Below are 72,089 nucleotides of genomic sequence, written 5' to 3'. Positions count from 1 at the left end.
TTCCTACCTACTCGCATTAACACACTTGTTCCTACTATCCTTCTACCTTAATCTGCCTCCTCCACACCTTCCTATTTAGGGTCATGTCCTCGGTAAGCTGAAATTGCTCTCTGTCGTGTCTAATCACCACCTTCCAATATTTCTTAGATCTACCTCTACCTCGCCTGAATACATCCCTAAACAACCTCTCACACTTCCATCTCAAATATGGAAAGAGAAAAAAAATCAAAACCAAAGAACACAATAATAGTTCTAAGACTTTGTCTAAAGTTATGATTTTAAGATGCTATAGTCGAAACTCAAAATCAGGTTCAGGGTGCTAATAATGATGCACTTACCCAATCAATAGGTATCTAAAATGAATTCTCCAAAAAAATAGAAGTCAGCCTGTATGTTTGGCCGAACCAGTAGCTTTTTGCTCAAATAATCTATTTATGTTGAAATTTTGGCTTCGCCTCTGACATAGACAGACATGTACACTAATGCAACTAGTAAATCGAGCGAAATATAATATATTCATACGGTGGATCCATTGGTGTGACTTGTTAGAAGACCCCATCGATAGGCTCCATGTAGGGACCAAATTATTGTTCCCTCCACTAGTCAACTGCTGGCCTTACTCGAACCACTTCAATCCACATATCTACTGAGTGTCCCCTATATGTTTCAACTACGTGGGATCTTACACGCACGTCATTCTTGATGATCATACTATCCATACTATCCATGATCAGTATGTGGCTATTCCAATCAAGTGACCCAACTCTTAATCTGTGTCCTCGTAACGTCCTCAGCTGTGTAGAAAGAAAGAGGTTAGACTTGTGATAATAATTAGACTAGAAGAAGTAAGACGGCGAAAGAAACCACTTACCAATTGGCTAGACCCCCGCAAGGTGTCCCACAGTTGAACGTGCGAATTATTCAAGGCAACTGCAAGGTGTCTTCCATCTGGTGACCAGCTGACGCTAGTCACTAGCCCAAAATCATCACCAACCGTGAGAAGCTCAATAGTCAACCGATCAGAAGCATCCCACAAATATACAGAATTCCCCTAACCCAATAGCTAAAATACAAGAATCAAGAAAATCCTGAAGAAAATCAAGAAAAGTTCTTCTTTTTTCGTGTGTTTTGAGTGAAACTGTGTGTGAAGGGGGTGGGGCGGGGGTGGGGGTGGCGGTTAGAGGTTGTTGGGGTTACCTAAAATAAGGGGGGGGGGGGGCAGGTCTAGGGTTTTGTTGGATAAACCTGCAAGAAGAACAGAGAAAAAAGTGAATGAAGAGAGAGAAGAGTGTACTTGCTTGTAGTAGTTGTAGTAATTGTTGAGGGGGAAATGGGGATTTTGATTAAGTGGTGATTAACACATGTAATATTAATTGATGTATAGTTACTACCTCCGTTTAACAAATAATGAACTAGTTTGACTTGACATAAAATTTTAGAAAAATAAAGAAATTTTTAAATCTTCTAATATTAAATTAAAAATATGTCAAATGTATCAAAATATCTTTCAATTTTATAGTCTTAGAAAGTTAAAAATAAAAAATTATCAAAAAAGGGAGAGGGCTCATTCTTTTTTAAACGGAACTAAAACAAAAAGTAAATCATTCTTTTTGAAATGGAAAGTGTATAAGTTTTGAAAAAGTAAGTAATTTATGTTGAGAATAAAGTATTATTTTTTTGATATAGTTAAAAGTGCCCATAAAAGTGAAAATTAATTTTTGAAATAGTAGGTTGGTAAAAATAAACGGATATTAGCAATAGAAAATTGAGGTTTAAGGTTTACCCCGTATGTGATTTCGTGATGCGAATTCTAATTTAGTCAAGCTTTACCATATTATTTACTCGTAGAGTGATCCTAAAGGTACCACTCTCCTAGTACTTCCTAGCGAACTCGCTAAGTATGAATATTATAATATGAATATATCGAAAGAAAAGGTTTAACGAGGGGTTTTGGGAAATAGGGTTGATTAAGTGGTAACTAAGAACTAATCAAATGGAAATTTGAAGGTGGACATTATGGTATTAGCAATGGAAAAATGGGGTTTAAGGAGGGATTTAGGGGGAGTTGACGAAGAGTTTATTAAGTGTTGATTGTTGAGATTAAGGGAAGCACTGGGACATGGGAATAAGTATGTAGGGGGTTGATGTTTGAGGGGACCTTGGAGTATGGGGGGCCATGTCTTTGTTTTGTTGTGGTCCAATTGATGTAAGCATCTCTTTCTCTCTTGTTATCTTTCAAAAAAAAGTTAATGTGATTATATTTTGTTTTATCAAAAGGGTAGTGATAAAGTTAGTTTTATCGATGAAATAACAATAAAATTTACAATACAATGAGAGAGAATTTTGAAGGGAAGCCTTCAAGTATCTAGTAAAGTTGGTATTATGTGATCAAGAGGTCATGGGTTCAAGTCTTGAAAATAGCCTCTGACAGAAATGTTAGGTAAGATTGCGTACAATACACCTTTGTGGTGGGGCTCTTCCTCAAATCCTGCGCATAGCGAAAGCTTTAGTGCGAGCTATCCTTTAAGAGAGAATTTTATTTATGCTAAAACTTTTCTTGTTGAAAAATGAACTAAGTTAGATTTTTATTTATAGAAAAACCGAAGTAATTTGCAAAGTTATTTGTAAAATTCTCGAAGAAACCTACTTATAAGCTATTTATAGAAACCTATTTGCCAGTCTATTAGTAGGACCTGCTTGACAACTCTCACTCTCGATTCGATTTTAACATGTGTCAAATAACTTTGTTTATCGAAACCTACTTAAATAAAGCAAAATTACAAAGACTGCTTTTAAATCTACTAAAACATTGATCTTCCACGATTCTTTTTGTTTTGTTGACCGTTAGATCACATCCTCGAGTGCATGTGATTTATCACAACCCCAAAGATGCAAGAACAATTGCTTGTAGTATATACACAATTCTATTTATTAACTTTCAGAAGATTATACTCCTAATACAAAAATGGCATACTACAAAAAATTACCCTAAACTGTCTTTCTATATATAACATGTAACAAAACTACATTTGCTACTTCATCTAATGCGTGCCAAGTCAAAAAATGGCTCTAGCTTTCTCTTTAGCACAGGCTTATTCTCTTCAGGATTCCCAAAAACATTCCATAATCTTAGTGTCTCGTCCGCTGCTGCAGTCGCCACGGTATAGCCATCCGGACTCTGAAACGTTGAGAAGAAAAGTCAGTACGGCACAGCGAAATATGAGCACAAACAAACACAATGTGGCATTATTGGTTAACAAAGCATACCTCATCCTTATGAAGAACTCTTGATGTGTGATTGAAAAGTTCTGAAATTTTCGTCATAGAAGGATACTTCCAAACAGTGAGCTGGTTGTCAGTAAAGCCGTGAGAACTCAAAAGCTCACGCTCGTGTCTATTCCAAAGCAAGGAACAGACTTGTGAACCTGTATTGACAGTGTTCAAGCATGCCCCGGTATTGGTGTTCCAAAACTTGATGCACTGATCTCCAACGCCACCACCTGAGGCAACCATGTTACTCTGGAAAGGACACCAGGAAAGAGCTTTTACAGCAGCTGTATGATCTGTCATATGGTGGATCCATTGGTGTGAGTTGTTAGGAGACCCGACCAAATTATAGTTCCCTCCACTAGCCAACTGCTGGCCTGACTCAGACCACTTCAATCCACATATCTCCTGAGTGTGTCCCTTGTATGTTCCAACTACGTGGGATCTTACACGCACGTCATTGTTGATGATCATACTATCCATGCCTCCAGTTGTCAGTATGTGGCTACCATTCCAATCAAGTGGCCAACCCTTAATCTGTGTCCTCGTAACATCCTCAGCTGTGTAGAAAGAAAGACGTTAGACTTGTGATAATAATTAGACTAGAAGAAGGAAGACGGCAAAAGAAACCACTTACCAATTGGCTAGACCCCTGTAAGGTGTTCCACAGCTGAACGTGCGAATTATTCAAGGCAACTGCAAGGTGTCTTCCATCTGGTGACCAGTTGACGCTAGTCACCGGCCCAAAATCATCACCAACTGTGAGAAGCTCAATAGTCGACCCATCAGAAGCATCCCACAGTTATATAGAATTCCCTAACCCAATGGCAATAACATTACTGCTCCCCAGTCTAACAAATTGAGATAAAAATCATCTAGGATGACAGGAGCATCCAGGGTGCGGACTATTAACAAGCAAAAAATTGTCTAAGTTAGGAACGAAAAGCCAAGATAACACATTCATTTACACTAATATAATAAGTACAGTTAGCATGGGTACACGCAAAAACAGAAAAGACAAGTAAAAACTCACTTGGGGAATGTATCTCCTCTTTTTAACGGCTTTTGACTGTTGAATATGTGATGGAGATTCAGAAACTCTCTCAGCCGAAGGTGGAGATTTATTCTTAAAAGCAAGGATTCTCATTCTGTTCATGTTGAAAACTTGTGCTAATAGCTTCGAGTAAGCTTCTTTAGATGAAGAATTTACTCCAACGTGTTCCTTTTAAACCTTCCCACCACTGAGCATGTAATGTGCATAGTCAAAATCCATCGCAGAGCGATTGGGAATGAACCTGTCCAGCTGCATTTCAGAAAAAGAAACGTATCAATTAAAAGCCCAACCTTGTAACAACAACAACAACAACATTTCATATAAATATCAAATCACAACTCAAACTGATCACACGAATTAAGATTGCATAATGGAAACCAAAATTCAGGTGCTATTAACCACAAGTGTATCAGTCAATTTGCCTGAAAATTGGTATGTACCAGATAACTTGGGATTTGCTGTATGTTACTCTAGCCAATTAATTGACATCACAGCTCACTTGATTCCCTTATGTGATGATGGGATGCCATTTTAAGATGCGTAACAGATAAAACTAGAACATATATAGCGAAAACCGATCAAACGAATTAAGATTGCATAATGGAAACCAAAATTCACCACAATTGCTAAAAAATCTAAGCGAAAATCAAAACCGACACAAACAAAAAATCAAAAGGAGACACTAAATTGTATTCAAATCCAAGGTCGGGCCTAGAATCATCTATCATACAATAATCATTTACACCAAAATTCAAAATCAACCACTTAATCCTCTAAAACCCAATAAGTATTTCACCATCCAAAAGAAAAATCCAGCCCAATGCACAATATCCGAAGAAGTGCAAGACTACAAGGATTATTGTACGCAACCTTATGTAATCCAATACATTACAACACAGAATCAAAAAAAAAAAAAAAGCGAAAAAAGGGAAAAAACGTACATCTTCTTGATTTTTTTTGTTACGAGACAAGTGATTATTATTAAAAGAGGCACACTGTTGTACATTTTCTTGATTTCTTTTTGTTACGAGACGACAAGGATTATTGTACGCAACAATGAGAAGGGGGAAATTAATTGAGAGCAACAATGAGAGAGGGGGGAAATTTATTGAGAGCAACAATGAGAAATTTTTTACCGTAACTGCTATATATAATAGCGACTATTGACCGACGTACGGGTGGGAGCCGTTTGTTGTTGTGCCGTTGTTGAGCTGTGTCGATATGACTGTTGTTCGGTTGTTGTGTTGTTAGTATAGTTGAGGGAGGAGAGAAGGGAGATGGGCCGGGTCAGGAGAGGGATTGGTTTGGGTTGGGGTTTCCGGGTCTTGTTGTTGAATTGGGCTGCTGATTTAATTGAATTTTGGGGTTATTTTTAAAAAATAGGGACCCCAACTAAATTATAATTTAGCTAAATCCATTTAATTTTCGACCTAATTGGAAATCAATTGGACAATTGTATTGCAATTGTGATTATTGTGATTTCAATTATGGCCATATTTAATAGATTGACCAACTTAAATTGAAATTCGATATGAATTAATACTAGGGCTGTTCAAAATTGAACTGTAACCGTTAACCCAACTGCAAAATTAGTGTATTGGCTAATTGATAATGGGTTATCAGATTAATGGTTGGAGAATGGATAAATTTTTTATAATTAATGGCTTATTGGTGCGGGGACGGATTACTCAATTTTCTTATCGGGTAAACTGTTAACCCATTAAGAATTAGTATAATTATATTTTTACCCCTATATATATAAGTATCTTTTGTCAATCCAACATATAAAAATTCATTTATTATTCTATTCACTTCTTAGTTTAGAAAATAACATACCACTTCTTGTGACATCTAACTATAAAGTGCAGTCAGACTCCCTAAAATATAAAGAAAATCTGAAATTAATTCTTAAATTAAAACATAAATTATTTTTGACAACATAAAAGACCGCAATAAAAATGAAACAATCCAAATGTGTCCTTCACAAAGTTTGATATACGACATAAAAATTCAAATAATATTAAAGTTTTAATTTATTTTTTGTCAATCCAGTAATTAAAAATGTTTCTACATAGATTTTAGGTCTAGAAGAAAACTCTTATTTGATTCGATATTTTAACCTATTAAATAACTACACGAACAAAACTCAAGAAGCCTAAAATATTGATAAATAGATCAATCATAGTATACAAACAACTTAGTCGGTGAAAAAACGGAGGAACTACCAATAATCGCTTGATATTTCATTCTCTCTTAAATTTATCCATTACACCATCCGATAATCGTCTGTTAATTACTAATCTGATACCGAACCAATTGTTGCCTTATTGGGTGGCTAGCAGATTAGTCTATTTAAAAATCAATAATCAATAAGCCGAACCGATAAGCATAATTATTCAACTAATTCAACCGATAAGCAACCCTAATTAATACCTCATTTAATTGTGAGCTTCTTGATTTAATAAAATCAAACACATATTTATCCAAATAAATTATTTTTGAGAATAAATTATATTTAAATCAAGATTTTAATCATTTAAATTTATTTTCAAGAAAATCCTTGATTAAAATTCGATATTCCATGAAATAAATATTTAAGCAACAAAATTATATAATTTCGTATAATTGAATACGATAATATATAATTGCTTCTTAAAATGGCAAAATAATCCAAATAAATACTTTGAAAAGTTTTTCATTTGGATAAAATAAATATAGTAATTTTATTTAAAATTGAAGAAACTCAGAACCAACATAATCGTGGAGGACAAAAATTAGATGTCATCAACTGCCTCTTCCCTTTGGGTAGGGTGGATACAAACTAACCCTGAGCAAAGGGCGTTTGACGTTCCTAATTTTTGTCCGACGATAAATTCATTTTTGAAAGAGGCTGATTTTCGCACAAGTTTCATGGATTTGTGGCCGGACCTTGGTATCAGATTTCCTACATATTTCAGGTTACATGATAATTCAAGTCACTTATAGTTCATAAAGCTTGATTTAAAGTAGAGGTGGCAAATTGTCGAGTTGGGCTGAAGTTGGGCGGGTCAAGATGGGTTGAACAAATACTTGGGCTAATGCACAACCCTACACAAATATATTTGGGTCAAGATGGGCTAAATTATGGGTCATGGGTTATAACCCAGCCCGTCCAAATACAAGTTTAATCAAATTAAAAACGCCAACAAATTTTTTTCTTTTTTCTATCTTCTTACCTTTTCTTTTTTTTTCTTTTTCATTTTTTAATTCCATTTTTCCTCTCTTTTTTGTTGCTTTTTCCTTTTTATTTTTTGTTTTTTTTATTTTCATTTTTTCTTTCACTTTTTTTTTGTTTTTAATCTATTTTTTGTTTTTATTACTTTTTTGTTTGGAATCCTTTTTTATTTTCTTTTTTCTCTGTTTCGTTTTTTTTTTTTCTTTTTGGTCTTTCTTTCTCCTTTTTTTTTTTCATTTTTTTTGTAGTTCCTTTTTCTTTTCCCTCATTTTTTTATTGTTGTTGTCGTATTTTATATTTTATTTAATTTTTAAATTTTATATTTATTTGTGTCATCTATATTTTAAATAAATTTATTATTTATATTTGAATACTTTAGTCGTGAATATAATTTATTATTTGTATTTGTATACAAATAGTTATAAAGAATAATTGTATTTACTTGAGTCAAAAATATTTAATATGTAATATGTCATTCAATGCAAATATATCGTTAGTATTTGTATGTCAAGTTTATCATTTGTATTTCTATAAAAAAAAGTGTCATTTTTATGTGTATGGTTCAAGTTATATAAATATGTATCATTTGATACAAATGTAAACATTGTATTTGTATAGTTTAACATTTTATTATTGCAATTAATTTTTTTATTTTTGTATTGTTCAATTCCTATTAATAAAATGCAAGTTAGATCAATGGCGATACATCGTATAAAATATAAGAAATATGAGAACTATAAAATACAAATACAAGTGTGAGCTATAAAATATAAATATAAACACAAGCGTGCACTATAAAATACAAGTACAATTGTATCAACGACTACCAAAATATAAATGATGATGTGAACTATAAAATACAAATATAAGTAGAATTATAAAATACAAATACAAACGTCAGCTATAAAAATATAAATACAAATACAAGCGTGAATTATAAAATACAAATGCAATTGTATCAATAAATACAAAAATATATAAATAATAGTGCACTGTAAATACAATAAGTCATTGTGATATTTTCGTTATCAATCATAACTTGTGCTCCACATAACCATATTTTTTAAAACTATAAATAAAATAAAATTAAAAAAAGAGAAATAAGAATTCAAAAAAAAAATAGAGAAAAAAAAAAAAATAAAAAAAAAAAAAAAAAAAAAAAAAAAAAAAAGAAAAATAGGGGGAAAAAAAGGAGAAAAATGAAAATAAGAAGAAAAAAATCAAAAAAGGGGGAAAATATGAAAAAGAAAAAAATGAGAAAAAATAAAAGAAAATAAAAATAATAATAATCAAAAAGTGAAAGAAAATGAAAAAGAGATAAAAGAAAAAAATGATGGTGAATATAAATACAATGATCAGTTATGATGTATCTGTCATGTTCCATGACTTGTACTCGACGTAATCATATTTTTCAGAAATACAAAAAATATAAAATACAACAAACACGAAAAAAATGAAAGAGCAAAAAAAAAAAAGAGAGGAATTAAAAAAAAAAGTAAAAAAAAATGAAAAAGAAAGAGAAGTAGAGGCTAGAGATAAAACAAAATAAAAAAAAAAAAAAAAAGAGAAAGAAATGCTATAAATTGTAATTTTAAAAGTTCGGCTAGAAATACTTTTATTTTGTTGAAACCTAAACTATTTTTGTAAGTCCCCCATTAATAAAAGTATAACAAACATAAATACCAACCCTTTTCGAAGTAATTACACTTGTTTTTATTTTTTTAATTACTTTACTCTCTCTCCTTATTAATATACATAACATAACCAACATATACATAGCATTCTGTGTATATGTTTAGGGATTTAAGATTTTTTGTAATATTGAAAACATAAGTTGTGTATTTGTGTAATTTTTAGTTAATAAAATAAGATTCTATAAAAGTTTTAAGCAATTTGATGGGTCAAGTTTGAGCATCATCATGGGTCTTTTGGGTTAGTGATTTGTAATGGGTTGACATGGGCTAGCCCAAATTAGCCCGTTATCAAAACTAAAAATTACATATATACACAAGTTAATTTTTAGTTATTACATAAAATTCCTATTTTGAAGAGTTTCAACTTTAGTTTTCTCATGCATGCAAGACTCAATTTTAGAGTTCTGTCTAAAAAAATAGTGTATGTTTTTATGCAAAAGACGGGGATGCCAAAAAGAAACAGTAAGTAGGAATATCGGAAAATGCCTCCCAAAAAGTAGTGCCACATCACCTTATCCATGCATAGCTTATTAAGTGGCAACGATTAAAGGAGACATAAAGTAATTAATGAATGCGCAAAATTATTAAAGAGGAGACAAAGGTTCAAAAACTCTTTACTATTCCTTTTAGTTAATTCAGTCAGTAGCGATGAAGAACGAAAAAAAAGAAAAAAAATCCTCTAAATATACCCTAAGAGCATCACTCTCAAATCCCCAAATATTGCAACCTTTTAGAGAATGCCCGCTGAAACAATTTGAAATTTGACACCAAAATTAAAAAGCAACCACGCATTGTAAAATCAAATTAAAAAAAAGCTATCAAAAAAGGATAACATAGTCTAATCCAAACATGATAGCAACTCAAGGACGAAACTTACAACAAACTGACAAGTAACCAAACTAAATCTTGAAAAATAGCTTCAGGTCTCAACAACTCTCAATGTGTTGTACTACAATAAGGAAACAAACCGTTTAAGTAATCAGATACAATCTAATAAAACAATCTAGCAACACCTTAATTAGTAAAGTAAATACATGTTAATTACTTATAGTTAAGTAAAATGAACTCTAAATTTAAATACATGACATACATGTATTGATTTGATATAAACACCGAGTGTGGATAAATTTTTACCCTTCTGCTTAGTGTTCGATTACTTCCCCTTCTCTTCTCAATTTGTATCCATTATCCTAAAAACAACTATTTTCCTCCCACTCCTCTTTATCATTACTTCTATTTCACGAATATTAATAATTAATGTTATCATAATCATAATTATACATAATATAATTACAACCAAGTACAAAAGCTGACATGGGTACTCCTAAACACATTTTTTTTTTTAATTCTCAATAAAACATATGTTATTTAAAAAAAACACATAATTCTCAACCTCTTGCGTCTTCGTGTCCGACAGTTGAAACTTTGAGAAATAAGACACTCCAATGATAGATTCCTTCATGAAACATTTACAATATGCATGATTTTGATGTAGAAGAGAGTTTTCTTCGAACCTTGGTTATTTCACGTAGTCATAGATATTGTGGATTTTGAAATAAATAGCGTAAAAGGTCATCAACATAAGAGGAAAAAAACCGTAGAAGTTGTAACTGATATTTTTTTAAGTAAAATTGTTTTACATGGAAGAAGTTGTATATACGTTTCAAATTTTAAAAATAGATGGAAGTTGCCAGTATATTAGGACTAAAACTCATCTAGATAATTATTAAAATTTGAATTTTAAAAAAAAATTGGAAACTGTAAATTCTGTTAAAAATTTGAATTTATTTTAAAATGTTAAAAGCAAATTAAAAATAATAGTAACTAATAACTACCCTAACTATATTTTGTCCTAAACTACCAAGTGGCTTATTTTTGGGCTATCACTTGATTTAATGTAGAGGCTTTGTCCTCTCTTTTTAATAATATATAGATTAGAAAGTTTTTACTCATGTATTCCAGGTAATTATTATGTAAACAATACGGCTTGCTACGTTAATGAACTCAAGACTACCTCTCTTCGTGTTACAAAAGATTACATTTTGTGAAGGAAATACCTGAATGACCATCATGACTTGGTCTCCTGCATTTGTAGGAATCAATTTGTTAGAGATATGCCATAATAAGTGAGTTGCTAAGTGCTTGTGTAACCATCAAGCTAACAACTATATATGGCTATAGGTGTTTCCCAACTGAAAAGCTCATGATTTTGAGCTTTGGCCTTTGGCTGCCTCTTTTGATACCCACCGGCCTCCGGGTTAATTGCAAATTCTGTTCATGCAATGAGCATCTATTGCATTGCAAAGAGTCCAAGTCATCATAATTTCTAATTACACTCAGTAACATTATTTCAGTCCCATTAGGCGGAGCTTGGAGTGTAAAATATCATCCATTTGTACCCGTATGTAATCTTGACGGCTTGTAAGTTGTATGCACAACAGTTTGCAGTTGTCTAAGTTATAAACTTGAGGTGATGTTAACCTTTAACAAGCAAGATGCCTGGCATATTGACCAGATTGGCAAAGAGTGATCTGGGGTGGAGTAAGCTTATAGAAGGGGGTTTGGTTTAATTGAATCCCTTGCTAAAAGAATATACTATGTGAACAGGGTATTTTTTTTCCATTGTTGTTTTATATAGGCTTAACACAAGACATTTTTTAATCTCCTTGTATAAAATATTGACTCTGCCATGTGGATGCGATAACGTAACATACTTTAACGACCTCGTGTCCTAAGTTATATAAAATATTGACTCTGCCACTGCATGTGGATGCGAGAACGTAACATACTTTAACGAGAATTTGTTTTTTTGAGTAAAGGGCAACTCGGTGCACTAAAACTATCGCTATGCGCGATGTGTGGGGAAGGGCCCCACCACAAGGGTGTATTGTACGCGATCTTACCTTGCATTTCTGTTAGAGGCTATTTCCAAGGCTTGAACCCGTGACCTCCTGATCACATGTCAGCAACTTTACCAGTTACTCTAAGGCTCCCCTTCAATTTGTTTTTTTGAGTGTGTGTAATATTGTATGCTCACTGTTATCATCTTCGTGACATTTCTACCTAGTATCTCTGCTAGGGAGAAAAAATTACAGATTATTTTGCATAGCTCTTTTGAGAAAAATCGTATGGGCTTAATCAGATAATACCATATTATGTTAAGTGTATCTTTGGACGTTTTTTGCTCAACAACTGATATAAGAGCCATGATTCAGTTATGGCGGAGCAACGACGTGGGGTCCGACTTAGTGCCTTTGCCCAGGGGCGGACCTACATATATTTTTGGGGTGTTCCGGCACCCATTAAACTCAATGCTGAATAGGTATAACTATATAGAAAATATACAAAAATAGGTATAAATTATATAAAAACACCCACTAAAACAAGAAGTCGGTTGGGTGTATTGACATTTAGGTTGATCTTAAGACTCTCCATTGGTGATTTTCTTGCTATTCTTTAGCCCAGCCGTAACAACGAACAAATATTGTATACTCCCTATTTATGAGTGAATTCACGTAAACATATATCCATTATAGCTGCAAGTAGAGCAATATAGAATTGACATTATTTGGTTCGTAATTATCTGTGTTGAAATTATCGACGTCCCTGCAACTTGTAGGGACTAGTGAGCGAAATGTCAATTCTCAGAAGGAATGAGAAATTGTAGTCCTATTATGGCCTGTTAACAGGTCTACATAACCATAATATTTTGCCCACCGGTGGCTCCAAATCTCCCCTCAGAATTGTCTTTATTCATCAATGATTAATATTTTCGATTATTGTTACATGAATGGGCGCACACGGCCTAGTATGCAATTCCTGATATTTTATAGTTTGCTAGTTCAGTGTACGTGCGTTGCACGTGAATTTTATATTTATATATAGAAAAAGGATGTATAATATAGGATTGCATACTTTTTATAATGAAAAAATTGATTTCCTAAATTTTGTGCCTCAATTTATTCTCCTCAAGATCACATTTACATCATTTCACCCTTTGCTAATCCCACCAAAAGATTGTCGCATCCATCTAGAGAAAACATATCAGTATATAGCAACAAACCAACATGCAAAATCCATTCCCCTTTCAACATAAATATAGAGTCAAACAGAAACTCCAGAAAATAAAAATCAGATGGCATTACTGATAAACACAACAAATGCTAATTTCTCCTATGTTCGTGCATCACCACTAAGACTATTAATTTGACTATAAATATTAGGTTTGATTATTTAAATTTTACAGTGCAAAAGAATAGAAATTTTAATATCTCAAATTTGAAAGTTTTGAAAGATTAAACCAATTAAAGAAAAAAAAACTTAATTGGATCGCAAGAAATGACACCACTAATCACTTTATGGCATGAATTCGCATAAGCTCAAAAACCCTCCTTAGATACATCCTAGATGATGCTGAGTTTAGTACACAGATGGGGCTTTTGGTTGATAGAAAATAGAAAGGCAATTCAGTGCATCAAAACTAATGTATGCACGAGGTTTGAAGAAAGTAATCACACAAAAATCAATCACTTTGCTTTACGCAGTCTTCTCAAAATATTTCAAAAAGATACCGCATGACAATATCAATAAGTATCTTTTACATCTCATTTTTCTCTTAGTAGACAAAACATAATCTTTTCAATATACGAAAAGAACACTACAACTTGTGTTCTTTTGGCCATGCTAAGATTTAACAAATCATCTTGCAATCTATATTTTTCCCTAACAGAAGGAATACAAACAGGATACAGCTAAAGTATGAAAGTACATGAGCAAGAAACCTCATAAAGCTAGGCCAATAATCAACCCTTAGCCAATGCCTCATGCACTACTAATTTGAAAGATTCAAACATATTAAAGAAACCAACAAAATCTACTTAATGATTCAAGAAGGAATACTGATAAACGGTTTATCACCCATATCTGGATGAACTTATCGAAACAAAACACATTAATACTTAAAACAAATCTCGAAACTCACAACCAAAAAACACGAAATCAAAAAAGAATATAAGCGTGACAAAAAATAAGGCCTAAACAACTTTTCAGTTATCAGAAATATAGTCGTCTACACAAGCACAAGACTTTCCATATATTTAGGACTCTTTCCATTTATTTTAGGTTTTCTTCACCTACACAACCTTCCCATATAATTATTAGACAATATTCTAATGAAATAATTTTTGAAAAAAATTGTAAAAAGACAAATTTTTTTTTTTTTATAACGGAGTCTTTTAATGAAAGCAAATAATTCAACAATAATCAAATAAAATCAATTTATTACTGAAGAAGTTAAGAAGCAAGGTTTTCTCAAGGCATCATATTCTTTTGAGGATGAATTGATATTATAAATGGTACTTCATTCGAAGTACCAATTTATTTATTTTCACTTTTCTCTTCGTAAACATCACTGCACTTAAATCTTTCTTCTCCTGCATAAAAATATTGAAAAATCAATTACTAATGACTTATATTGATTTATTCATATATTGATTGAAAAAGGTAAGAAGTTAATAACTTTACAAAGACAAAAAACATATTCATATTAATAACTCAAAACAGAAAAAAAAAAAAATTTATAATCATTCCAAATAAAAGCAAAAAAAAAAATAGGCTTTTAACTCTTAAATTAAAATCTTGTAATCGAAATCAATTGACTGCGTTACATCCAAGAAAATAATTAAAATAAAAAACTAATAAACTTTTGAATTGCATCTTGTTGGATTGGTAGAATTTTTCCTGTTTTATTCTTTATTGCGGAGGAAAATATGATTTTGTGGATGAGGTTTTGTATTTATAAGAAAGATCTAAGTCCTTATTTTATTAGTACTAATACTAATTATATAACAAAACCAAATAGGACTCAAAGTTGGGAAAAATCAAGGAGGAAAAATTTTCAACTGAAAGTAATTAATTTTTGAGATATTTAATTGAAAATGGTGACAAGACGATGTAATCTAAAGAAAAAATATTTAATGAAGGACAAAAAGTTCAAATATGATTTATAAGACCCTTTACACTTTTAATATAATAGAGATAGAGATACACGAAATTTATGACTTTTATGTTTCTTTTCATGGTCTAAAACATTAGAACAATTACGACCAACAGCTAAGTAGTCATAAAATTGTTTCATAATCAAACATATCTATTTCTTTCATTCATTTTATAATAAAAAGGAGATGTCCATCTTTATATGTCTATTTTAAAAATCAAAAGATAATTTATCACTTAATTTTAAATTTATTGCTACAATTAATTTACATTCAAAGGGAGATAAAATAAAATTGTTATTCTATTTATTGCTTTTTTAACTTTTAAGGGATATAAAATAAAAATGGATGGAGGGAGTACAAGGCAAACGTTGCATTACTAGACCCGTGCAGGTGCAGATTTTGTTCTCTGAGTATTATTTTTTTCATGAAACATGCATATATATGTAATGAATTATAATATTTCGATCAATATTAGATTTTAAACTCATAATTTTAAAAGTACAATAAGTTTAGTGTTAATTATTAAGTACTTTAAAGTCGGACCCATCATATTTTGGTCACTACAATAAGTTTAGTGTTAATTATTAAGTACTTTAAAGTCGGACCCATCATATTTTGGTCACTAAGCATACTTTGGAGGAGAGACTAAGTAGCCGTTTGGATATGAAAACTAAAAATTTTCGGAGTTGAAGTTGAAGTTGAAGTTGAAATTGGAGTTGGAGTTGTGTTTGACCATCTCTTTTTTGAATTTTTTTCTGACTTTTGAGAAAACTTTTTAAATATGATTTTATGTCCTAACTTTTGCAAACTATCAAAATCATCACCCAACTAAAATTTACCTACTAACGAGAAAAGAACACAATTAGCCACTTTTATTAAAATAATTACATATACATGGTCATATTTAATAAATTGCAATTATGACATATATAATATTTACATTAATAGCCGTTTCTCATATTTGAAAATTTTAAATATGGATGTTATATTAACAAATCATTGTTTCCTATTTTTTAGGTAACAAATATTATCTTTCAAACAAATTTATTTTTTTAGAAATTTATTTAATTTATTTCCTTTATTTTCCGTTCCTAAAAAAATAGGAAATGATGAGTTGTTATTAAATTTTAGGATGCCGTTAATTTATTTCTTTAATTTTCTTATACTGAAAGATTTTACTGTGTGTGAATAAATTATTTCTATATAAAACATACTTTGCATATTTATAGTATTATTTCATATACCATAAATATATAAATATGCTTAGTATGTTTCTTTATACTTTGTATATTTATATATGTGTATATGATATATACATGATATAAACATCATATATAACATACTTTGTATATTTGTGTTATAAATATGCTTAGTATATTTCTTCATATTTTGTATATTTATATATATGTGTATATGGTATATACATGATATAAACTTTATATATAACATACTTTTTATATTTTTGTTATAAATAAAATACTTTATATATTTATGGGCATAAATATAATACTTTGTGTATAAAGATACCAAGTACTATGATATATAAAGGTAGCAGTTGCAGTTTAAGGTATAAATTTGTTAAATTGGACATTTTTTTTTTTTGAAAAATATGTATCACCGACTTATATTTTTAGCGTATATATGGTATAAATTATTTATATTTGAATAGTATAATAAAGATGTACACAATATAATATATATAATCAAATTAAAAATGAGAATTATTTGTGGCAGTGGTAAACTAATCTGCTACAACTTTATTAATTCCATAAATATAGAAAACGGTTATCCATTATTAATTACACGACTATAATTCCTTAAACGTCCGTATCACAAAAGAAAAATTATTATTATTATTATTATATTATAGTAATTAGGATCATTAGCAGTAAAATAATGTCTTAAATAAGGGAGAAAAATAATGATGAGAGAGAAAAAGAGATATATATTAATTAGGATAACATTAAGTTTGAAATTATGATTATCTTATTCTTTAAAACTGCTATATACGTGATATTGAAAAAGTAATGTTATAAGGAGAGTTTTATGTAAAAATTTAAAAGATTGGGGTTGTATGTAATAATAATAAAAGTTAAAATTGGAGTTGGAAAATTGTGAAAACACCAAAAACTTATTTTCCCTTTTCAAAAAAAAAGTTCCGAAATTATTTTCTGAATTTTCATGGCCAAACACCACAATTTCCAACTTCGAAAAAAAATTTCTAAAAAAGAAAAAAAAATTCATGGCCAAACGGCCCTAAATTACCACTTCATATTCATATTATTGTACAACTAGGTACACATATTATTGCTGTTAGCAGCACCTAGGAGCTGAGAATTTCTGGTACACATATAATATGAAAAAGGATTAAAAATATCCTTATACTATCTGAAATGGATCAAAATGCTCATCATTAGTATTTTGGCTTAAAAATATCTCTCTGTCAAATATTTTTCTCAAATATACCCAAGCCTGCCATCTAGGTAAAAAAAATCACGTGGCCATGCCACATCACCATCCACGTGTAAAATTCCATCGTTAATTTCACAACCCGATTCATAATCCAACCCAAACCATAATGGGCAACATGATTCATTCAGAAACTCAGATTAAGAGGAGACAACACGCATTTGCTATATTTCATCATCCCATTGTTAGTGACAACCATTTAATTATCCTTAAAAATAACCTATTAACCAATATTACTCTATTAGAGACCTAATAATTATATTCCATATCTTCAAGTATGAATTTCATCTCTATGTTGATCACGATGTTGCAGGCGCTTAAACATTGAATGGCACCAGGGAGAGCTCAAGGATAAAAGATTAGTAAAGTGTTTGTTCTAGGCCTCGGAATTTTAAGGTCTCGAAAATTTTAATAATAGATTTTATGATTTTAATTAATAATAATGAAGATTTTAAAATATGAAGAATGAAAAAGTTATTTAATTATTACTAGGAATAGTTTAGAATTTTTAATTAAACAACCCAAACTTCATAGGCCCTAACTGTTTAACTTCACATAATAATAATATTATTTATAAAAATAAGAATTAACTCTAGATAATAAGATATTAGTCATTTGTTTTCATAACCTTGAATGTTATTATAAAAAGATTTATTTATTAATTAAAAAAATTGAGATTTTTTAATTTAAAATTCTATAATATTTCTGATAAAAAATAATCTTTTTTTTTTTGTTTCTTCTTTAATATTACTATTTTAAGTGGCATTAAAATCATATAATTCATAATTTTCGGGACCTTAAAATTATGAAAGCCTAAAAACAAATATTTTAGTAGTGTCACCTTGGTGCCATAGTTTCAAGTGAGCAACCACTGAAAACTGACGTGGAAAAGGTAATGATCAAAATTGATAATACTGACCTGCTAATTTATAGCAGCCTAATAGCTTCAGTCATTGTACTCTTTATCTGATGTCACGTGCTCACCTTTGTATTAGGTTCGAAATCAATATAACGTTATGCGGAAGCTAATAATAACAAATTATATTGGTCATAAATTGATTGAATGACACAGAAAAATATATTAAAATTATTTTATTAATATATTTTGATCAAGTGACCTACATAAAAAATAAATATCAAAAAAAACATAAAAATGTTGAGAGAAAATGTTTACCGAAATAAGACTCTTCTAAACATCTGTATTGTGGATGCTACTATGTTATGGTGTGAGAAGAGGATATTCGATTCAGTTTATAGAACTTCAAATTTTTCATCTTAGAATGAATAAACTAAATATGAAAGACATTTATATTTTACTTTCGACAAAAGTAAAAATCATTACGGTAATACTTTTATCTTCCTTTAAAAAAGTTAAAACCCAATCTTGATTAAAAAAAAAAAAAATCTGACAAAAACCCAAATACTTCATGATCTAATGGGTATTATTCATTTAATTTCAACAAATTCTTCAACCATGGTTAGAATGAATAGGTTCTCAATTTTATTCTTTTTCAAACATGGTTAAAATGAATTGCTTTTCAATTTTGTTCTTTTTCTAACCATGGTTAATCCCAATTGATAAGATCCTGGCCAGTAGAAATGCTTCAAATGAGCCCAGTAGTGCTACACTAGGGAAATATTAGAACGTCATTTTTGAACCCCCTTATACTGCTACACTACTGAATTAGTAAATGAAAATTACAATCTCCTAACTTATTCATTTATATGTTGAATATTAAAAAGTATAATCAATTCAACTTATTAAAAGGTAAAAAAAAGCTCAATTGAAAGGACATCAACCATCTATGGTAAATGATAGCAAATGAACAACCGATCATGAGCATGAATATTGTGATGCATTTTGTGTACATGTACCTAATAGATTCCTGAACAGTGCATGCGCATTCAGTATATGTTGGGACATATCTTGAACTTCGTATTTAATTAAAAATCATGTGTAACATATCAAGATATCTCTTTCTCCGTGGCTGTGATACGATTTGAGTAGTCAGTATAGCATAGATTCACAAAATATCTAGAAATTTAATTGACAAGAAACATAGTTTGGTCTTTTGCTAACGAGATGGGTGGTTTAAAAATACTTTTTGAGGCTTGTTTAATGTTTTCAAGTGGTTGAAGTCAAATCGTTCTTTACATGCAATATAGTTGGCCTTTCTAAGCCTCTGATTATAGAGGGAATTAATAAGGAATCTGTTACAGTAGATCAGTACAGAACAACTGAGCTCAAGAGGGTTGATCGAGGGGTTAAGATGAATTGATTTTTAATTTTATCCATTTTCAATCCATGTCTAAATATATATTGACCAATACTTGTACGATATTATGTCGTGCTGTATTGTGTTGGATGTTTAATGGTAAAATAAAATGAGAGTGCGCAATCAACTAACCACTTCAATGTCTCAACAACTTAAAAACTCAGAGCTTGCTGAGTTAAAAGAGCAAAACGCCAGCAACCCACTTTCACATGTCAACTAAGTTACATAAAACATGTCTTTCTGCTCTCAAGGAGAACCCCAGCCCAAACTGAGGTTCTCAACAGACAATACCTAATGCACTGCTTACAAAAAATTATTAAAAAAATAAGAAGATTAAATATAAAAAATATTCCGCATTTAAATGTGCTTTTCCGTTGACAGAATTTTGCAGACTTATAAATCTTAGACCTAGATTAGATTTGCCCTCTTCAGAAACCTGATAGTTCTACAGTAATATGGCCATATCGATTCAACAAAGTCCAAGTACTTCTCTACCAAGTAAACTTCTATATTCTTTATCTTCCTCTTCACTGCCTCTTTGTAGTCCATGTTCTTTATATCTGTGAACGGTTTCAATAAATGCATTCTAATAGCTTCTTTGAGCTTCCCACGGAAAACGTAATCATAAGCTAACCGAAAATATGTAGGCAAGTTCTTGACCACATTAACCGTCTGCTTGAAGCTGAATACATAGAGTGAACATATGCCCCGGAGCATCTTAACATACAAAGCAACAATCAATGGTCCAAGAATCCAGAGCGGAGTCAACTCTTTAGATACTTCGGCTCCATATACTAAAGTAACAGCAAGATACAGGGGAACACTGCAACATGAGAGAATAGGCTGCGTAAACATCTAATATGCAGGGTCACAATAAAAGTTAAAAAAAACAGCAGAACTATTATATTCCGTAAATTTAATGTTTGACTACTATAAAGACATCATCCAACTTTTGGATAAATAACAACAGACACATAATGGCAACGCAACAATTTTCTATTTAAACAGACAGTCCAGAATGCCTCCTTTCTTTGAAAAGGGAAGACATTCTTTTACATTATTAAAAGAAAAAGATGCTCAGGAGCTCCAATTTAAACCAAAATAGCAGAAGTTTGCACATAAGAGGAAATATTTAAACTCATTAAGAAAACCAATACACAAATTGGTGCGAAAGAGAACTTTCACTTCCACCATCAACAGTCCCCTTTCTATTGTACCCCCATACACTATTAAAAAACATCACCTGAACAAAAAACAGATTGCAGAAGACACGTTGAATATCTATGTAACATCTCAAAACCCATAAATCAATAGGTAGAGGAGCATATTAAGTAGAAAGAAACACCCAAAGACACACACCCCAAACTCAAGACAATAAAGATCTGGCAAAACACACACACACACACATTTATATATATATAGAGAGAGAAAGGACGGGCAAAGCCGGTAATAAAAAGACATACAGTAACAAGACATTGAGACTGCGATACTTACAATGTCAATACAGGTATCTTTATTGTTGCATCCAGACTCAGAAAGTAGCACCAGACCGCCTTTAAGACATGAACTATTTCTTTCTCTTGTACCATTTTTTGAGTTTCTGTGGTATATGGCTCTTCCACAGTTTCATTTGTTACTTGGTTCGATGAAGGTGTACGCAACAATGTTAGCCAGCTCTTAAATATGTTTTGCATGACAGAATAATTTGTAGTCTGGTCTGCTTCGGCAGAGTAAGAAATGGGAACATTCTGTGCCCTTGGAGATTCCACAGAGGTTTCTTCACTCTCATGGGGAACATAGGAAAGTTTCACTGAGCTCTTCAGGGATTTTGACCCACTGACTCTGCCTCCAGACTCATTTTGATTGTTGCTCTTGAAAGCGGAGATCTTCAAGGATTTTCCTTTTGGTTTAAGGACAAGAGGAGCCCCTATTCTGGAATCAAGTTATTTGATCAATCACATGTGCATCACCATGAGTGGAACAGACGTAGTACAATCTAGAAATACTCCTATGAACTCATAAAACAGTCCTAGAGGGAAATATCTCGGATGACCAATACACAACTGAAAATCAGCAATCCGGATTTGAGACTGCAACGCGCAATGTGGCAACTAGGGCAGCATCTTTCTGGGCAATTAAAGACGTAAAAGCGGCCCTGGTAGAAAAGGCAGTTTATTGTTCTCTTGTTCTACCTTATTATTTAGAGGTTGTTGTTTGGCGGGCTAAAACCAGAAATGCCAAAGGGAATGAATCAATCTATCAACAAGCCAAACATATATTTTCTGGGTAAATGAAACCACATCACACTGTATAGCATCGTTTTCAATAGAATAGTCAAAGGATTTTTTTTCAAAAAACCAACTTAACCAATATCACGATTTGGCTATTGTACAGTCCTTTGGTTTTGTTTAAGCCTTGGAATGGCCTGACAGAAAACTTGATGGCTTGCCAACTCCTAGCTTGTCAAGCAAATGGAAAAAACTACCTTCAGCATGTAAACGTCAATGCATATATATTTGAAGTCCTAAAGTCCGCCACATTTTTTGTTATTGATTGGGTTAATTGGTACCATTGACATTCAAGTGTAGATGGTAAATAAGCATCTCATGAGTTATGACAGTAAGAGAAAGAAAACTCAAAACGTTTTTGTATTATATTCCCTTAGTCTCATTCTAGCGAAGGCTTCTTGATTAGTGATATGGATAAGGAATGAAGAAAAGGTTGGTCTTTCAGAGTTTGTTAGGTAATTTTTTTTAATATTAATGGAATCATGTAGAAGTTAAAAAAGAGAAATTGTCTCAAAAGAGCATACACACATTTATAGGTAAATGAAAAGGATAAAACTAATTAAAAGTTTAACTAAGAGTTTTTGCAGTTCCATAGCCATAAAGAAGAATCCGAGGAAGCTACAGGGGAGTGTACAGTTGAGAAGGGGTCACCCACGTCGAGACTGTAGAAGTAATCAAAAGTATTACCATATTCTTTCCCACAAAAAAGAAGTCAGTCAGCCCCCTCTCCCTTTCTCAATTTTATCATACTATAACCAAAAGAGTTGTGTACGGTAAAAAGGGTGGAACAGGCATCAGCACAGTCGTAGTGATCAATAGTGATATTAATCTTTTTATTTTATTTATAATCGTGGTGTCTAGACCAGTTTGAGCACACCTAGACTAATTCCACAGGATACCTAGCACCTTCTGCCAGCAACAAGTACCGGGTAACTCTGCCCAACAAGGCTAGGACAAATGGGAAGACATCACCGAGTGTTTTTGTCTCCGCTGGGATTTGAACCAGAAACCTCATGGTTCTTAACCAATTCATAGACCACTATGTTACACCCTTGGGTGCAGATGATTCTAAATCTGGTGCTATCCTTTCATATACAAGATGATTGCACAACGATATAATCGAAGAACAACAGATTATCTCTATGTTGCTGCATTGGTGATTGCTACTTAGATAGATAATGTCGGGTTTTTTAAAATAATCAGCACAATTAGGTCTGAAGGATTTCTACTCTAATTCTTCAATCTATTCTCAGTGCCTTAGTACATGTCTTAATTTAACACCAAGTGAATAAAAAAAATAGAGCAACTGCACAAGCCCCTAGGACTTAGGTCTGATAAGATGTGTGCGTTAGATGCATGTAAAGGGATTCAAATTCTTCTGCATTAAAACGTGTAATATTTAGGTGGAGAAGGGTGGAGGGATAGGTCCATTATCCTCCAAGTTTCAAACCATGGGTCACTACCTGCAGGGATTTCTCTGTCATCAAAATAAAAATAGTAGCAACTCCACAAGATCTCCTAATAAGTGAAAATGAAAACTAAAGCTCTTCCAATTCACCGCTAATTCCTATCCCATGGAAAAGAGTGCTATTTCCAAAGTGAATTTCAAATTTTCCTCAACCAGGATTTCATCAGACTTAAGTGTGAGTTCTCCAAATTAAACTCATATCACTATACAATATTTTATGATTTAAGAAGGAAACATGTACAAAGCCTTTCGTATCTCTCATTTTTCTAAATGCTTTTTGCAATCCTTACAATTACAGCCTCCAGCAAAAAGGAAAAGCAAGAGTTTCTTCATAGTGTAATTAATTTACCAAGGGATGATATAGTTACATCTGATTGGAACTATATAGACCAAAAGTTTTACTATGTTCGTTTCTTTAGGAAAATCATCGAAAAAGAGCTAAATGTTCATTTGATTACTTCAAAAATGCACATATAACTGCTCCATAAAAAGAAATTAACTAGTCCATCACCACCAAACTCCTTGAATTTGGAAGCTTCTTCTTTTTATGGGGTGTGTGTGTATGTGTGTGTGTTGACAAGTCATTGTAGAAAGCTGAATAGGACTGCAAAAGCTGAGACCACAAAAGCAAACATGGGCACCAAGAACAAAAGGTCAAAGGAGGATATAAGATTCCACCTTAAACAGGATTTGCACTTCAGTGAGATGAAATTATCTTTCTGGCCAACGAGAATTTTTGTTACAGAGGGCCTTAATTTGTTCCCAGTAGTCCAAGAAGATGGGCTCAAAGGGCGTGTTCTATAAGAACCCTGCAAGAAAAAACATATCTACTTAATACAATTAAGAAATTTGCAGGCTTCAAAGGGACACTTCACAATCATTAGAAGATAAAGTTTTGTACTCGGGAAATGGAAGCAAAATGATTGTATGACCCCATTTTAATAATATAAAGTACATCCGACATCGTCAACAGGAAGAGGAAATTTGATGTAGATGAAGTACTTGAGTAAGTTGCAAACGCAAGTCACACAAAAAATAAAACCATGTTTATGCACTCATCAATAGCCTCTAAAACTCATTACTCAGATGAATGCTAAAATAAAAAAAGAACATGATTTAATTAGAGTACAACATCTAATCACCAAGGAAGAGAATTAACTACAAAAAACAGAGAGCTTCATCTAAAGGAAGAAGCATTGATTAACCTCCTGTGTGATAAACAGATAGGTTACAATGTTTTTCAACTACAACTAGATCAAACTCACAGTGCACTTAAACTTCAAATGCTTGCATTGTGACTAGAACAAACACAGCCTGCTGCTCTAAGATTGTCATGCTAATAAAAACAAAGAAACTATTCATAAATTTCTTCATCTAATTAGGGAACAATTTCTAGGGGGTAGGGGCAATTCATAGGAACAATTTTTTATGAAGTTCGGCATTTTCATTGCAGTGGCATCAAGAAGACACCAAATTACAAAAGATACAAATATTTTAGTTCCCGTACAAGACAAAAAAATACACATTTTTAACACCAGTACATGTATGGCTATACTAGAACTAAGGAGCTATAAAAGTCCAAAAACAAGCCAAAACTATAACAGGTGTAAGAGACTTCCAACTAAACATCTAGCTTTTAGAGAATGCATTGGAGACAATACATAGAAACTTTTTTCATTAATAAAAAGAAAATTGCATATATAGAAATGATAAGGACTTCAAGTCCAACAAACAAAAAAGAAATTTCCACGTTAAAGCTTACAAAGCATGCCGTGGAAACTGCAATTATTTGAAAATGGAATTGCATGACTGTCAATTTACCTGCAAATGATGGGTTGCCAATGCCATTATCTCCACCATGCGCGTGCAATCATCTAGCAAGCAAGGTCATTACTTCTCCTAGAGCTACAATAACAACATAACACATCACAACACGAAGATATATGACTCAATTGCTAGTAGAGCAGAAACCAGAAAACTCATAAATTATCATAGAGAAAAAAGGAATCAAATCGAATCTAATTTATTGATCAACAGAAGATTCTACACCATACAGCACCCACCCACAAACACACAATTATTTTAGAAAAATCATAAAAAGGAAAACAAAAGAAATAAACAACTACATTTTCTTTAATAACCATGGCATACAAGCCCGCTTGCGCGCACCTAAACTAACCACAAGATACGTGTCACCTCCCAACAACAACAGATACAATACAAGTCAAGTGCCTCAACCAAGGCTATGACAGATACAAGAAACAAATCTTACCCTTTCCACATATAAAATAGGTTCCAATTCACAACCTATAAGGGGAATAAATCGATTTTTCATGTATATATTGATTCCTCTAGCTCAACGCTGTTCCAAGTTAAACCTCTTTAACTGTACAATAAAAATCGTACGCACACAACCATAATATCCTTTTAAGCCTAAATTAATAGCTGAATAAATAAATATAAATACAAATTTGCGGTAGTATTGAAGAAGAAGAAAAATGCTTACAGCAAAATACGGTGAAAATGCGTGTAATTGACTTTTGCGGGGGAGTTTGGGGGGGTGAAGAATTTGCTTTTCGGAGAAGAAAAGCTTTATCTGTTTGTTCAGAGAGAGATAGAAATTGGCGATTTCGGATAGGGGAAAACAAATAGTAGTAGGAGAGAAAGGGTTAGAATTGTGAATATTAGGGTTCTTCCAGGGGCCATTTCGATTTTTCAATTAAACTTTTTTCTTTTTCTTTTTTTTTTAAAATTATTTTAATATAGTCGGTCTGTTGATTTAAAATTATATATTTAGCACTTTTTGAAGGAGAAAATCCCAAAATAATCCTTTATTTTTGCGTTTAGATTCAACATCATTCGTATTCTTTTGCATTAGAGCACTTGTGCTCCTCTATTACTTCTATCTTTTGTTACGACGGCATAAAATAGCGATGTACATGATTTTTTTATATTTCAAAGATAAAATTCTGACAATGTTAATTATTTCTATTAGATTGACATATATAACTTCGAATCAAGAAATATATCATTTTTTTTATTAAAAAAAAATAAGAATTTAAGTTGTAACAAATTTGATTTAGCATGATATGATTTTTTAATTTTTCCCTTCCCTCCAATCCCCAAGGAGCTATCTTGAGCTAAATTCCTTATTTGATGGAACTAAAAACAAGTAGAAAATATATTGATTGGCTTTTTTTGGGTTAAATCAAAGTAGCTAGTACTATACCGACTACGAATTTAATAAAAATTAGGAGCTATTAGAACTACATGCAGTATACTTCAGTACGAAATATCCAAATTAAGTTTACCTAGTTACATTATTGATTATGCATCGTCATATACTGTGATTTCAAATTTATTTTCTAGCACATAAGTAAGAGTTTCAACCAAATATTTTTCGAGCAACACTTAGGACATAGTACAGAAATAGTCCAACAAAATTCAAGATGACTTCTTGATCAAGTAATATTTGAACCGAATAGAATAAGCAACACTCTTATTCTCACCTTATCTAATGAGGATGCTTTGTGTGAAAATATAAGAATGATTTGTGTCTAAGCTCAAATATAAAAGACTATTTTGAATCTTTTCTATCTTAGAGTGAACTCAGTAATTTGCCAAATTCAATTTAGAAAAACAATTCAACCAATTTCAAATTTGGAGCAGTTCATGACTATTCAGAGCTTTTATCTGTTATGCTCTTATTTTCAGATTCATTTTGTTACAAACTTTTCATTCACATTATGTTCCAATGAAAAATGAAAGAAAAAAGAAACCATTAGTCGCTTATTACCTTTTATAAGCATAGATATAATATAACTCTGCTCTCTAAGATTTAGAAAAATAAGATGTTATTTAGTATCATTTGTCTCTATGTATTTGGCCTTTCTACTTCTTTAGAGGTAGAGGTATGGACTGCGTACATCTTACCCTCCCCAGACCTCACTATGTGGGAATACACTGGGTGTTGTTGTTGTTGTATTTGTCTCTATGTATTTTCACTCGTCTTCCATGATTTTCACTTCCTTAATGATTACGGCAACTTTTAGAATGAATATTTACAAATATTTTTTATATTGCTAAGTAGCATGTAAAAGTAACTGGCATCCAATCTAAACATATGAAAGTACTAACATCTGGTAGAAAGCATGGATAAAGCGAATGGTTCTGCATATTTTCATTTCACCAAACTATTAGGACTGCAAATGGGACAAATCCTTGTACTGTAATTTTGAATTTCGTGACAGCAAGTCTTAAGTTTGGTTGAGTTGGTTTTGTTCATGTACTTATCCGCGTGGAAGTTTAAACTCATATTTTGCACATGTTAGTAATGAAAAAAGATCACTAGTAAAGAAAATATTAGGAAAAATTAGAAACCATTTCACGTATTTATCTGAAAGCTAGAGTTCAAAATATTACAATACATAGCCGACAGTTCGAATTTTATTTGTTTCACTATATATGTTCGCTAAAATTCGTTTCACTCGATGAATTTTATTTGTTTCACTATACATGTTCGCTAAAATTCAATTCACACTATATATGTTCGCTTGAAGTTGTATCACTTAGCTCTATAGCTACAGGCTATGAGAAGAGCAAATCGATGCAGAGCGAATTGATACAACAGTCAATTGCTACGTTTGACAATTAGCCATACCGTCTCTATAATTAATAATTAGATCTCAAAGGGCACCTATTTCCGAAATTTCCTCAAAACAGTAATGAAATTGATTAAGAGTTGGTTAAGAGGAAATGAAACCCATTCACGTCTTCTTCCTTTTTTTTTTTTTTTTTTTTTTTGCTTTGTGGAAATTACAGCAATTCATTTCACTGTCTGTTGTATTATTTTAAACATCATGGCGTATTGGATTCAAAGGTATTTACGCCAGCAAAATAAAATAATAGGGGGTAGGGGGCGCAAAACCAGCTTCGCTTTGGTCATCATTCTTTCGACCAAGAGAAAAAGCTACACCTCTAGATTCTGATAATACAAAAATATAATAGCAACTTACAATGCTCCACATGCATAGACATTCATTCCTCTGGGGAGAAAATGGGCAACAATATTAATGTTCTGCAAATTAATTACACCTCTCATAACGTCGCACTTACAGTTGCACCAGACACATTACTCTTTCCCAAAACCATGTGGCCACACCTGGCCGTAGTCCAGCTCACCCGTGTGACATTGGCCAACAAGTTCTCTTCTACCACGACAAAAGCTATCACCTAAAACTGCACTACCAGATGTCTAGCCAAACTAAGAAGAGAGTCGGAGTCCATCTGGTAAGGTTGCGGTTCATCACAAGCTAAAAGACCTAAATCACATTTAGCCCTCCCCATCAATCATAATTGACATTTACTCGGCCAGATCCACCTTGCCTGCCATGGAAATTTCCACCTCCCCGCTTTGACTGAACCTGACCCCCCCTCTCTCTGTATCTCTTTTGATCAACATTCTGAGAACCATCAGCTGGCCCTTCAAAATTACCTGGTTTGCTATTATTGTATTGCCCAACTGGCTGGTACTCATAATGATTGTTGTTCCTCCACCTTTCTCGACCACTGGAGGTGCTGTGCTGCCGATTATCTTTCACCGAGAATGAATCTCCATGAGATTCTTGGGTCCGAGCAGAACGATTATTCTGGTTTACATTCCTCCTCAAACCTGAGTTGCTCCTCTCTTGTACAGCCTCAGCATTATCAGGAGCTAATTCAGCTTTGACAACAGGACCCTGGTTAGGGGAGTAGGGGCGTCCCCTAAATGAAGCAGGCTTTCTCTCTCTTCTTGGATCCAGATTTCGAACATTTGGCACCTCTGGAACAATTTTATCTTCAGATGAAAATGAATCTGCTTGACCTGCGCCCATATCCCAGCTCTCCTTCTCACTGCTTGGAGGAATACCAACTTTATTGTGATGATAATCCCTCCTATTGACCCGATCGCCTTCCATAGTACTATTTTGCGCTCCAGTGTGCGACTTTGGCTGCCAATGTGGTGGTGGAGTACGATTGCCCACACCACGGTTTTCCTTTGCAGGAACTCTTCTGTCCATCAGGTTGGTTTCAGTGGCTCCTGACAGACTGTGATTTTGCTGAGGCCCCACACTGCTGTTTTTGTGTTCATACCCAGAATTTCCTGTGCTTCTATGGCCCTTAGAAGGGTACCGTTTTCCTTTACCTGTCGTTCCCTCATCTGGTACAACAGGAATGGTGGTACGTTGACCTTCAAAATCACCTGGCATGTTCCAACCATCTGATACATCGAACTCACCGGAACACTTGGACTCATATCTCATAGACTCTCCATCAGGCTTCAAAGATCGAGTGTGATCCAAAGACTTGTATTCATCCTTGCTGGGGTCCAATGCCAATTCAGTTGAACCCCTTTGCCTCCACACGCCATGCGCTTTTCCTTGCTTATTGTTATTATGTTTTCCATCCCCATCCCTGGACTCTATGGACAAACTCTCAGTTGCAGATCCAGTAGGTGCGGAACACCCAGAGTTTTCAGGCCTAGATTCTGGCCTGCCACTTGTTCCATCTGGACCAGAAGAATTGCCTGACAACAACAGTGGCTGTTGATTACTACCATGCTGGGCAAGCTCTTTGGCCACTGGTTTAGGAACGTATCTCTCCATTTCAGCTCTCTTGCTTTTTGAATTACTCTGCACCATGTTATCACTCTTCAGTGGACCAATTGAATTAGATCCAATTTTCTGACTTGCTTCACCAGCATCTTCAGTTTTGCTTTGAGACCGTACAGGTGCCCAAACAACTGCATCCCCTCCCTGAAACTTATCATTATGCATATTAGACTGCTGATTTCTTTGCGTCCTGCGAGGGTGCTGAGGTTTCCAGTGGTTAATGACTCGACCATGACCTTCTTCGCTAGGCAAAGGGGAACTCTGCTCAGAAGGTTGCACAACATTATCACCACTTCCTGCCTGAACTGAGCTCACATCCAGAACCAACTGAGAAGAATTCAACTTCTCCTGTTGATTACGAACTTTAGCAGGATTACTAACATTATGAGCTGGTGATGGAGAGGCAGGGGGCGGCAGCACAGCATCAAGCTTCTGCTTGTTCTTGTTGGTCCTATTACCTTTCCTTCTCGGCTGCGAGGAAGACTCGACCGCAAACTTGGCATTATTGACCATGTCTGATTCAGCATTTAAGCTAACTTCATGAACCTCAGTTGATGGAATATTATTAACAATAACATCATTAGGACCCCTAGATACCTCAGTAGCGCTAACAGGAACTGACTTTTCATTCATATTCTTAGGTATCATATTCGGCCTTTGCTTGTAGCTACTACGCTTAGGCTTGATGACACCCCCATCACTTGACTGACAAATATCTTTTCCACGAGCAGCAGAAACCTTATTGGCCTCTTGCTTCGATAGAAAGGCCTGGGGTTGTGGGATGGCTATTTCTGACTGGACCATAATAGATGTGCCGAATTCCAACACAACAGGTGGATTAATATGCTCACTGTCTTTGTCGAGAATGTGCTCACTGGCATCAATAACGTTACCGTTTGCTGCTAAAGTTGCATTGTGTGGTTGAGGCATGACAGTAGACAACACTGTTTCAGGGGGCGAGGAGCCTTGTAGATCTTGCTTGGTAATATCAGCGGGCAAATCCTTTTCAGCCTTCTGACCCAAAGCATCACCTGCCTGCATACGGCGATTCAATTCCTCTAATTTAGCAAGAGCTTTGGCTCTCTGTTGTTTAATTCGTTCTTCCTCTTCTTTCTGCAGCTGTAAGGCACGCTGCCTGGCTAACTCTTTCATCTTTGCGCGCTAATTGAGAACAAATAACATATATATACATTAGATAAAAGGGAATAAACAACTAAAGTTGAGTAAAAGTAAAAATAATACCTGAGCCTGGGTATCTGCCGAATCATGCAATTCTGACAAGGATTCTTTTTCACCACTCACGCTTATATCAGTTAAAGCTTGCTCAACAGCCTCAACTTCAGGACCTGACTCACATGCATGAACATTAGAAGCAGGTTCTACGAATGTTCCAGAAGCCGCAGCAGATGAATCAGCTGCAATGGACTTTTTCCTCCAACCATCATCATGTCTATCAAATTTGGGTTTACCAAGATGATCATTTCTGGTTGGCGCACCGTGATACGGCCTCCTGCAAGAAAGATGTTTTAGTAAAGGGAAAAGCAGATATATGAAGTACCACACACAACATAAACAGCCACCTTGACATGGCAGCTATTGAATGGCCACCCTTGCTCCCCGTGGTTCCAGAAGTATGTGTTCTTTCTAATGGCACTAGACCGCCTTTAGCTTCATTTACTGAATTGGTAACCATAGAATTCAGTTCTGACTTATTCATATCTTCTTCTGATGAAACATAAGGCGCTTCATAACGTCCATCAGATGCTCTCACTTTTGCATTTAGACCTTCAATCTTCTGCATCAAGGAAGAATCTTTGGCAGTCACTGCAGGAGCTGAAACCTTTTCAGGAGCCATGGAAGGTGGCGGCACTCCACCAGAGGATTCCACATACCCTGATTTCTTCGTCCAACTGCCATCAGCTACCTTCATAGTATCTATGCCTTCAAGTGAGTTCGTATTTGTGGCATCTGAAAAATCACCTCCTCGATCACCATAGTTGCGCGGATACCCTGTTGTTCTCCTTGAATACAATTCTTTCTCACCACCATACTCACCTCCCCGCTCATGTCTCTGCAATGATCTCTGAGAGCTTCTATCATGATATGGGCCATTGATGGGCGCAGCATGTTCCCAAGTCTCTCCTTCCTCTCTTGCATCATGCTTTAAAAGAACCTTATATGGTCCTTTAGCATCATCGGGATGAGTTGATTCTAGTGCCTCTGGCATTGATTTGGTATGAACACCGTGACTGCCAATCCTGGCATGAGTATTGCTTGGATCAGGAGTATTTGGGCCTGAATATCTATTATAGACTGGGGGACCAGGAGGCATGCCCATAAGAGGAATTTCCCGTTCATTGGAATTGCAATAACCCATTGGCGGTCCATAATAGCCCTCAAAGGCCACTGGACCAGAGTAAAAACCAGGTCTAAATGGCATATTTGGACGAATATAAGCATCAGCAATCTGGGGTCTATATATATCTCCACCTCTAGGATGATGCCCTCTGGACCCAGGACCTGGAGGAGGACCTGGTTGTGAATTTGCCATAGCAGGAGGCGGCATCTGGGGTGGAAAGTAGGGGAATGGCTCAATTGGAAAACCACCGGGAGGAACTGGAGCTCCATAAGGTGGCCCCCCAGGTGGTCCTCTATACCAAAGAGCAGCTGGAGGATTCATAGGAGGACCACGCCATGCATCAAAATGCTGTGGTGGAACATTAGGACCGTGATACTGATGGGGATCCCCTTGCCATTTCTCCATACCATGCTGCGGAGGATCCTCAGCACTTTGACCATCTTTTTTCCATGCATCAAATGCCCCGCCCTTCACATCTGCAACTCGTAGAATTAACCGACCATCATTAGAAAGAATATTTCAAGAATACTCTGTTGCAACTGAAAAGAGTACCAGAGAAGAATCACTTGACAGAGTTTCAGTCAAAATACACAAACCTGAGTGAGATGCACTTGTCTTCTCTAGGGGCTGTGCTACTTTTCCAGAAGCTGAGCTAGGACGGCTACTAGAACCATGATCTATCAAAAGAACATGACCAAGCAATTAGTTAAGAGAGCAAAGCCAACAGAACAATCAGGCAGTTTCATTCCAGCAGCAGGATAAACACTGATCCAATATTTTTCATTTCATCCTTTTCCTAATTTTGGGGTTTAGGGAAGAAGGGACTCTTGGGATTGAGTTGTAGATGTTGTTGAAGGGGGTGAGGAGATTGAACAAAGGAAAGAATTATAATGTTTAACTACACTTTAGGGCATCCCTAGAAAGGAAAATTTTGAAGATTTAAATCGAACGTGTCCCGTTCTTGATAATTGCTAGTTAAATCATAAGTTTTTAGACTCCAAGTACACAAATTGCCAAAGAAACCAATAAACATGAAATGACAAAATCTACTGTGGAAGTACATTTCATTTTAAGGAACAAAAAGATGATTCACAAGCATAGCATAACAACGATATATGGATCGAGCAGAAAGTATTTACACCCCTAAGATAATAAAAAAACTAATGCAGTAGACCAATAAAAAACATCATGCCGTATATCTTAAGGCACCAGCAGTCACCTTGTGATTCAGTAGTTTTCCCAGAAGCATCTCTATCTGACCCAAGAGTTGGAAAATCCCCAGAAGTCAGAGAAAAGCCTTCATTCTTGGATGAGAGTACTCCCTGTATATACAATTAAGCTCGCCAATCAGCACAGTGACACGATTTTTTTTTCTGGGAAAGAAGAGAGAGAGAAGAGGGGTGGAGGAAGCGAGATAGGAACAGAAAGGGGGAGATACACCTTTAAGGAGCAGAAAGTGTAAAGAGAAATCCTAGGAAAAAAGATCATTTCATTCCCAACCCAGATAATGCCTCATTGCTAAGAAATAAACTTAGAGCCAATTTTTCAGGCATTTAAAAATCCACAAGAATAATTCTCATTTCTCAAGGAGAAACCTCGTTTTATCTAAAAATTGCATTCTATAATGCAGCAGAATACAGAGGAATAAAATAGAAGACATATGAGAACATCGATAAATCTGTACACGAGCCAATGAAACCAACAGACATTATTGCATTGCTTTGCATGACAGCATCAGAAATCTTGAGTATGTTCATTTCAGCATTTGGTATTACCTGGGTTATGCCTGAGAGTATCAAGGATACAGTGGTCAGCTGGAGCTTATGGGAAGTTAACAGTCCTATAAGTAAGATATGGAGGGTGAACCTGGTTGTATATTTTGGTATGTGCGGACAGAGAAGAATATTAGGTGTTTTGAAGGCATATCAACTCCATATTTCAAATTTCAATGTTAAGGCAATTTATAGCACTTCTTTTTAGTTGGAGTAATCCTGTCCTTGTCCTTGTCATTCTCATAAATCCTTTTTGGACTTTATCAGCTCCTTATATTTGAAGTAGCCTTCTCTAATAGAACTAGCATTGTATGGTTCTTCTTTTCCCATCATGTACACTTGCATCTTCTTGATGCATTTTATAAAACTATTTCATCAAAAAATCTGTACAATTACAGAATGAGCTCTTCTTAAAACTACTACTCTTACACGAGCACGGGATTTTCTTGTAGACCTTCCCATGACAAAAGGAAAACTCACTCCCTGATTCTGTCCCTTAAAAACAGAACAAAATACAGCCACACTGGGACAGTTGCAGACTTTTGTACATCGCAAGGCTGAAATTTGAGTTTTAGAAGGAATATAAGTGACTGGGAACTGGAGAGGTTATGTATTTTGCTTCAAATGCTGCATGACATTGTTTTGGACCACAACAAAACAGCCTCTACCGGTTCAAAGGGTCATTGCAAGGGTATTATTCAATTAAAAGTTGTTATAGTATTCTGGATTTTAGTAACAACATTGAGTTACTGCCTTGGAAAATGATATCATGGCACCTTTAAAGGTCTCTTGCTTCTCCTGGATAACGACTAACAAGGCATGTCTCACACAAACTATTAAGGGTTTCATTTGTGCCACGGATGTCCATTATGTGGAGAACAATCTGAAGACATGACCCACCTTTTTTGAATTGCAAGGTTACAAGTCAGTGATGGAATTTGTTTTTGTAAATAAATGGTATCCCTTGGACCATGCCAAAGTCCGTTACAGAAATGTTGGAAGCGTTGGACTAGGGAGGATCTGTGCAGGAAAGCTCAAAGGACCTAGAACACTGTTACTCAAGTTATCTGGTGGTCTGTTTGGGTAAAAAGAAATAGCAGAAATTTTTAAGGCAATAGAAGAAACATACAGGGCCTTAAACTTAGATGCCTTATGTTGATTGCTTTTTGGAGAAATCTAGCTTTTGATCAGATGTAGATGATATTTAGACACAATAGCTGGTTTGCACTTCTTGTAATTACGCCTGTTGAACTGGCATAGTGCATTTTATACAATATTTTATATGCCCATAAAAGTTCTTTGGCAAAAGAATACCTAAGAGATATTCATCACAAAGGGAACATCACATAGCAACAAACTACGTACCAAACGCTCTGCAGTAGCTGTTGCTCCCCATGCTACTGGATGTTCAGAAACAGGCTCAGCAAAGCGTGAAAGCTGGGAGCTGCCTGGTCTTGTCTCTGCACTGCGTGGGCGCGCCAATGTTGATGGTACTTTGCTTGATGATAATGGCCCAGAAGCTGATGAAGGCCTAGAACTGGTACCCCATGCACTAGTGGTAGGTTCTTGTGTTCTATCACTACCAGCAGTTGAAGGTCGAGTGCCACTCCCACCAGATGAAGGGCGAGATCTAAGATGACTTGGTGAGCTCGCTCCACCATCAGCATTTGGAGAGTGTGTTGAGGATCCCCACGGATTTGAGGTAGAGGAAGATGTACGGCTACCCCAGCTCAATGTACCCCTATTTCAAAAGAGGAGAGAGGGGCCTGGATCAAATCAACAGAGAAACAAGACAAACGGAAATACCACACAGCTCTCCGCACAGGCAAACCCAAATAAATATCACACAGAAGTGCCAATGCCATGGGCAGACAGACACCAATATACGAAGGGGCTAAAAAAATAATTAGAAAAGAACACAGGTACTCACTTGGGAACAATTTCAACATTTGGGTCCAAACCATGATTCTCTAACCTTCAAAAGATTTAAGTACATACAACTTTAGAAACACCTATAATGAGATCAGAAAACCAAAAGTTTAAATCAGTCAATATTTCATACCGCTGACTGGGTAAGTTCAATGGTTTTGGGACAGCCACTTTTCCAAGGACAGTCATGCCACCTCTTCTCGCAGAAACCCACCTATAATAATGGAATTAAAGGATAATTTAAAAGAGACGAAACAACCACACTAGTAAAACAATGTCATCATACGTACTTCAACGTATGTAACACAATCTAATAATAGCTTAGCAACTTAATAACACCATAAACTATAAGAAATGCCAAACAATTAATTTGCCGTAGAAATCAAAGCAAGAACTTAAGAAAACCCCTTCCTCGATCCCAAAAAAAGGGCTCTACAATATACTCCTAAGCTTTAGTGGTGCATCAATGAAGCATCACCCTTTTGAGCAATTTATACATCAATTGTTCAATACACTGAAAATGTCGCATTGGAGCTCATTTTTAGTTCCCACTTGGACCTAATAAAGAAATCCACAAGGGCATCATAGTATGCCTAACAACATATAGATTCTTTGGAATTTTAACAAACACCACTCTAAAAAAAATATTGGAGAGACAATCTTGTGCAAGGAAATCTATGTAAAAGAGAATTATGATTTTTTGATCCTAAAACTTAATAGAGAAATTCGGATCACAAAAAGGAGAACATGAGATCCTCTTCAAATTGGTTGGTCTACATTCCTTTTCATTTCAGACTTAATATTTTCAATATTTCATCAAAAACCTAATGCTACCCGTCCACAACATTAAACATGTTAACATAAGGAACTTTCTTCACAATATTTGGCCCTTGAACTGACATATTTCTAATATATAAACCACTTCAGAAATTGAACTACTCCATCATTCCATTTATTTGATGGTATTTGACAAGGACAAAAGTTAAGATGCCGATTTCACTAATATATAAGATTGTGCTTGTGTAAGAGAATCTTAAAAGTGATCGTCGAAAAGCTGTTTGATCCTAAACATTATATCACATTTAAGAATTTTAATGAATACAAAGTTGTAAGAAAGTGGGATACTATCAATCATCTTGAAACGTCGCAAAATGAAAGAGTGTCATATAAAGGAATATTAGGTAATGCTTTTGATAGTCTAATTTTGTCCATAATCAGCATAATTGACGAAGAGGACCAGAGGAAATAAGATAAAAAATGTAAAGTTTGGACTTATAATGGTTTTTTTCAAAAAAAAAAATAAAAGAAAATAATAGAGGGAAGCATGTACTTAATGAGGAATTGAGAAAGAAGCTCAAATAAAGCAACATAAGGAGCATTATGGAAAACTAAAAAATGATTGCGTAAAAAAGGATCTCTTCTTACCTTCTTTCCCCTGCCAACATATTTGAAGTCATTATCCAAATATTGATCTACGGTCATCCAAATAGCTTCACAAACTAGAATCTGGAAAATATTTGCAACAGCACCTCTTTCCATTAACAACAAGTCATCAAACTAATAGAAGTGTAGAACTGATAACCAAAATATTTTCAAAATGAAACGTTACACCAGAAACTTCAGATAAAAGATTTCTACTGCATCGAAAAAAGTGTACATATGATTAAGAGTCAGCCGATGACCCAATCAATCAGATTTGGGAAAGTGGCAACAACAGCAGATATGGCATGTTTGGCTAAACTTTGAGAATCTGCTTATACTGAAAAGTTCTTTTCGAATAGTACTTGGAAAGTAGCAATTTTTTTTCCTAATCAATTTGGGAAGCATTTTGCATACTCAATTTTGCTTTGGAATTTTTTTTAAGATAATTCCTGATCTACATATAACAGAGTTTATTTCAGGCAATGGAACAAGATGATACACTATCATCACCACATGCACATGAATGGGAAAAGCATGTGTTAATCCTCACTACCTCTTGCTACATAATTCATACCCTTCCTAAGCTTAACTATCCTTGCTTTACCTTTGGGGGAAAACGTGAAGACGGGCTTATCCCTTAAATTACATATTAATTCCTAAAATCCAGTAAGTATCAAGTAAAAGTGGTTGAACTGCTCTCACCTAGATGATTAGCTTCCCTACTAACCAGCTTAATACAATACAATGTTGTATGGAGTATGGCCTCAGATTTCAATTACGGCGTCAAAAATCAAAGGAACTCCAAGCAGGTGAATTGCACAAAATCATTGACATCACATAAGAAAGGTTTTTTAGGTATATACCATATAATACATCTTTAACTTGAGTCTGAACATACACGTGAAGAACTGCATACTAACAAAAAAACAGAATCACTGAAGCACGTGACGAATTTAACTAGACGCATATTCAATAAAACTTAACCCTATCTTGCACTGGATTTCTTTTCTTCCTTGTTTGCCCTTTGATGAAAAGATAAACAAGCCGAGTCTCTTTTCCCCATAACAAGAAAAAGAACGAGGAATGAAAACCTTTGCTAGTGAGAACATGAACAAGCTACTAACAGAAATTTCCACACAAGCCTGATTTTACATGTAAAGCCTTGCACATTATACTAGCGGAGCTAGATAGGCGCCGAAAGGGGTCCGCAATCCCTCTTCGCAGAAGTGGTTAAAGTTATATTTTATGTATATATAGTAGATGTTGACACCCTTGGGTTTCTCCGTATGTTTATTTCTTCATATTTTGAACCCCTTTGGTGAAAATCCTGGCTCCGCCATTGTTGTGAAGGAGGAGAAACGGTGCTTCATCTATTAAACAAGTTATAGCACAAACACAATACTCTAATTACAGAAAGCATAATACTTTACTGTGCAATAATATTACTAAAGTCTAATTCGAAACCCCATCAAATTCCTACCAACAACCCTTTTTGCAGTTACAGCTCCAGACAATTTTCTTTTAAACTAACAGCACTCCAAAGATTAATTTCCACATCGAACGGAAACGACTGTTCCATTACCCATAACAATAACCCTAGAACCCGAAAAACACGCCACAGTTTCTAAAAACCAAAACTTTACGTTCACGAGTACAATAACAAAGCAGTTATACAATGCGCATAGCTCAAGACTCAATCTTTTTCCCTTAATACATCGCACTATAACATCCCGATGGTTTACATACTATAAACACCCATATTCCCCTAACCCTAGAATTCAATTTTTCTTAAATTCCAATAAAATCTTAAAAATCCAATATAAACACATAAAAACACCCAAAAAAAAAATCATGTTTTTGTAACAAAAAATAGCTTACCAAATAAAAAAGAAGAAATTAATAATATTGAATCGGATCTACCCGAAGCTCCGATCTGCAATACGTAAAATAGAAAGTATATTATGGAGAAATAGATAGGCGATGCTTAGTGTATGTGTGTGTGTGAATTTTGTTAGTAATTTTTTTTTGGATTATTTTGGATTTTTGAAGGGGAAAGAGATCGAAGGGAGAAAGGGAGAAAGGGAGAAGTGGGAGGAGGAGGAAGAAGAATAAGGGGAATATTGAATATTGAAATCGATTGTTGAAAAAAGAGAAAAGAAAACCCAATAAAGGGACAAAGTGAAAAACTTTAATTAAACTAACACGGGTCCCCCCCACTGTTAATTTTCGGATTCACGTTAACCTCCATCTCTTTATTATTTCTCTCTTTATATATTTATGTGTTTTGTCCATTGATATTAATAATTCTAATATAAGGTGAAAAATTAATTAATTTTTTCATGGTTTATTAATTTGACAAGCAATTTTAGACATATATTTTTTCAGTAATATGGGACGAAGGGAGCCTCAAAAGTACAAAATGGTGACCAAAGTTAGAAATAGTCCACCGGAAATAACAACAAATCAAGAGGAGTTTTGAGAGGGTGATGTATATACAGATCTTTTACTTACCTTGTGACATTGTTTTTGAAAGACCCTCATCGGCTCAAGTAAAGCATCAATAAATAAGCCATTACAACAAAAAGAAAAAGTATCAACAACGAACAGTCGAACACTGTAATAATTGAAATCAAGGAAATAACATGTAATAATAAATTCAACAGTAAGATTGATGGAAAGTAATAATATCATAATAATAGAAAAATTAGACAATGCTTAACTACCTACTAATTTTTATACTTTAATACATGAACTTCAAAGCTTCATATCTAGAGTCTGCCCTTGGTAAGTCATATGTATGTCGTGTTGTATCTAATTAATTCTTCCTAATACTTACTCAGTCTACACTTTTACCTTTCCTCTGACCCATTATAGTCAACATTTCATACTTCCTTACTGGATATCTGTTCATTTCATCTTTATATGTCTAAATCATCTTAATATAGCTTTCCTCATCTTATCTATCACAAAGATAGCTCCTACCTTATTCAAATTAATTCTGCTCTTAATTCATTTTAACATCCTCATTTTTCCTACTTTCCTCTTTTGGACATGCAAATGTTTGACGCTGGGTCATATAGCATAGTTGGTCTAGTAATCATTGTGTAAAACTTACTTTTGAATTTTTGGCGAAATGTTTTTACCACACAATACAACATATGTTAGCCTTCATTTCATACATACTGCTCTAATACAATGTGTAGTATCATCGTCGTCTTTTTCATTATGTTAGTTAAAATTTTAAGATATTTGAAAATTTTTCTCTTAGATATAACTTGTGAATTAATTTTCACTTCTACATCCTCGTGAGTTATATCACTCAAATTGCACTCTAAAACTTATTACGATTCAAAAATTCTAAGCATGATGACACCTACCCAAACCACGTCAACAAATAATTATATTATTAAGTCATTTTTAATAATCAAAGTAAAAGAAAAAATCAACAGAGTTTGTAATAAGTAATCTATAACCTTGCTAGAGTGAAAAGTAAGACACAAAATCTCACAAAATTTAATACCAAAGTATAAAAGTCTCTAAGATATGATTACAAACTGAAATAAATCTCAACACATATATTCTTCAATATAATAAGTCACGGTGTGGCATGTGAAGCACACACCACATCGTAGATATCTCTGCTTGCCGTCATTTAATGTGTTTGCTCCATAATTTTACTATATCATTTCTAATTAATTATTATAAGTCATTTACATATTAAAAATATTAATTATATTTAACAAATAAAATAAAAGAGACATTTATTACATGTTGCTTAAGCTACTTCAACGATAATTTTACTATATCATCCCTAATTAATTATTATAAGTCATCTAAGTATTAACAAATTGATAATATTTAATATTAAATTAACTTGATATCTTATGTGAAGTCTACTTAATTATTTTAACATATATTTTTTATAGTAATTGTGCTATATTACTTCTAGTTAGTTATTATAAGTCATTTAAGACATGTTTGTCCTATATCATCCCTAATTAATTATTATGGTCATCTATACATTGTGCTAATTAAATTAGAATAGAAAAAAATATTATAAATTACAATAATTAAAAAAATAAATTATTTTAAAAACATAATTGACTATCAATGTCACAAAAATTTGGACAAGGAGAGTAACATATATTATTTGAAAATTGCATTAAAAGGATTATAAATTACAATAGTTAATAATTTAAAATATCTAAAAAAAAATAATTAATCTGTTATATATTCAAAAAAAATACATAATAAATTACAATATTTAATCTATAATATATTAAAAGTGTGAAGCCTATTAGAAAAGTGAATTGAACTTTTTGCTTTCATTAAAAATATCTGTTTTAGATAAAACTGTCATTTTACTATTTTAAAAAAAATATTATTTAATTATATATACAATACTTTATAGTAAGAGTCTTAAATATATGGTAAGTTTTAAAAATTAAAAAGTCCTAAAATATATGGTAACAATAAAATTTATGATAAGAATTATTATAAAAATTAATAATTAAGGAGTCCTAAAATATATGGTAACATCAAAATATATAGAAAAAATTATTATTAAAATTAATAGTTAATAGTATTAAAATATATGGTAAGAGAGGAAGGAAAAATCAAAAAAAGAAATATACATTTATGGCTTTATGCACTAATTTCCTATTATAGAAGAAGTCAAAATTGGGATAGGTTTATAACCAATTAAATGTGTAATTTTTTTTGTACTTTATTAAAAGAAATAAATGGTAGGAGAATTAATTAATATTTTTCTTTCTACTATTCAATTAAAAAAATATTCCTAAAATAGGACTCTATTAAGAAAATACTTATACTTTTATAAATATTGAGATGTACGTTAAACTAGAGAACAAATCGATTTGCCTATTGGGAGAACATGATTGATGCTCATCTAACTTGATTCGATTGCATGTCTAGATTGGTGGATGCTTGATTTTTTAACCCTCAACTTCTTCACTGTTTTTGTAGGCATAATAGAATTCAACATGTGTGTATATATATATCTTCTTTGTTTTCATTCAAAATCATTCTTTAGGTCAAAATATTCGCTCAAACAAAAATTAGTTGGATCAAAATCGAAGCTTTGTGATCACTATTATATTATTTTATTTATAGTTTACAGGTCGTAGATGAATGTTGGTTGACTTTGAAAAAATTCTTGTGTAAAGGTTAAGTTTAATTATATTGTTTTGATATTTTTATTATCTTATTGTTTTATTTTAATTTACAAATGCTAGATAAATATCGGTTAGCTTTGAATTTTTTTCTCGGTAAAGGTTAGGTTTAATTGTAATATCGTAATATCGCTATTAGTTTGTTATTTTGTGGTAGTTTACCGTTCATAGATGAATCTCGATTGACTTTAAAAAAAATTATGTGTAAAATTTAAGTTTAATTCTATTGTTTTGATATCACTTTTATTATATTATTTTGTTGCAATTTACAGTTGATAGATACATGTTGGTCGGCTTTGACGAATTTTTTTATGTAAAAGTTAGATTTAGTTGTATTATTTTGATATCTCTATTATCGTATTATTTTATTATTATTTACAGGTGGTAGATGAATGTCGATCGACTTTTAAAAATATCTTTGGTAAAAGTTAGGCTTAATAAATAAATTCTCCATTTTTACATACTTAAAAGATATTAAATTTAATTATTATATTCATATTTATTATTTAAATAAATATCTTATTTAGTGTAATGTTTGAACTTATTAAAGTGAGATACACGCGCAAAGGCGCATACACCTAAACTAGTAACTTAAAATATCTAAAAAATAATTAATCTACTATATATAGCAGAAAATACGTAAGAAAAAATTATTAATCACAATAATTAACAACTTAAAAAATTTAAAGGATATAAAATATTTGTTTGACTCTCGAAATTATATCAATATCAGTTAAATTGGAATAGAAAAAAAGTTATTATAAATCTCAATAATTAAAAACTTAAATTATTTTTAAAATTTAATTGATTATCAATGCCACAAAAGTTTGGACAAATAAAGTATCATGTTTTATTTGAAAATTACATAAAAGATATTCTAAATTAGAAGAGTTAACAAACTTAAAATATTTTATTATATATTTCATAATTACTATGTGAAAATAAAAAAAAAAATGATTGACTCTCGAAATAATATGAGTGTCATATTAACAATTTAAAATATTCTTATACAAATTTCATTAATCTAAATATAATAATACATGCCTAACTAGGAATTTATAACCAAACAAATGAAGGTTTTAATTAAATGATAGATTATATATAACGTAAAATTTTCAATGATCACTATTGGGCCGTGCATAGCACGGTTGGCTTAAGTGGCAAAGAAGCAGCTGAAGCAGACAGCTTGTGGGCGACATGCCTACTTCAGCTGCTTCGCCCGTGATTTTACTATATCATTCCTAATTAATTATTATAGGTTATTTATGTATTTAAAAATTAATATTATTTAATTAAAAAAGGTAAATTAAATATTTATGACATGCTTGCTTCAATCGGGATTTTACTATATTACTCCTAATTAATTATTTATAAATTATTTACGTATTAAAAAATTAAAAATAGTTAATAAAAAATTTAAAAGAGACATTTATGACAGGACAACTTCAGTTGCTTCAGTCGTGATTTTACTATATCACTCATAATTAATTATTATATAAGTCATTTAATTATTAAAAAAATAATAATATTTAATTTAAAAAATAAAATAGACATAAAATAACAAGTTAATTCTTTGATGTTTTTATAAGTCACTTAAGTATTAAAAAATTAATAATATTTAATAAAAAAGATGAAATAGGCATAAAATGATAAATTATTTTCTTATGTTTTCAATTAACTTGACATTTTATATAGGACCACTTAAAAAAAATTTCACAAGTACTTTTTATAATAATCTTACTATGGCACTTCTAATTAGTAGAATAAAAGAAAAAATATTATAAATCACAATAATTAAAAACTTAAATTATTTAAAAAATATAATTGACTATCAATGTCACAAAGATCTGAACAACTTAAAATATTGTTATACAAATTTCATCAATCTAAATATAATAATATATGTCTAACTTAAAATTTATCAACCAAATAAATAGAGGTTTTAATTCAATGATAGAATTATAGATGACGTAGAATTTTTAATAATTGGACTGTGTGTAACACAACATAAGGCCAGTAGTCTAGAAATAAAAGACAGTAAGAAAATGATTAAAAAAATTAGTCTAATACTGTAGATCGGACAAGCAGCTCACCTGGAAACTTCTATTAAAAATTTATCTACATTTTATTAGAAATATTTTAAAATTTTGAATTAAATATCACAAATCATCATATTAATAAATAAATTATTTACAACAAAATCCAAGATAATATATTACAAAAACATGACTAACATATTATTAACTAGAATTAATTCTTAGGTTTATATTACTATGCTAGATTAACTAAAATGATTATGTATACTACATTATAACAACAACTAACTAACAAATTTTTTTCAAAAAATATTAAATTATCTTTTTTGGTACATATGTATATACTTAAGGTTTGTATAAAATTTTTGTTTTATGCCACTAATTTTATTGAGAGTCTTCACCTCCTTGTGATCATACTCAAACTTAATAATAATAAATACAGAAGAAATAATTTTGAATATAATCATTCCTCTTCTTCAGATATCAAGAGTAATAAATACGAATGTGGTATTTGCCACAACATGTTTCGAAAGTCTTGGGACCGCCAGGATATCAGGAGAAACAACGTAATTAAGAAATAAAGAAAATCACGAAAGAAAAGTATTCTATGTTTGTCTGATTTTGACAATTTACTGTTTTTTTCTTGACTAGCTGGATATGTTTTCTTAAAGAATTTTTCAGCTAGTTAATCTGATTTTTTATTAGAGTTTTTTTGCGTGAATTTTTCAACTCATGCATCAATATATTTTTTCCTCAGAGTTTCAGAAATAATTGTTCAACTATTTGGATTTATACATTTTTTTAAACATATTTGGAGGATGTCACTAATTTTTATTTTTGCATGGAGGTTTGATAGCCTCTATTTGTTTCTGTTTTTCTAGTTATTCCACTTTTTGAAAAACTTTTTTTAATTTTACTTTTTTAAAAAATATTTTTTTTTAATCAATTAGAATGTTTCATTAGCTTTGTTTCATTGATTTTGTTACTACTGTTAAAAAAACCTTACACCAAAGATCTTTAGTAGCGTACAAAAAAAATCTTACACCAAAGATCTTTAGTGGCGTACAAATCAAACAAAAAGTCGATAGAACTCATGAAGCATTTAAGTATGACCCAAAATATATGATTTGCGCTTTTAGAATCTCAAGTAATAAATCTTTTAGAATCTCTTTGAAAAGCAACTTCACAATTGAAATTTATATAATTACTAGTTTAGGATACGTGTGTTAAACGTGTATCAAACATTAAGTAAGAATAAACGTATATTAAAAAAATTATTGTGTGTACAATATTTTATTAAATACCAAAATTCTAAAAAGATAATATAAAATTTTGAAGATAAAAAAAGTGTAGTTAATTAAAGATAAATTTAGTCGTTATTTTTATTTCCTAATTCTGAAAGCATTTTGTTTTTACGAAGAGTTACTTTTATTCTCAGGATTCTATATTTTTACCAAAATCGAGGGTAATTCAGATGACTATAAATCTTTATCATGTTAGGGGTGATGGTATCAGGCATCAAAAGCAAGAAATTACCTGTATGAGGCTAATACTATGAAAGACACAATGTCCCCAAACTCTCACCAAGCCTAAATCTACCAAAGACAGTCAAAACATAACTACCTACTAACCTTCTATCCCACCAAGCCTACACCTACCAAAAAACAATCAAAACATAACTACCAACTAACCTTCTATCCTAATCTGAGCTCTCCATACCATTTTATCTAATGCATCTGTATAAAAATGAATCACAACTTTCTTAAAACAAGTATAATATGAGCATGCAACAATATTTACTAAACTCCCATAAAAGCAATAACATTACAAAAAACATGATTCATAAATCAAAAGAATTTAACATTTTATCCTAATATGTGACCTCTATGCTTTCCTATGTAATGCACATATATAGAAAGAATTAAATTTTTTTTTAAATGAATATACTATGGGCATACAATAACAGTACAACTAAATTGCACATAAAAGTTAGGACATCACAAAAAACATGATTTATTCATCAAAAAGAATTTAACCCTCTATCCTAATTTGTGACCTCTATACCCTATTTAATGCACCTGTATTTTAAAAAAATAAAATTTATATCTTTTTCCATGATAATAATTTGCATGATATCAAACGTTATAAAATAACTAACATTACTCATTTCTTTTGTCATAATCTATTAACAATTTTTACAAAAACTAAATATAAAAAAATTAATACAATATTAGTTATGAACATTATAAAACAATTAAAAATAATACTCATCTTTTGTCATTATCTATTTATATTTTTTACAAAAATTAACTATAAAAAGTAATATTTCTTATTTACGGTCCTAAAATTAGACTCTCGACATGAAATAAGGTTGATTTGAAATTGAAATTGAAATTTTATTTTGACATAAAATTTAAATTTTTGAGTTGTATTTTCTCATAAACATGAAATAAGTAATATTTCTCAAACTTTTATACAATCTTATTAAATTAGTAAAACACTTTTTACCCCAATACTAATAATATGTCCTCTATATTATCAAGATTAATAAACGCACAATAATTAACATCCGAAGAGCGTTGAACAATTAACAACCATAAAAAATTTGATCACTTATGTTTATCTATTTTTTCTTCCTTGACTGCTGATATCTATACATATTCTTGTTTCAGACTTTATAGTTTATGCTCTTCACTCACTGTCTTCATGCGTTTCTCTTTCTTCTTTTCTTTTCTGTCTTTTATTTGATCTTTAATATAATATTTATTTTATTTGAGTTCTTTCCTAAAATAATGCCTAGTAAAACTTCTCATATATTTATGGGTTTTACTTATGATATAATTATGATTACTTAAACTTTTCATAAATTTATTAAATTTAGTATTTAATATTATAAGAATTTTAAAAAATTATAAAAAAATTATTTTATCTATTGCAGAGTCTTTTAATAAGGATAATAAAATTTATAAGGGGATCTAAAAATAATGTTGATCATATTTAGCCAAATAAATAAATGAAGAAACCATGTCACATAGAAATATTTTAACACTTATCGGATAAATTATAAACTTAAATATTGATTAAAAATATAAATTCTAACAATATACAACGATATGCCTAGTGTATTTCAGACAGTGAAATCTGCAGAGGGTAGAGTATATGCAATTTATGCTACTATCTTAGAGGTAAGGTAGAAAGGCTGTTGAAGCATTTACTTACGTAAATGTTATTTTATAACTTTTCTTTTGTGAATCTAGTATATTACATACTTCTCATAAGGAAAAAATTAATCACCTAAATTTTAATTTCTTTGAAAAAATTTAAATATTAGAAAATTAATTAAATTATAATTTTATCTAATATGAAATACAGTTTAAAGAGTATTGAGTGAGTTGTGACACTCTCCCCATCTATTATTGTGATTGCTTTTGCACAAATACTCCCCAAGTAAGCTTGAATTTGGTCTCCGAATTCCTACAAGTCTCTTTCTTTCTCCTATGTAGCTTCTTGCGCAGTCAAACCCTTCGATATGATCAAATACTCTGTGTTTGGCTTCTTACTATTTGCACAGACGATCTTCTTATCAATGATGACTTCAATGTCCTTGTCATATTACGATCATAGCTGCGCGCGGTGACAATCCTTATCTTGGATCCTCGTTATTTTCATGATAAAGTTTGAGAAGACTTGCATAACTTTAAGTGTAGTATTAATTTGAGCCAATAAGGGATCTTATCAACCTTTGCTACAATCTTAGCTTGATGGTTCTTCATACCTTCGTAAGAGTCCTTTGTTAATATTTTTGAAGTATCTCTCTTTCAATCTATCAGAAGAGATAAGACTATTTATCAATCGATTTGAAAATGACATACTCATCTCGCTCTTTGTTCATTTTCAATACAAAATTATAACCTCCATAATAAGAAACATGTGAAGCAACTATAATTACTCGCTTCACGCCATTGAATTATTATTCAAGGATGAATAGAAAAAACTCCAACACATCACCATAAAGCCAAAAAAAATAAAAATAGATATGATGTAATTGTGTTCTACACGTAGTTTTCTAACGTCTTTATTAGTTTAAGATGAAAAATCATAATATTTAACACTTCTAAATTAATTAAAATTTTATCTTATATAAAAATGAATTTCATAATTTTATTAAGGGAAAAAGGTGCGAAAAATACCTATACTTTGACGAAATTTTTAGTTACACATTTTAAACTTTGCAGGAATCCTATGACTCCTAGACTGTTTTTTTATCGTATTTAACTGACATATATTTACCACTTGAACCACTACAAAATTTCAATATTGTGATTCTTTGACGAAGTGTAAATTTATAACAAAATTGAAGTAATTAATCTATACAGTTGGGAATAAAAAGAAACTCCTGCAGTAATGTTAGAAATGAGACTCTTATATGGAAGTGTTAGGACTCTTAATATCGACTACTTTGTCCAAAATAGTGGCACGAAACTGTAGGACTTCCACAGTTTGTTTTTCCTGCAAAGCAATTTATGATATTTTTAAAATTTTTAATATTAAAATTAAATCCCAATTTTAAAAGAATGCGTGAACTGTGATGAAGTTCAAGGCTCTTATCAACTAAAGTTTGATTATTAAACCCTAAGGCCTAAAGTCATTTGGTAAGTACAAATTTATTTATTTTTCTTAAGGTCCGTAACATAAACTATGATCTAATCTTTAGAACTTTTTATAGGCTAGGACTTCGCTAATACTTAGTTATTCTTTAGTAAAATGTAATTGATTTTAAAGTCTTGCTTACTTTTTCGTTCATCTTTATTTGTTAATTAACTTGACACATACAATAAATATAAATATTTTGCACTTAAAACTTTTTGTTTATCGTTTAAATTGCATAACTTATGCGTAATTTCTTTCAAACTTCAAAGAAAACGAAAAATATGCAAGCATATTTTAAATACAACAACAAAAATAGATAACCAAGGAACTTCAATATGACCAAAAAAATCTTTCGAAAGGTAAACACTATTTCTATAAATAATATAGTTATAGATTAGATGACAAAGTAAAATTAAAAGCCTATAAATACAATATTCACCTGCACAGAGATGATAAAGAAGTCTTTTTTCAAAAAAAAAAAAGAAGAGTAATTTATAGACATAGGTGAATAGAAATAAAATTACCTCAAGAGAGGTGTAAGATTTCATCATACCGACAAAATCCTTTTGTAGATGTAAAAAATAATCGAGTGTTCTTTTTCATGTGAGATTGGTATAGCCCGTCTGAAATAGGACATCAGATATTTGAAAAGTTGAAAACATGATCAAGATTGAATATCCATATAATCAATGATTAAGGATTTAATGCAAAATTTGTACTGAATACAATTGACGATCATGAAAAACTTGATTTTTCACAAAATTATAAAAATAATATCGAATGATCGATTCATCATTGAGAATATCAACCTAAAAATACAAATATTGTGCACTATCAAAAAGAGAAACACTATGCCCGTCAAAATAGTTGAAAGAAGAAATTAAAGAAATAAACTCTGTAAAAATAGTTGAAAAAAGAAAGAGATAAACCTTTGATTTTTTAATTACTTCATTCAGCGATCACATGCTTGTTTTGTCCAATTTCTGAATAAAAAATTTATAATTGAAAGAGAAACACAGGAAATTATCAGAAGGAGAAATCCTCTATTAATATTTGTAGATAGTAACATGTATCCATATATAATAAAAAAAATGATGATAATGAAGGCTAGAAATCAAAAAAGTACCGTATGTTTGTAGTAAATACTTTTAATATATTACTATTATAGATACGATAGATAAAATATTTGTTTAATAGAGTTCTGCTAATATAATAATAAAGATTTGGATATAATTGATATAGTCAATCTTTGGCTAAAAATTAGTAAAGTCTATTTTAATGTTGCATATTTACGTAATCTTCTATAATTTTATATACTTTTGCTTATAATTGCTAAAAGAATTCTATTTCCATCTTTTGTGGAAGCTAAAAAGGAATTAAACTAAAGAGTAGAAATATATATTGAGATTTTTTCATTCATTCTTCTTTTTATTTTTTTTCCCTTTTTGTGTATGGAAAATTGACTTAAAAGGGAACTTAGATTTTTTCCATTTTTTAAAAATTTAAGTCTATAGGCGTGACTAAAATAAAGAAAGGATCTTTCACTCTTAATGTTAACATTAATAACGCAAATTTATTAAATTAAATAGAAATACCAAAAATAAATAATGATACCAAAAATAAAGAAAGGAGACATCAGAATATAATAAACTGCATCTTATAGACATAATTATTTTAGTAAATATAAAATTTAAAATTGTAGTAAAAAGACGGTTTTGTCTACTGCAGAGTATTTTAATGAAGGACAAAAAGTTCAAATCACCTTTTTAAGGGTTTTCACACTTTTAATATATTATAGATTATAGATATAGATTATAGATTAATATATTATAGATATTGATTATAGATATAGATATAGATTATAGATTATAGATATAGATTAGACTAATAATTTCCAGCTAAGTAATTACACAATCTAATAATTATAATAATCTTTTTGTTTACAAAAGTATAATTATAATGTAAATACAAGTTAAATTAAATTTTTTAAATAAAAGTTAATTTATCAAAAACTAAAAATTTATATTAGACAAATAAGAACTTTTATAAATGATATTAAATAAAATACTATATATAATTTCTTTCAAAATATATTAATTAGGAGTAATAAACATATGTTCTTCTAAATATCATTGATTTATATTTTTCAAATTAGTATGTTTTAACTAAATTAATCATAAGAACTTAAAATACATAATTTTTAACATCATCATCAAATGCATATTTGAAAATCAAATTAATATTATTAATATAATATCATAAAATTATTAAAATATTTTTCAAAAAGATAATCTATCAATTCTAACAGAAATATTAATATATTGCAATGTGAAATATTAAATTAATACTAGTAAAATAAATAAATTGGTACTGAAAAGATAACATAAGTTTAAATTTTTAAAAAATTAATAGCCTTATGTCAAATTTCAATATAAGTACATAAATACGATTAAAAAAGAAGAAGGAAAACCTAAGTTTATAATCTTATTCAACAATGAATTCTACTTCATTTAAAAATTGAAATACTAACTAAATTATGCTAAATGAAAAAAATTAAACACAAAATAAATAAAAAATAGATATATTCTCAAAATATTGAAAAAATAAAATAATTTAAAATAATTGGAATTTAAATAAATTAAAACAAAAAATAAAAAAGTAAGTGAATTGGAGAGTGTTGTTAGTCCTGCCAATTACCCCCAAATATCTGTGATCAAATAATTATCTAATCAATTAAATATATCAGACTTGTAATTCCTCCATATTACACTAAATTCAATCTGTTATCTTTGCGTGACATCTATCCTCCTTTTTTCTTTAAAAAAATACTAGCTTGCCTCAAATTTCAATTGAGAGTCGAAAAAAAGGAAAATCTCGCATATTACTTTTGAAAACTTTCTAGTAAAATCAATCTCTAAACAATCAAATAGAGATTGACTAAAATTCACTGATGGTGTAAACTTGTTTTTACATGTTTATGTAAATTTAAAGCTTATTAAAGATAAATTTTAAAATATTAATTTATTTTCTTTAAACGATAAGCTATTTTTAGTAATTGTTATTTGGTAATAAATACTCATCTCCTCAATTTCCTCTCCCCCTTCACTCATCTCTACCTTCAAGCTCTTCTTATTTATTTCTATCCCATTTCTCCCTCTTTCCTAAGCTCTATGTGTTTGTTCATTCGTTCATTTTTGCTTGTCACATTTTACTTTATGAGAGTGAAGTTGATTAATTTTCAAAGTTAAATTAAATTAGATAATTTAATATTTTAAATATAAAATTTAAATGTTCAAAAACTATACGAAAATTTTTATAAATTACGATCTTTCTAATATTAATATGCTGAAAAAAAGTTGTTTTCGCTTTAATTTGATTGTCAACTGAAAGAATTATCGCAAATAATTTTGTATGTTGGATTAACGGTTTAAAAATAATTTCTTACTCTTAATAACAACAATGGTGACTACTTCCCTAAGGTATATGATGCTAAGGGGTCATTTGGTAGAGTGCATAAGAATAATGCAAAACATAGTGTATTAGTAATGCTTGTGTTAGTTATGCTTGTATTTTCTTATGCAGTATTTTATTCGATGTATTAAAAAAAATATGAATTACGTAATTTTTTTAAAAAAAATATTTTTTTACATAATACCCTCAATATATATGTTGGAAAGGATGCAAATTTTTTTTGGAGGGGTAATAGAGTCTTTAAGCATGTTAATGCATGCATTAGATTCATTGCATTGCTAATGCTATGAATTTTAAGGTATTAGTAATACACACCTCAATACACAATAGAGTGTATAACTAGTGCTTGCATTAGTTATACATAGGATAAAAAGGTATACCAAACAAGGTACTATTAATACACATTAAACTAATACATGCATTAATATTTTAATACACTACCAAACGACCCCTAAATGTTTCAATTGTGTTAGAGAAACAAAACATGTAAATTGTAAAATGGTCAATGATGATGAAAACAAAAAAACAAGTAGGAATATTTTATATTTTTGATAAACAAGTTCATTATTAGTTAGGTGAAGATAAATGTAGTGTTATTTTCCTTATTTATAGCTTATCTTTTAAAAAAATAAAATTAATGTTTCAAAATTGAGTTTAGATTTTGTGCATTGTTACTATATAAATATTCTACACTATGTAAATCTGACCTGTTATTGCAGGTTACTCAATTTTTTATAATTTTTTCTTTTTAAAATTGGGTAACCTGCAATAGCAGGTCAAATTTATCTCAACGTAGAATATTTTGTACATCGACAATGCACAAAACTTAAATTCTTCAAAATTTACCTTTAATAAACTTTAAATTCACAGGAGGGTGTAAAAAAAGGTTTACCCTATCAGTGGATTTTAGTTAAAAATTCACATACACCGATTGCATTTAAAATTCCTTTATCCTTTATAGAAAAGCAGCAGTTGGTCAGTTTTAACTTGCATCGCTTGTATGTTGTCAGCACTATTTTACAAGAGTTTTTCCCTTCTCTTTTTTCTTGTTTCACATGGATATCACTTGCTGTAGTCCATGCTAACAATGAAAATCATTAACAACATCAGCTCAAACTCATATACAAAGAGATCCCTTGTATGTTGTTAATCACTCAATTCAACAAGAGTACTTTTTCTCTCTTTGCATAAACATTAATGGTCACCATATGCTAAATCTGAAATTATTTAGTTCAGCTAGGCAACAAGCGCAGCCTGCTATTCTTCATTAAACAAAATCTTAAGTTAGCAGTTAACTAATATCACTCCGATCCTAGTTACCTAGCTCAAAAAAATAGAACAAAATTCACTCTGATGCAATATGGAATCGCTTGTAAAAATGTAAGATACGTAGCAGATCATTCCTCTAACTTATATTCTTTGACGTTGCATATACAATCTATTATTTTTTAAGCTATGCTGTCCAGTGTCCGCAGTGTCTTCCCTTCCCGCTTCAAAGATTCTTGTACTCTTCTCACTCTATATGTAACAAACACTGCTCCTACAATTACAATAAGGAACATGGAATATCTCTTTGATAAAACTAAAGATATAACAAGAGGCAACAGTACCGAGGATAAAGCAGTGACACGATAGACATTATAGAAGAAGGGGATGAGAGGGAGATCGACTGATACAGAGAAGGTGGTGAAAAGCCAGAAGAAACAGAGATGATTCAGCAACATTCAATACCCATTTTTCCCTACCCTATTGGTATTTAACTAGAATTCACTGACATTTAGTTTGCTAATTTTCCAAAACTATCGTTCGCTTTGGCCGAGTTCATAACACTACATAACATGTATATATCCCTCTTCTGCATATATCATCCTAAGTATATGAGCTTGTCTAATCCCTTCTTTTGGACAAGATAGCTGGGCAGTTGGGCAACACTTGTAGTAGTCATCTCATCAGTGATTCGTTCCTTTTGATAAGTAAACTTAGATTAATATTACTGTTTCAGACAATAAAAACTTTTAAAGACTCATACAAAGGTTGAGGTGGTGCGTGTGGGATATAACTTAACAATGAAGATCAGCTCCTGCCTCAGCTGACTCTTCATATGCATGCATATTCCTCCTCGTCCTGATCTAGCTCAAGCTCTTCTTCATCTTAGCTCCCACATAGTGCTGCGAGCTCGTCCAACCATAACCCTTTTACGTGGTGGAGAGCACTCTTCATCTTCAAACACGAGGCTTTTCAAGTATATATATAGTCTGTTTCTTCTGCATCATCGAAGCATTCAAAGAATCTGCACATGTCAAGATTCTTCTTTGCCAAGGCACGACAGTCTGCTCCATGTGTACTGTTCTTTGATGAACTTGATTCTACTTCTATGCAGGTCCTGATGAAGCTATTCAGTTTCTCTTGTCGAAGAGACTGAGATTCAAGCTGCTTTAAGCTACAGCTGGATGTGCTGGGGAAGGAGACCGTTGTTTTTATCAAAGGATTATCACCTCAATCATCAAGAATATAATACTAGAGGCGGAAGCCTATCTGAATACATGTTCTCCATATTGGTTATCCAAATCAGTGTTTAAAAAGATGTTTATGGGGCAATGTGCAGACAAAACACACCTAGGCATTGGGAAAATTTTATCACGGTTGACGTCCAACTAACATAAATTGTGTGAGGATAAAAAATGTTTTTGTAGGACCCACTACAGCACACTCTCTTTTCCACTTTCATTTCCTTGAATTCTTCTCTTTTCTATGCCTTATTTTTTTTCTTTTAAGGGTGTTTGATCATGAGAAATTTTTGTTTTTCTAAAAAAATTTATTTTATTTTAGTAAAAATAATAGTGATCAGTCATAAGAATTATAAATAATATTTAAAATTAATTTGAAAAGTAAAAACAAGTTTTTTTCATCTCATTCTCTCACATAAATTGAAAATAAATTTAATTTATAAAGTGAAATAACTTTTTTTTGGCGAACAAATAATTTTTTGTTTTTCTCGTTTTTGGGGTTAAGTTGTATTTACTATTTCCTTTAATTTTCTTTTCTTTTTTGCCTTTTTTTAAATTATTTTTTTCTCATGTTGCGATATTAAATAAACCGAAGTTTTCTTTTTGCTTCTTTTTTATTTTCTCTTATTTATTATTTTCACATACTTGTAAACGCATTAAGTTCTTTGATCACTCGCCATGATAGCAATTTCTAATTTTTATTGTGTCTTTTTTTGCAGGAGAATACTAAAAATTTAAAATTGAATTTCATAAGTGATAAATTTATTCTTCGTGAGTTTATATGATATTATTTGTTATGGTGCAATATTATTAAAGGGGTCTCTAATATTTAGAAATAAAAAATCATTCTATATGCTTTTATCATTGAGGACATTTCTTGTATAGCAAAATCATTTAAAGCAGGTAGGGCCAAGAATTAGATCGAATTTAGATAGATTGGATACTAAATAAACTGAAATATTAATTCTAATTTTTTAAATATTTTTTTCTTACAACTTTAGAATTGTCACTTCATTAATAGACACTAAAAAATAAATTAAAATATCTTTTAATTGATCTTAAATTGAAATATGTGGAATACATTTAAAAGATTCTTTAATTTTTTTTTGAAAATATGTCATGTGAAAAGTTGAAATTAAAATATTTTTGAAAAATGAAAGAGATATTTTTTAAAAAATAGACTTAAAATATAGTAACAAAAATAAATTAAAATAGAAAATATACTTTTAAATTTGATTTAATTACAAAGATCTGCAAATAAAAATTAGGAGGAAAAAAAAAAATTCAAACTACTCAGCATCAGGTGCACGAAAAGAGTTACAAACAAAATGTAAAGAAAAAAGAAAACAGTAAATAACCCAAACGAAAAAAGCAAAAAAAAAATAAAAAATTCAATAAATAAAATAAAAAATTAATCACATTGAAAAGGTAAAAAAATATGAAGAAGAGGGTAAGATAAAGAAAACCGTCTAGGTGGGATTCGAAAAAACACACTTGTCAAAAAAATAGATGCCTTAAATAACTATTACATGGCATGTAAGGCCCATAATAAAATTTTCCCTAGACATTATGGGAGGTAAAAGTATAGAAAAGTGTATGCCCTACTATTTGGGACGTAAGCCTAAAAAAATTTATAAATAAATTTTTAATTAAAACTTAGTATTAAAATGTATGATTGTAAATATTTAAATATTCAATTCAAAAGTAAAAAAAAATTTAAAAGTCATATTTTTAAACATATTTGCCCATGAGTGTTGATAGCGCCGCTACTCAAGAAGGTACTAGGTAATACACTTTCAATGAAGATACTAGCCAATACACTTTCATTTTCCTAGTTCATTTCATTTATTTTAGTTCTTTCCAGGTCACATACTAACTAAAATTTTACCCTTTTTACTTTCTTTTAAAATATAATATGTGTTAACTGGTAAGGGTGCATAAATATATTGATCGAGTAAAGGAATGGTGAAGTTGATTAATTATGTACTGTTTTTTAGACAAATTTGTGTTTTAGTTGACATAGCATAGTTTATTAATGAAATGTTGACTTTCTATATTTATTGTATTAGGTGACTTTGGTTAGTTTTTTTGCTAAAGCAGTTTTAGATACATTACTTATTTTTAATAATTATGATGTAGATTTACTCTTTTGGTGATTTATCTCGTTTAAAAATATTTATTTCTAAGTATGTTAGTTTATGAAATGTTAAAAGTTAAAAGATTCAGGGGCTTAAGCCCCATCGCCTAGGGACTTACGCCCGCTCCATATCAGGTAAAACGTATTGCCTTACACCTTTATCTTTAAAAACACGAATTCAAACAAAGATGTGAGCCACTCTCTTTCAAACGACAGGTATCAGGGAAAAAAATCCTAGTCCTATATTTATAATTGCACAAGTTTTGTATTTCTAATTTAGCTCATAATTAAATTAGAAATTATAATTGAGTATCTACACATAAGACCACATACTTTATGTGACGTCTTTTAAATTCATTAACTTCAAATTTTAGCACATCACTTTTAATTTGAGTCCACTTTTAGACGATAACAACCAACGTACAATTATTCTTAATACATATGTACAAGTTCATAAGAAGTTAAGACACTTGCAAGGTTGAAGCTGTTGAAACATTGGTCACAAGGATTAAGAGTTGGGTAAGTTCAAAAGGTAAAACATGCTCATTCATTGCCTTTTCTTTTACAGTTTTACTGTTACAAAAAAAGAAGAAGGCAAAATGACCTTTTGAACTCTTGTACTATGTTGGTTTTGTAAGTTGGATACTTCAACTTACATGTTTGTCATTTAGACACCTGAATCCACCAAAAAATAATATTTTAAACCATTTTTTGATGAGTGTAACACACTCTCCATGCATCAGCTGCCACGCCTGCCTCATCTGCCGCGTCATTTTAAAAAAATTAAAAAAATTAAAAAATTTAAACAATAAAAAAAATTTAAAAATTAAAAAAAGTATTACATTAAATTTCAAGTCATTTTTAAAATGCTAAATAACAAATTAAACATTAAAATTAATTTAATTAAGTAAGAAGAATTTATAATTGTAGAAAAATTTGAATAATCATGTTTTTATTTTTACTCACAAATTAAACATCAAATTCATTCCAAATAATTAAAATTCTTCTCCAACTAATTTAAAATTTTAACTATAAAAATTCATATATGCAAACATAATAAATTTTTGATTTTTAAATTTGAGTATCTTTACAAAATTCACAAAAATTTTAATTTTTTTTCAAGTGAAATTCACTAATTTTTTTCAATATTCACTATCGATCACTTTCAATTCAAATTTAAATTTTAATCCAATAAAAAAAAGATTTCAAATTTAAATATTTATTCAAAAAAAATGAAAAGAATTGAATTGAGAAAAAATTAAATAAAAAATAAAAAGTAAAAAGTAAAGGTGGTAGTGGTGATGGTGGGGGGCTGGAAGAGTGTCGGGGTTTGAAAGGGTTGGGGGTGGGGATGGGGATGGGAGGGGTGTGGGGGTGGGGAGGGGCTGGACGAGGATGGTGAGGTGTGGGGGGTGGGGATGAGGCTGAGGTAGGGTAGAGGGGCTGGAAAGGGCTGGGGGTGGGGTGGGATGGGGCTGGTAGGGTGTGGGGGTTGGGGACGGGCTGGGGTAGGGGTGAGGAAGGGTTGGACGGGTGTTGGGGTGGGGGTGAGGAAGGGTTGGACGGGTGTTGGGGTGGGGTGGGAGGCTGGGGGTGAGGTGGGATGGGGCAGAGTGGGGTGTGGGGACGGGCTGGGGTGGGGAGGGAAAAAAATATATATATATATTTTAATTTTTAAAAATATTTTTAAATTATTTTTAAAATTTTAAAAATATTTTAAAATTTTTAAAAATATTTTTAAATTAAAAAAGATGGAGGGAAAAAAAGGACCCTTTTTATTTTTTGTTAATTTTAATATTTTTTAAATTATTTTAATGTAAAATTGGTCAAAAATTGATCCCACTCGCATCCTTAGGCAAGTGGCTATATTCTCTTTGTCCTAGTCACTATTTCAGTGCCACGTAGGCAAGATCAATGATCAAAAAGTGCAAAATGTTGTTTTTTAATGGGTTTAAGGGTCCAGATGACAAACATGTAAATAGAAGTGTCCAACTTACTAAACCGACATATTACAGAAGTCCAGAAGGTCATTGCCCCCCCCTCCCTCCCCCCCAAAAAACTATTGATTATATAGGTACTAGCAGAGTGTCTAGTCTCTTCGAGCATCATCATACATCTTCCTCGTATATTTTGATGCTTGTAACATGGTATTTGAATTAATTTTTTTTAAGTGTTTTAATTTTTTAATGACTTAATTTTTTATGGTGTGTGACAAAAGTAAAAGATATTTTTAAGCACTTTACTTTAAACTTAAAAAGTACAAAAAAAAAAAAAGATAATAAGTCACTTAAAAATTAATTAAAAGATATTTTTAAGCACTTCACTTTAAACTTAAAAAGTACCCAAAAAAAAATAAATGCTAAAAGGCAAAAGTTGATTGCTACCAACTTTTAGCTAATAAGTCAAAAAATTAGTTAATCCAAAAACCCCCCAAGTGAAAATCATTATACCTTGTAATATATCAATTCCTACTTGAATTGAAGCATAGTAATATAAAGCATCTTATACCTTCTTTCTTTTCTGTATACAATTAGAAGATGGTAACAAAACCTACTTCTAAATTTCAGATTAATATAAATCGTAATGGTAAGGGTAGCAAAATTTTTTTTGAAGTAACTGATAAAGATGTCATATGACTAGAAGGTTAAGAGGTAAATCTTGAAAATAACCTTTTGTAGAAATATAACAAAATGTTGTGTACCATAAATTCTTGTGTGGTGGAACCCTTTTTCGTATACTGTATATAATAAAAATTGTAGTACACCAGGCTGTATTTTTCTTAATGGTAACCGTATCTCAATATCATTAGTTCTTCCACAATTTCCAGTAGCATCCCAACACAACATACATGCAAGTTGGAATCAAGGAAGTATAACAAATAATTGGAATATCTTTTGTCTAATTGTATGAAAACAAGAAAGATACATCAGCCAATCCTCAAGGGTAATGATAGACGGTAATTATTTAAACTAGTTTAGGATAGCGCAGGTATTCATATTAAAGTATATAATTTTTCAAAAAGAATTCGATTGACATTTTGATTATGATTTTTAACTTTAATCGATCATTCAAATACTTTTTAAATAAAATAAATTTATTTAATATAAGATTAAAAATTGTTTGATACTCTCCAAACTCCTTCCTGTCTCAGCATAATTAAAAATAATGCTCCACCTTATATAATCTTTAAATTCGCATAAACTTATCTCACACGCACACCCCCGCCCAACATTTTTTAAAAACAATTAATTACTACTCCATTTAATGTATCCATAGCTTTTCCTATAATTAGCTTTATGTCTAGATGTATTGTACTTGCTTGAATAATAACGTAATGACCCTTATGATTATTTTTCTGTATTTTCATATATTCTTGATATTTAGAGATTTTATATAGCTGTCCCAAATTATTTATGATTTGCTGAGACTCATAGTTCAGTTCCCATATAGTTCGTTGGATTAATTTTGATGATATCTAATATATTGTGAATTATTTAGTTTAATTTGACATTTGGTAGAAATATAATTTAATACCCTTCTAGAATATTTTCGATAAATATAAAATTCTTTAAGGAATGATATATTTATATCACTTTATAATAAATTTTTATAATTTATTAATATTTTAAACAAAGATAATGAATTTAAAAATATTAAAATATTATTATTATATAATTGAGATTTTATTTAAAATAATTTTCTATTTATTATAATATATTTAAAATATTATATTTATTTTACCATCAATTTATGCAATATCTGAGTAAGTACTTATTGTATTTTAACTAATAGGGTATGTGAGATACCACGTGGGAGTAGATTAAATGTACATAATTTAGTATTGTGTTAAAATGACATGTGTTGGTACATTAGCCACAAATGGGAGAAATAACTTTAGTTGAGATTTGGTAAAGTCAAAGTCTCTCTGTGAAAAGTTTCCTTTAATAGCCAAGATATTTGATGGATAGTGTGCAGTATACTCTTTCTATAAAAAACCTAGTGAAGTATTTAGGTTCTTTTGTTTTTTAAAGTGTTATTAGTAGTAGGATTCACGTCCATTATTTTCAGACTAGTGCTAGAAGTGTAACGTCTACTTCTACCTTGCATATGCTTAAACCTTGACTTCTTCCGTAGATACATTATGATGGATCTTGGGATATTAGTAAATCAGCTCATGTGATTATAACAAGTTTATTGTTGTTGAGGTTGTTTACGATTCTGAGGGTTTCATTAGCTACAAAGGATCCAAGCTCGACTTTTAGTGGGGTATTATTCGGAGGCTTCGCGAAAAGACATTTTAGCTTTGGCGTTCAGGTAGGCTAGGTTTACTCTACCTTTAGATTGAGCTTATTTATCGAAACAGTTGCGCACCATTTGATATATAACATGCCCTATTTATTCGGATTAGGACCCATTCTAGTAAATATTGAAATATTATCTTTTAATATAATATAACATCTATAACTTTAGGACGTGAAACTAAATTGCAAAATCTTGTATCTATTCCTTTTTAATTAAGATTGGCGGATGATTATTTAGACGTTGACATTGTTATGGTATGGTATGAATTTTAATATTATCGTTGGGTATGGTTACTATGAGTTTCGGTTCGAGTTCGACATTTGATTATTATTGTTACTATGAGTTTCGGTTCGAGTTCGGCATTTGATTATTATTGTTACTATGAGTCCGGTTCGAGTTCGACATCTAATTATGGTTATGGTTCCTCTGAATTCCGATTCGAGTCCGGCATCTGACTATGAGTTATATATATGTGGCGTATGGTTATTACCCACTATATCCGATTCAAATTCGGCACGTGTCTTCTTGTTATTATTTATCACTTTCGATTCAAGTTCGGTGTTTGCCATCTCGTTACTACCCATTGGTGCCGGGTCAAGTCCGGTGAACATCTGGATGACTACTACAATTTCTTGGGATCATCTCAATTACAGATTATTTATGTTTATTTTCATTACTTGTGTGTCCCACCGGCTTATGGGGCACGGTTGGGTTAATTGTCTTCTTCAGTGTGCCTAGCGAGCTTATGAGGTCCCAGTTAGATTATGTTTGATTTTTCTGTTATTACTGTGTTATTTATTTTCTGTATCTCTTATATTTTTTCTTTTACAACATTTGCGTAGCTTAGTAGTTGTTTACCTTCCCATCCTTTTTTACTGATGGCTCAGATTATGCCCTCGCACTGTAGTTATACCTTTTCTGTATTGAGTTCAGTCGGTCGATGATGCCTACTAAGTACCCGTTGCTTTGGTACTCATACTACACTTCTGCATCTTTTTTCCTGATGTAGATCCGGGTACTAGCAGTCGATGTTGACGTGATTTCTACCTTCCAGTACTGATTCAGAGCAGGGTGAGTTTGTTGTCGTCTGAGGCTGATCCTCCTCTATCTACTCTAGTTAGTCTTTTGCACTCGAGACCGCCTGTATATGTTGTGTATATTTTAAATTTTTGTCTAGTACTCTGGGTATCTGTTAGTAGTGGCTCCAGTACTGACCTTATCAGGTTTTGAGAGGGATTCGTTTGTACATTTGGACCTTTTCTTTCTCTTATTTTGATAGATTATATATGTTCCCTTCTTAGTTTTCACTTATTATTGTTGTTGTGATCATTATACGTGATCTTCTATTTGGTCTCTGCCTGTTAGCACGTTACCTATCATTTCGGACTATGGCTTGGCTTGCCTACTTGTGGGTTAAAGTAGGCGCCATCACGACTTGAGAAATCGGGTCGTGACAGATAAACCTCTGAATCTCGGGGAAGTTTGGCCAAAAGTCCACTTCCCAAACCTTTTTTGACATTTATCCACCAAGTTTTTTTAATTTGAAGAATGAACACTTTTATGGGACCACAAAAATAAAATGCAAATCTAACACTCAACTTACAAAATCTACACTTTAGCCCCTTTTCCCATTTCAGCTCTGATTTTGTTAAAACTACACTTTAGTCCATCTTGAAAAATATAAATATTGGATAAATAATTAAAAAAAAATCCCAAATCTTCTCAACCAATCCACTAGCAACCACCCTATTTTGACGCCATTTTCTCAATTTTTCGACCATTTTTTGTTGAATTTTCTGGCATCCATCGAAAAGTGACATTATCTCCATTCTTATAAGCTTTTTTCGATTATTTTTAGCTCCAATTTTTCTTTCATTTTCATACAAAAAGCTCGAAATTCAGTCCCACATTTCGAAATCAATTCTTGGGTCAATAACAACATTTCAATACTCCTTAGGTTGTTTGTAAGCTGAAATTCATCGGATTGTTTCGGTGGTCATCGGAAAAGGGTCAATCGTGCACTGTACGGTCAGCAGCTAGGAAGACGACGACTTCAGTCTATTAAGTCTAGGCGTATAAACCACTATTCAAGTCTATTGAATACTATTATCAAGGTATATTATGTCTATTATAGATTACGTGGTTGTTGGTGGTATAATATCTGGTAAATGGGAGGAGAGTCCTAAATGTTGGGTTTGGAAAACCGCGTCTAAGGAGACAGTGTCCATTGCCCTTCATCGCAACGGTTCATACCCTTCATCGCAACGGTTCATACGCCGACATGGTTAAAGCGTAATGGAGAGCGGTGACTTAAGTTGTGATCAAAACAAGGTGTTAATTAGTTATTTGATGAACGGGAGGGGGCAAATCCATCCAACGTTCATAAGGAATGATAGACACGTAGAATTATATATGCTTTGCATTGATTCTGATAACTCCAGACCTATATTGCGGGTTAAAGTTTTTGAAAGGTTCCGGAAAGAAGCTTCCACATCAACCCCACCCTCACCCTCACCCTCACCCCCACCCCCGAATGTGGATGATACGTCAAAGGAATACGATTTCATGGGCTGTAATGAATGGGATAATAGTGAATATTATGAAGAAGAGGAGTGTGGAGGAGGTGAGGACGGGCAACTCGAACCACAAAGAAGCCACTCTTTCTCGGACGGGACCAACCTTTTTTTAGGACAAACATTCAAGGATAAGAAAACATTAAAACTTTTGTTGAAGCAGGCGTCGGTGAAAATATCGTTCAATTACACAACTCTGAAGAGTAGTAAGAAATACTTGAGGGGGAGGTGCGTAGATCGTACTTGGCGGTGGATGGTGCACGCATGTGCTATCGAAGAATTGGGTTGGTTTCACGTCCATAAGTACGTGGGAGAGCATACTTATGGCATTGATCATGTCACGGGAAAGCACAAAAATGTCACCGTGGAGGTCATTGCCTCACTTATTTTGAAATTTTTCATCGACAACAAAGGTTCAAGCCCAAAAGAGATCGAGAGGATCGTATTTAGGGAGCTACATTGTAGGCCGAGCTATTGAAAGTGTTGGATGGCAGGCGTCATTGCGAAGAACATAGTTTGAGGTACGCCCGAGCATGGATATGCAGTGCTTCCCGCATTTCATATATTTTCGATGGTCTCAACCTCGGGTCTATTAATTCCCTCAGGGTCGAAGAGGAATATGGCAGGCTTATTTACTACTTTATGGCCTTTAGGGCTTCCATCCGTGGATATGCACACATGAGAAAGGTCGTTACCGTTGATGACACACATTTGTCCAACAAGTACGAGGGCGTGATGCTGTCCACTGTCGCTCAAGTTACGCAGAATCATATCTATCCCTTAGCGTATTATGTGGTGGATAAGGAGAACGATGCGTCGTGGGGCTTCTTCTTCGAGAAGCTTAAGGCCTTTGTCGTCGACGAACCAGAGCTGTGCATTATCTCCGACAGACATGTAAGTATAGCCAACGGCCTCGCAAGGCATTATCCACTTGCGCATCACGGTGTTTGTGTGAGGCATCTCGGCGAAAATCTTCAAATAAATCACCATTGTTCCGATTCTCTCTATTTGTACTACCATACGGCCAAGGCGTACACGTTGGAAGAATTTAATGACTACTTCAACGCCCTTAAAGAAAGATGCCCCAGCGCAGCAACTTGCCTCAAGCATTAAGTAGGATTTGAAAAGTGGAGTCGAGCTCACTTTCTAGGTAATCGATTCAACATCATGACCTCAAACATCGCCGAGTCGCTTAACTCAATGTTGCGCGACAAAGAGAGTATCCAGTGGCAGCCGTTTTCAATTCAATTGCACATAGATTTGGAGAAATATTCAGGAAGAGGTATGCGAAGGTGGACAATTCAAAGACAATCTTCATTCCCGTAGCCGAGATAATCTTGAGGGAAAACATGACCGAGGGGGACAAATTATATGTGAACAACATAAACGGAAGCATCAACGAATTCACCGTGCTTGGCTACAGTCGTTCCGCAAAAGTTAATCTTTCAAGACGGTCATGTTCTTGCAGAAAGTATGACTTGGTGAATTGTCATGCGCTCATGCAATGGCAGCGTTGCATTTGAAGCACGGGGACGAATACGACGCTAGCATTTACAACTACTCTTCGCAAATATATTTGAAAGAATCATACCTCTTTGCATACTTGGAACCTATTTGTGCAGCACCACTTGAGTTGGAGTGGATTGTGGCGCGAGAGTATCCTTGAAATATAAAATCTTCCACCCGACTTTGATCCTAAACTCAGACGGAGGAAGGTGAAACGCGTTAAGGGTGTGTTGGAGCCTTCAAGGTACAAGAAAAGAAATAAGTGCTCCAAGTGCAAAAGGTCGGGACATAAGAGAACAACATGCAGCCTTAATGTAGGATAATATGATTGACATTGTATTGAATGTTTTTGTTTGTTCAAATGCACTGGACAGTATGTAATGTGTATTCTGTTTTGAAAACCACTGAACTGCAATTAAAATCGACTTTGTTTGTTGTGCATTATCGATTCCTGTTCATATATTATATACTACGTACTAAATAGATTCTAGACTTAAATAATCGACAAGACTCATAATATATAATATATTAGTGGTTGGTCTACTAAGTAAATGTTCAGTACGTAGTGTATAATAAACCTATCTGGTTGTCTATTGAACAAACCCTTTTCTTCATACAATATTGAATTAGAAATAATTACGACGCATTGGAATGGGTGGCAATTCGAAAACTGTCTTTTCAAATTCTGAAATTGACTATACACATTACACATTGACTAGACTCAAAATATATAATACATCGATGCATTGTCTAGGGGTTATAGTGTAAAATACATAGTCTATCATCGATCAATCCTATAGTCTATTACAGAAACCCTATTCCTCATACACTGAACCTTTCAATGTAATTATTACACTTCGCGAAACGGCAGGATTTTAAATGCCTCGACTGCCACAACCACCGCGACATTTTGTTTCTTATGATCACACGCCTTCTCCCCTTCAATCAATATGTGTAAAACTTCTATTGGTCGATTTTCTCATGGTCTGGTCTATTTAAAGAGACCATGGTCGAATTTGAACACAATTTCAAAAGAAAAAAGACTTAAGGGAGTAGAAGATGGCTAGGAGGACGTATCCACTACGGCGATTGCACAGAATGTCAACAATAAACAACATAGAGTTGCTAAGGCTTCAGAGCGACCTGAATTTCCTTTTCGAGGGTCTTGCCGCCGATCAACGACGGATGGATAGAGAGCTTTGCCGGATGGCTCGTTTTCTTCGGGCCATAGCTGAGAGGCTCAACCTAGACCCCCGTGAACTCATCACCCCCCCTTCGTCCCCCTAGAATAGTGTTGTTTTTTTTTGTTTGGTTTGTAGTTCATTGCTTAATGAAGCTTTCATGGTAGGATTATGTAAATGAAAGCTTCATTTTTGAGTTTTTGTTTGGAATTTTTTTTCCAAAAATTGTAAATATAGATGCAATGAATATTTATATATCTATAAACAAGTTTCAAGTTTATGTATTCTTGATGTTCTCTTTATCTATAGTGATTTGTTAGTGTTTCTTCAATAGTCCCTATTTTAAGATTTGCAAACTTTATTTACACTCTGAGTATAGTAGGAATAAATAATCGACTACGGTAAACACACATTCTATAATCGACTATGTCACGAGTGAATTATAGAATGAAATCAGTGTTCATGATCCTGTATATTGAGAGATTATCGACTTATAAACGAGTCTATTATTGACCACTCATATAGTCTATGATCAATTTACTGTATATATTGACGGCTCAAAATAATGGGAAAAAAGGAGAAATAAAATAAGAAAAAGGAGAAATAAAATAAAATAAAATTAGAGTATGTCAATTAACACCATTAAAACATTGTAAAGAAATTTTGATTCATCAATTGTGACTCCCAATCACTTTTGGACGTGATCAAGTGTTATCTTAGACACGGCATAGTCGTAGATCATTGAGATGACATAAAAAGGAGAAGAAATAAAATAAAGTAAAATAAAATAAAATAAATATTAATCATCCAAGCACTAATGAACGACCACTTATCATGACAAGAGATTAAACTTGTGTGATGACCATAAGGATGAGTGGTGGTTGTTACTTGTGAGTGTTCAATGGACAAGTAGTGTATGACAATAAGGAGTCCTTCTCAACTGAGACGCTTGTTCTAGGTAATTGGTTGTTACTACCATTACCCTCCCCTATACCCATTTGATTGAGTGTCCAATTGATTTGTAATCTTATATTATGATATCTAGTCATTTTACATTGCGTGAGTGATGTTAATTTATTTTATTTTATTTTATTTCTCCCTTTTTTCAATCTCACCTCTTTTGAAAATAGACTTGTTATGATATCTTGAGTATATTATAGATAAATAGCTTTATCTATACCAGACTTTATTATTAGTCATGTATTGACCAAAGAAGTCTATTTTCAAAGGATGTGAGATTAAAAAAAAAAGAAATAAAATAAAATAAAATAAATTAACATCACTCGCGCAATGTAAAATGACTAAATATCATAATATAAGATTACAAATCAATTGGACACTCGATCAAATGGGTATAGGGAAGGGAAATGGTAGTAACAACCAATTACCTAGAACAAATGTCTCTATTGAGAAGGACTCCTTGTTCTCATACATTACTTGTCCATTGAACACTCACAAGTAACAATCACCACTCATCCTTATTGTCATTACACAAGTCTAATCTCTTGTCATGATAAGTGGTCGTTCGTTAGTGTTTGGATGATTAATATTTATTTTATTTTATTTCTTCTCCTTTTTATGTCATTTCAATGATCTATGACTACGCCGTGTTTAAGATAACACTTGATCACGTCTAAAAGTGATTGGGAATCACAATTGATGCATCAAAATTTCTTTACAATATTTTAATGGTGTTAATTGACATACTCTAATTTTATTTTATTTAATTTATCCATTTTTTTACCATTATTTTAAGCCGTCTATATATTCAGCAAGTTGATCATAGACAGTATAAAAGGTCTATAATCAATCATAGTCTTAATTGATAATATTCTAATACAGAGGATAATCAACCCTGACATCAATATATAAATCGTAAGTCACCCAGTCGATAATAGAAGACATATACATTCGTTAGAGAACCTTTGAAGTAAAAGATAATTCATTTAAATTTTCTCCAACAGTACAATTCTAACGGGTAGAATTTTCCAACGGTCAGATTTTGATAGTCTTACTATATTAATTAAAGGGACCCTTTTGGATTCCTCTATGTTCATTTGACTTTCAAGTTTTGCATCAATAATAACAATGTCGCAGTCATCTCAAACTTTCAAAAGTTCTTATATTTGCCGTTGTGGTAATCCTGCAGTGTTGAAAATATCACGTACCAATAGAAATTTGGGGCGAAAATTCTACAGTTGTGCGGTTGGAAAGGTTTGTTTTTGTTTAAATAAAAATTTATTTGTGTTCATCTCATAATTCAATTTACTAATTTATCCTCGTTAGTTTAGGATAATGGTGGATGCTCTTATTTCAAGTGGATTTTCTTCGATTTCGAGGTGTCAAATTTTCAAGGCATTGCGAAATTTGAAATGTTTGAAAGGCTTCAAGATTTCGAAGAAAATAGAGATCTTCTAGTGACATTATATAGAGAATCGGAACACAAGATTGATCACTTAAAGGTATTGTTGAAAGATGTCGAAATTGAGAGGGATCAACTTAAGCATAAGTTGGCTATGGTTGAAGAAAAAAAAAAGGGCATGGAATTTATGGTCTATGATTTACTATTATTTTTAGCTTTTTGGAAAGGTGTGATGGGGGTGTAGTGGGATTGAATGTATTCTGAATGTTTTATTAATCGACTACTTGTTACTTATATTATAAATGGTTTACCTTTTTCATTCATCGACTACACATCGCTCTACTGTATATACTTTACCTTTTAATCAGAGTCTATAATCAACGATGACAATTCATGTAAAAGCAATGATACGTTGATTATATAAAATGAAAAATGTTTACCATAAACTATAAAGGCAGTTTAGAAAATAAAATTGTTCAGTTCTACGCATTCCGAGCTGAAAGTTAGAAGTTAACATTATCTAGTCAAATAAAAATAATCATCAGCCACAAATAAAAATTTAATAATTGTCTAAAGATTCAGCATTTTTGGTTTCCACCATCATCTTGTCGATTTCCTGACTAACTTCATTAAGAAATTCATCTAAGTTTGGAAATTCATTCTCGTTATCCTTCTCCGCGATGCCTTCTTTTTCTGGTGCATCACTTTTTTCCTTCTTCTTTATGCTATTCTTTCTCTACTTCTTGTGCATTCTTCTCTTCTGTTTTCTCTCCATCTCCTTCATTATTTTCTTCTTCACAACCATTTTTTTTTATCATCTTCATCCTGTCTGCCTTCGTCATGATCCTCCTTCTCCACACCAGCTGATCCATCAGCTTTGTTTTCTTCTTCACAAACAACTTCTTCATTTTTTTCTTCTTCTTTCTCTTCATCGCCTTCATTCAGATTTTCCTTCTCTATAACAGCTGCAACCTCAGGGATCATCACTTCATCAGCATTGATGAAGGCATATTCCAAAGCTGCTACCTCAAGGAGGGCTTCTTTGATGCCGCTGTCATTGCAGCCAGCCCTTGTCGCTGAATGCCGACTTTGCACCTGCACACCTGCATTTTCAAGTATTTACCATTTATAATAAACTAAGATATCGGTCGATGAAGAATGGTATAGATTCTATTATTATAAGTAAAAAGGGATTATATAAAATATGCATCTTCTATAATATATCAAGCAGATATTACCTTCAACTTCATCTCTCTTCTTTTGCCTCTACTTTTCTGCTCTCCTCAGCCTCTCTTGTTTTACGAAATCAGCGATGTCCTTGATCGACTCCTCCAGCCTAAATACGCGCTCTTTTAGATTTTCAATCATTGTCTTTCCCGATGCTCTTGACTTACTTATCCCCGCACCTCGAGTGACATGCTTTGAAACAGAATTTCCACCCAAATCCCGATCCTCATCCCCATCCTCACCATCCTCCGATGAGGTGATAACAGTCACACCCTCCAGACAGGCCTTCAAGCCATCGATGAATGCGTCGTTCGGTTTATCTGTAAGTGCTTTGAACTTTTTCATGTAGTGATGCTTCATTTTGTGGACTGTGGGGATAAGGTACGGGTGCACTCTCTACAGATAAATCAAATGTGATTGATTAACAACACAATATTGGTAAAATTATTCATCGGAAGAAATATTTCATACCTTTGTGCTCCATCCGTTCAAATATGGATCACCTTCGATTAGTTTATCGCCTTTTGAGGTGTTCCATCTGAGCAATCGGGAAATGGGCAGCGGGTCTTCAGTTGATTTACTAGTTCCCCTGTCGAGCGCGGGAAAAGCTTCGTATATCCAAATCTGTGATCAAAAGAAAAAATAAAAACATAAAACTGAGAGTAAGTATATTATAGACACCATAGATGAATTACAGTATATAATAAACTACTTCAATGGTTTATAATCAAATACCATAAATGCTCAGGGAAATCCGTAGAGCGCGTACGATGAAACTCCCTTTGTCTCAAATGTCTTCTTCTGCCTGCTGAAGTCTATTCGCTTCTTTAGATAGTCTAGAGTCAAGGAAAATGACTCCTTACCCCAAGGGTATTTCTCAAAGAAGCCCAAGTAATCCACCATCTTGATGGTGTCTATGTCCGCGGTTTTTGACAAGTCCCATGCAAGAAATATGCAGTGCACGAACCAAACCAAGCAGCATTTGAACTTGTCCTCCTTGTCCAGCCTCCCACCTCTAATAAACTTCAACAATCTCTTTGCATTTACACTCCTCTTTTTCATAATCTTTTTGAAAAAAGCTTTACCC

At 32.2% G+C, this 72,089-nt stretch overlaps 3 protein-coding genes and 1 pseudogene across 3 annotated transcripts; 1 reads left to right on the top strand and 3 right to left on the bottom strand.

Moving 5' to 3' along the window:
* Positions 1–2,835: 2,835 nt before the first annotated feature.
* Positions 2,836–6,172, bottom strand: LOC107864869 (annotated as a pseudogene).
* A 13,926-nt stretch (positions 6,173–20,098) lies between these two features.
* Positions 20,099–26,417, bottom strand: LOC107862549. The gene is made up of 5 exons (XM_016708163.2): positions 26,233–26,417; positions 25,548–25,631; positions 24,405–24,535; positions 21,465–21,902; positions 20,099–20,793 (listed from the first exon to the last, which is right to left on the bottom strand). The coding sequence occupies exons 2-5, from the start codon at positions 25,584–25,586 to the stop codon at positions 20,379–20,381; spliced, it is 1,023 nt and encodes a 340-aa protein (XP_016563649.1). The 5' UTR covers positions 25,587–25,631; positions 26,233–26,417; the 3' UTR covers positions 20,099–20,378.
* A 2,240-nt stretch (positions 26,418–28,657) lies between these two features.
* On the bottom strand, positions 28,658–40,020 carry LOC107862550 (protein MODIFIER OF SNC1 1). Its single transcript, XM_016708164.2, has 10 exons — positions 39,737–40,020; positions 37,862–37,942; positions 36,570–36,650; positions 36,438–36,482; positions 35,873–36,248; positions 33,955–34,057; positions 33,332–33,412; positions 31,957–33,211; positions 31,619–31,886; positions 28,658–31,537 (listed from the first exon to the last, which is right to left on the bottom strand). Exons 2-10 carry the CDS (start codon positions 37,891–37,893, stop codon positions 29,072–29,074), a joined length of 4,707 nt encoding a protein of 1,568 aa, XP_016563650.1. The 5' UTR covers positions 37,894–37,942; positions 39,737–40,020; the 3' UTR covers positions 28,658–29,071.
* A 24,428-nt stretch (positions 40,021–64,448) lies between these two features.
* On the top strand, positions 64,449–65,839 carry LOC124896879. Its single transcript, XM_047408743.1, has 2 exons — positions 64,449–65,096; positions 65,192–65,839. The coding sequence occupies exons 1-2, from the start codon at positions 64,449–64,451 to the stop codon at positions 65,837–65,839; spliced, it is 1,296 nt and encodes a 431-aa protein (XP_047264699.1).
* The last annotated feature ends 6,250 nt before the right edge of the window (positions 65,840–72,089 follow it).

The sequence above is a fragment of the Capsicum annuum genome, chromosome 3 (assembly GCF_002878395.1).
Source record: "Capsicum annuum cultivar UCD-10X-F1 chromosome 3, UCD10Xv1.1, whole genome shotgun sequence".
Classification (NCBI taxonomy): Eukaryota; Viridiplantae; Streptophyta; class Magnoliopsida; order Solanales; family Solanaceae; genus Capsicum; species Capsicum annuum.
This window is presented reverse-complemented; position numbering and strand designations above follow the sequence as displayed.

Coding starts and splice junctions, on each gene's coding strand:
- LOC107862549 (XM_016708163.2), bottom strand. CDS start 25,586: ATGGTGGAGATAATGGCATTGGCAACCCATCATTTGCAG. Junction 24,536..25,547: donor TGGCAACCCATCATTTGCAG/GTAAATTGACAG, acceptor TTTTTCTTGCAG/GGTTCTTATAGAACACGCCC. Junction 20,794..21,464: donor AAGATACCTGTATTGACATT/GTAAGTATCGCA, acceptor CTCATGTTGCAG/TGTTCCCCTGTATCTTGCTG.
- LOC107862550 (XM_016708164.2), bottom strand. CDS start 37,893: ATGACTTCAAATATGTTGGCAGGGGAAAGAAG. Junction 31,887..31,956: donor TCAATAGCTGCCATGTCAAG/GTGGCTGTTTAT, acceptor TCTTTCTTGCAG/GAGGCCGTATCACGGTGCGC. Junction 31,538..31,618: donor CGGCAGATACCCAGGCTCAG/GTATTATTTTTA, acceptor GTTCTCAATTAG/CGCGCAAAGATGAAAGAGTT.
- LOC124896879 (XM_047408743.1), top strand. CDS start 64,449: ATGGAGAGCGGTGACTTAAGTTGTGATCAAAACAAGGTGTTAATTAGT. Junction 65,097..65,191: donor ACAAAAATGTCACCGTGGAG/GTCATTGCCTCA, acceptor GCTACATTGTAG/GCCGAGCTATTGAAAGTGTT.